At 41.5% G+C, this 72089-nt stretch overlaps 1 protein-coding gene across 2 annotated transcripts; it reads left to right on the plus strand.

Annotated features, from left to right (window-relative positions):
• The first annotated feature begins 4020 nt into the window (after positions 1 to 4020).
• On the plus strand, positions 4021 to 54813 carry BASP1 (brain abundant membrane attached signal protein 1). 2 transcript variants are annotated; one of them, XM_074826438.1, is made up of 2 exons: positions 4021 to 4206; positions 53198 to 54813. In XM_074826438.1, the coding sequence occupies exon 2, from the start codon at positions 53207 to 53209 to the stop codon at positions 53936 to 53938; it is 732 nt and encodes a 243-aa protein (XP_074682539.1). In that variant the 5' UTR covers positions 4021 to 4206; positions 53198 to 53206; the 3' UTR covers positions 53939 to 54813. The 2 variants fall into 2 exon arrangements, with proteins under 2 accessions (XP_074682539.1, XP_074682529.1); XM_074826428.1 differs by lacking the exon at positions 4021 to 4206 and adding an exon at positions 10211 to 10282.
• The last annotated feature ends 17276 nt before the right edge of the window (positions 54814 to 72089 follow it).

Here is a 72089-nt window from a genome sequence, read left to right on the forward strand (position 1 = left end):
TAAACTGAACAAAACGCTCCCTCTTGTGGTGTAAGTTCGGAAATAGAGCAGCAGATGGAGGCTCAGGGGGCCAGGCTGCTCCGGCAGCTGCAGCCGAAGGTGGCAGGTTTGCAAAGCCCTGAGCTGCTAAGACTTTGGATTTGCTTTTGTTTTGTTGTGATGAAAAATGCGAGGAAGGAGGGGTTTCCCTTGCTAGGCTGATTCTAGAAGAGGAGCACTGGTGGGATTTTTAACTTGGTGATTTTTTTTTTTTTTCTTGCTTGCTGGTCATTTTTCTCACAGAGTAAAACGAAAAGCCCCCTACTTCCCCAGAGTAGGTGCTCCTTATGGATACCAGCTTCTCCTGAGGAAAACCAGAGAGTGCTCAGACACAGAAATGGAGGAGCTGAGTGATAGGGATGGAGGGATGTTGGTGGGGTGGGAGACGAACAAGAGAGGTGGCCTCGTGAAGTGCTTTGAACTTACCCTGAGATAATGCTGGGCTAAGAGCTGTGGCTTGCGGCTCTTTTGTCAGACCTAACATAATCACAGAGCAAAGAGTTCATTATTAATCAGAAGAACAAACTGAATACAAATTAAAGAGGAAAAAAAAAGTGTTCAGGATTGTATTTGTTCCCTAATAGGGAAAATGGAAATATGACAGTGGGTGAGACCTGGAGGACAGAGAGGGCTGAATAAAGTCAGGCCCTAAGGGTTGACGCTGAAGGGAAAGGCCCTGAGATGGAGTAACTGTCAAGAGGTGACAAGAGGAGCTGGCTAAGAAGAGGGAGCTAGCTAGGGTGTTTGTCACAGCAGAGTAACTGTGGATTTCAGAAAAGCAGCAAACAGTTATGTTACACAGAAGAGCCTAGACGTACCTATGTTTCCAGAACAGACCCGGTTCTCCATCTTTTTGCAGGTGTCTCCGTTCGGTGGTTTTTCTTCTTCCTGATACCAACTTTGTCTTTTGGTTCCTTTGACATATGAGGAAAAGGTGGGGATGCTTTACAACACCCTTAGCTATGGCAAAGATGTTCAAAGGCGGCTTAGAATCTCAATTTGGATAAATGTATCACATTTATCATGTAAGATGTACATCTTGATGCAGCAAAGTTAACTAAAGGGAGCATTTGATAAATTCTGAATTTAGGGGGTTGTTTGAAGATACATAATTTAGTACATATATTTAAAAGAACGCTAGCTAGTAAACCCTGGTTATCATCTCAGCCCCCTAACTGGTGGTAAAAAGAGGAAAAGGATCAAAACCCCTCTCAAACTGGTAGCATCAATGACTATTTCCTTGCCACTTTTGGTTGTATAGGCATTCCCAAGCAAATGACTCAATACAGGTGCAGAAATTTTATTTCCTTGATACACTGGGAACGCTGTGTAACTTGTCTTTCCCCTGTCGAGTCAGGTAGCACTTGACTCCATGCAAGTGGACATCCACTGCCTAAGCCCACCTTCAAACACAGGCTTAAATACTGGCCTTTTCCTTTACCTCTATTAGATTATTTCACGCTGGTTCTGTAGTGGTTAGGCAATTTTACAGGACAATCCTGACAGTCTAAATGTCATGGTCCCACAGGCACTGTTAGCCTTGACTAGGCTAACCAGCCTAACCTGGGGCTTCCCCTGAGCCCCGCCCATGGTCCAGGACCCCATTTCAGCCCAGCCCGGGCCCTCAAACCCCGACAGCTATTCTGTGGGCGCGCTGCTGTGCTCCGCCTGTCTCCGCCTTACTTTCTCGTCAGATTTTGGACCCACCTTGCCTGTCACTTCTCTCCAGCCCTGCCTCACAAAGACGCGTGGCTCAGAAACAAAACTGGGGGGATGGATTTTCCCCCTTGACCTTGCGGCAGCCCACCGACGGGCGGGGGCCGCGTTACTGCTCCCTCTCCAGGGATGCTCCCGGGAAACGGGACGGGCGGAGCCCCGGAGAGCCCCCACCGTGCCGGGCGCTCGGCCCGCATCTCCCCGCGGAGAGCCGCGGAAGCAGCGCGGGGCGGGGCGCGCCTCGGCTCCGCCGGGAGCAGCTCCCCCCCCCCCCCCCCCTTTTTTTTTTTTAACTTCCATTACCCAATTTAACGGTAAATGCTGCTTGCCTCACCCGTGCGGTGCAGCCGCCCCTCAGCAGCCCGTTACCGTGAGCGGGGAGATGTCGCGGGTGGGGCTGGGGGTGTGTGTGTGTGTGTGAGTGTGTGTGAGGGGTCCCGCCTGCCCTCCCTCCCCCCCAGCTGCGGCAAGGGCGCAGCCAGCCCTGCACCGCGCCTGAGGAGGGGTGGGATGCTGCATTTGGGCAGGTGGGGCATGGCGAGCTGCTGCAGCGCGAGGGTTAAACCACCGCGAAAAAAAAAACGGAGATACGGAGAAGAATTAAGGGGGGAAAGATAAAAAACCAAACCAAAACAAAAAGGCTGAAGCGAAGACTGGTATGTGAAGGTTTGCACAAAAATATGGGGAATTGTCCCTGCAGTCGCCCAGGAAACCCGCCGTGCCCGTGCTCGCTCCCTCCCTCTCCGCCCAGGGCTTTTGTGTGGCCGCGGGGGGACAACGGGGGCTCCCACTGCGCTGCCCGCCCGTCCCGGAGCCCGGCCCCCCGCCCCGCCGGACGCTCGGCGCGGCCACGGGCTCCGCGGTGTTGTGCGTGGAACCCAGAGACCCCAAATTGCATTTTATTGCCCGAATGTTTTCCTACATGGGAATATATGGGGAGTCCTCGCGCGGCGCGTCGCACCGCACGCCACGTCCCTGCAGCAAAGCTCCCCCGCCGCGCCCGCTGCGCGCCCTGCGCCCTTTCCGCTCCGTCTCTACCGAAAATGCAAACCGGATTTATCCTTATCACGGGCCAGCTACGCGCCTGCCGCTCGGTCCTCGTCCCCACGTGAATGGGAAACAGCCTCCATTGTCCCCGCTGAAAGGTGCTGCTGCTGCCTTTGAAGCCGCGGCGTGGCGTGGCCGCACCGCTCCCTTCCGCGCCCCCGAGGGGGTGCCGCCGCCGCCGCCGTTCGCGCCCAGCCCGCCCGTTTCACCCGGCAGCGGGGCCACGGGGGGCGGGCACCCACCCTGCCCGCCTGCCGCCGGGGGAGCAGAGGGCGCCCCAGCCCCGCGCATTGGACCCCGCGGGCCCCCGCGGCGCGCAGCGGGCGCGGAGCGACGAGCGGGGCGCGCCCGGCTCCGCCGCAGCCCGGCTGTGCCCGACGACGGGGTTTGAAAAAGGGAGAGGCGGGAAGGTGCGGGCAGCGCCCTTGGTTGGGGGGGTGGGGTGCGGGGGTGCAGTGGCAGCCCCAGGGAGGCTTTTGAGCAGGGGGAGAGCTGGAGGGATCCCAGACCTGAAGCCCCGGCGACGTTCAGGCCAGCTCTTCAGCTGCAGGAGCGCCCGGGAGAGATCCGTTCCCCCGAGAAATGGGTTGCCTTCCTCCGTTTTTATTAGTTTTTTGCGCCTGTTGTGTTTAACGGGCAGCCCCTCTCCTTAAGCGCCCTCAAGCACAAACGCCGGGGATTTTTCAGCCTCTTCCGCCCGTGCCGCCCCTCTCCGGAGGGGCGCCGGGTCCCGCACGGGTGGGCAGGCGGCCCGGCTCGCCCGTCCCGTCGCCGCCCGGCTCCCCCCGCGCCGCCGGGGCCGGCCCCGCCGCCGCCCCACGGGGCACAAGCCGGGCCAGCCGCCCCGCGGGTGCGGAAGGTGGCGGAGCGCTCCGCACCTCGACGCGCGGCCCCGCCCGCTCTCCACGGGGAGCAGGACAGGCTGGCTTCTCCCTTCCCGCTCCCCGTCCCCTCCTCGCCGCGATCCTCCCCGAGATTTATTTTTTTTGAGGGTCGCAAGGTGCGGTTGCGGACCTGCGAGAGAGTCCTCCCGCAGCGCGCAAGGCTGGTATTTAAAACCTTGGGTCCGTGCGCCCCCTACGCGTGAACGCCGCGCAGCGCATCTCCTGCCTGGGAAATAAATAAATTAGTGCGTGTGGCTTTTGAACTGCCCACAGACTGTCACAGAGAAGGGGGGGGAGGGAGGGAAAGAGGGAGGGGGAGAGAGTGAGAAATGCAGAGGCAGCAGCCGCGGTAGCGGCGGCATTGCTCCAGCAGGCACTAGTCACTCCAGTCCCGGCGAGCGAGCGGGGGAGAGCCACAGCGCTCAGACCAAGCCGAGCGGGCTCTGGGCTACCTGGGACTCTCTTGGTGACACCCCAGCACACAAACACACAGAGGGGGAGAGAGGAAAACCAGACAAAGGTAAGAAGCGGTATATCTCACTTATGCCATTGACACAGCAGACCCCGAGAGCTTTGCAATTTTTATCCTTTTTTCCCCCTCCCTGTGGCGTCTCGGATGTGGGGAGCGGAGATGCGCGTTTGACTCGGGAGGAGCAGGGAGAGCGGAGCGGGGAGAGCGGAGCGGGCTGGGAGCCGCCCGCCCGGGCACATTTCAGGAATATCGCTGCGAGGAACTCGGTTCCTCGAGAGGGAGACCGCCGGGAGCGGACTCGAGGCACGACAGGGGACTGAAGGCTATTCCGTGAAATTTAAATGCCCAATGAGGCTCTCTTGGGGGAGGCTGGGGGTAGCGGTGGGTGTGGTGGCAATAATAGTGGTTTATGCCCCATTTCTTTGCGATGCCTTGAGTCCGTTTCCAAAGGGAGGCTGCTTAAAACAAAATAAAAATAATCAGAAAAAGATCCCCAACCCACTCCGCGAAACGAAGCGCTCGGAGGAGAAGCCGCCCCGCGCCAGGAAGATGGCAGGGCGGCGGGGCGGGGGGCGGCGGCGGCGCAGGGAGGCGCCGGGGGCCCGGCGGGGCGGTGGGGGGGGAGCTCGGGGGGTGTCGGGGGGGGGGGGGGGGGGGGCAGTGCCGGGCGGCCGGAGGAGCGCAGCCTGCGCGTGCCTATTGTGGCTGGCAACAACGCGATTGTTCTCGGCGGGGCGGCGGGAGGAGCGGCGCTGCCTTCGCGGTCACGCGTGCGCCGGGAGGCCACGGCGGGTTTGAGCCCCGCGCTCTCGGTGGGGCGCTCCGCCGAGGTTCCGGGGGCTCGGCTGCCCGAGTCCTGCCGCGGCAGCATGCGGCCACCAACCGGCCGTCGAAAAAAGGCAGCGGACGCCGCCGCCCCCCCCCGGGGCCGCCCCGCGCCCGGCTGTGCCCGTGTCATGAATATTCATCGAACGCCGCCTCCCTCTTCCCACAGACCCCCCCCCAGCCCCTTTTTTTCCCCCCGTTTTCCCCCCACCAAAGCAGGCTACACATCCCCACAACCTTTTTTTTTTTTTTTAAAATTCTTTCTCCTCCCGACCCGCCTCGCTGTGCCGCCTCTCCCCACGCACACGCGTGTCTTTCACACGCAAGGAACTTTCCCCCTGTCTCGTCCGGGCGGGGCGGCTGAGGCAGGGGAGGGGTGGGGAGGGGAAGGGACAGGCACACGGGACCCACGCTCCCGCCACGCCGGGTGGGCGTCCCGCGGCGGGGGGTGACCGGCTCCCGCCGCCCCTGCCCGCGCCTTTGTCTGTGCCCGGCGCATGCGCGGAGCCGGGGGCGGGGCCGGGGCCGGCGGCGGAACAAAGGCTCCGCGCTGCGCCGCGACCCCCGGGCCCCCCCCCCCCCCCCCCCCCCCCCCCCCCCCCAACCGCATCCCCCCCGCCTGGCCTCGCCGGGGCTGCACCTGCCCCCGGGGAGGTAAATGGGGGCGTCCCCGGGGCACGCCGGCACCCTCCAGTGTCCGCACTGCGCCCGGCTGAGCTTTGGCAACTGGTACCCTGCGCGGCGGCGGAGCGGAACCGCCCTCCTCCCTTCACCGCGCCCCCCCTCAGTTTACCGAGACAAAATCTGGCATTTTTGAAGGGGAAAAGGAGGGCGGTGCTGCCCGCCCCCCTCCCCGCCCGCAGCAGGTTTCGGCCGGCGGGTGGCTGGGGGGTGCCCGCAGAGCTCCCCCGCGCCGGGTTCCAACGCCCGCACCCGCAAAACGGCCGGGGGGGGGGGGGGGGGGCGGTGCAGAAACGGGGAGCGGGGTGGGGGGGCGGGTGCGTGTTCCTCTCCAGCAGCGCCGGTACGGCAGGTCCGTCTGTGGGTCCTTCTGGTCGAAGAGGGCGCAGCGGGTGCGCCGTGCGTGCCGCAGCCGGGCGTCCCGTGGGGCCGCCACGCCGCGGGGAGCGGCTGGGGGCCGGGCTTCGGCCGGGGGGAGACACCCGTGTGCTGCGTGTCCGCGGGTCTCCTGAAGCATCGCCCTCTGCCCAGGGGAAGCAATTTCTCAAGAGGAAGATTTATTTAATTTTGTGTGTGTGTGTGTGTTAGTACGACATCTTGAAATCTCTTTTGTTCGAATTGTTGCATCCCGATGCTGCCGGCGGTGCTCGTTCCTCAGCCGCCTGCCCCTTTTTCCCAGAAGATGCTCTTGTCCAAAATTAGGATACAGGCTTCTCTTTAGGGTGAGCGTGCTTAAGCCTGTTGGAAATGGGTGATTTTGTCAGCTAATGACTGTTAGCTTCTGAACAGAGACGACGGGTGTATTTGTCAAGCTGGAGTTAAAGATGACAAAAGACTATTGCAAGTGGGCTTCTCAACAGAGGATGGCAGCGGGGTTTATTGCATCCCCTCCAGGGTGATGAATGTTCGCTGGAAAACAGATACCCTAAGGCCTCTCACGTAGCAATTACTTGGTATTTCCAGTGTTTTCAAATAAGGTCCCTTGTGAAGAAGCCGTGGCATCAGAGCCCTAAAATCTGGCTTAATGTCCCCTCTGTGCTTGCCAAGCACCACCCAGACCGGCGGCCAGGCTTCAAGCACGGAGGGCTTTTTCCCAGTGTATCTGGTAGTTTTCCCCTCGAAGCAGCGGGAGCGTGGGGTGGGAGTGCCGTACCAGGGGAAGATGCGGCATCTGCTCCTACCGCTGTCTCCGGTGGAAATGGTTTTACCTGCACAATCCTCCTGTATTCAGGGTATTTCTGAGAATTTTTGGCAGACCCTCCAAGCTTCAGGGTGGGAGGGAAGAAGTAAGGGCATGACCAAAGGGTTTTGCGCTTGCTGTCTCTACTCATTATCTCACAGAACTTAATATGAGGGAGAAGCTTTGCTTTGTGATCTCCCTACCTGCTGGATTGTGTGCAGTGAGTATTTTCTTTTTGTCTGGCTGTTTTAGTTTCGCTGCAGAGCGCCAACTCTGGTCTGTGTACGAAATAAACCCAAAGCATTGGGAAATTCATGGTGGCTCTGTCTATTCTTGTATGCTTCATGTATGAAATAGCTGATTGTGTAATTCAGGGAAATTGTACGTAGTTGCCAAAAAGCAGTCATGCAGCGGTTTTTTTTCTCTTGATATGAACCTCTGAGCATATCATATCCAGTTAAAATAAAATCAACATTAAAAGGTAAAACTGGTAAAATTACCGTTCCAGTTATTGCGTGTAGCAATGATCAGGTGCTTTTCTTCTTTTCTTCCCTCCCTCACCCCCTTTTTCCATGCTTCTTTGCATTTGAAATGCAACACCCACTGAAGAAACCTGGTGATAAAAGATTGATTTATTTCAGAAAGTGGCATACCTTTGGAGCATCGTCTTTCCTTGAGATTATAGAGTGTGCACACTCCATAATTTCAGAACCGTCTCTAGAACTGTTTCTAGTCCTTAAGCATTTGTGTGTTTTGATCTTTCAGCATTAAGTCTCTGGAATAAATTCTATTTTCCAAGCGAAGCATCTTGTGTTTGTGCTGTGTTCCACTGGTAGCTTTGCCCCATGCAGTGAACCATTAAGTCCTTCAGCAGAGCCTCCCGTGCACAGGACAGCTTCTGTCTGAACAATGCTGAATTCTTCCCTTGTGCAGGCATCCGCCCATGCCCTGATGGGATACACTGAGGGACAGAAGCTGACTGCGGGGCAGAAACAGGCCTTCCCATGAAATCTTGTGAGACTTCTGTGCAGCTACATTTTCAGGCATTCAGTTGCCATTGGGCTACTAATTATTTGGAAACTTGCCACTGAAAGGTGATTTTGCACTAATTTTGAAAACAAGAATTTCAGATTTACTTTTTTTCCTCCATCTGCAAGAAGAGGATGTTACATTTTTTTATGTACGCATTTGTGCGCAAATCCCAGGTCTTGATTTAGGTCTGTGGGTATAAATGTAGTGTCCTTGGGTACACTGTAAATTTAATGGCTAAAATCTGAGTTCTTCAAGTAAGAAAACTGGATGCTATTCATATATAATGAAGAATTATCAACCAGTATTCAAGTATTCCTACATGGGCAGTAAAGGCAGGCCATTTTGAAGTACTGTACAGATGCATTGAGACAACTTCGTAACTAAAGAAAGCAAGCTTTGGAGGGGCTTGGGTTGTTTCTTCTGTGTCAATCAGGAATGACAAGAATGAGGTAACAACTAGAGAAATCAAAGAAATTCCTGAAGGCATTAGAGACTTGAAAATAGAAACCATATGCAGCATAATACAGGTTTCATGCATTAGAGGAAACGCTTTCAAGATTTAAAAAAATTCCGGGGGAAGAAGGGGGGAAGCACCTCGTGCAGAATGGAAAGGACTTTAAAGTCTTCTCTACAGCATCTTGTATCTCCCAGCTGTCTTTCTTATAAGCATGATACCAGCTCAGCTTCTTACTTCAAAATGGAGAAATGCGGTTAGTATGAAAATGTAGCTATTGGTTATTTGATATGAAAATTCATAAGTTTAAAATAGAAACTGATTGATAGCAACATGATTCCTCAAACATGAAAGATTCCTGACTTGCCAGAATCTGAAAATAAAATCCTTTGACTTTTTTCAGCACATCAATAAACGTAAAGAGATACTGATTTGTAACACATGTGGAATGGTCAGGCTTTGCCTGGGAGCAAGATGTGTAGTAATTCCCTCTTAAGTATGGTTAATGGAATTTAACTCCGAGGAAACAGTTTTATTAATAAAAACCTTCTGTCTTAGGATATAAATCAGAAGCTGATGTCTTTTGATGTGTTTGGTATTGTGTTCTGCAGAATAGAAATTAAGTAGTCTGTATAGTTGATCTGACTTGTGGGGTATAGCCTGCCAAGTACCTCAGCAGTGCTGTAGTGTTGGGAAAGCCACATGCTTTTTAGTCACATGTTTCATAGTTTAGATTTTAGCCTGGTAAGTACTGCCACACATATGATTATGATCTGCTGATCCAGGCATTTTTTTTTTTTTTTTACCCTGTAGGAATTTGAAGGTCTTTTCAAAAGACTTAATTTGATGTACACTGCTGTAGCAGTTGTTCAGAGCAGCACGCACTTGGTGCTTACTGTAAACTTGATGGTAGGAGCTTCATTTTGATTAGAGACTTTGCTGTCCTTACGAAGGACACAGCACTGAATGTGTAATAAGACTGGGCTTTAACCATCTACCTTTTGCTACTTATAAAGATATGTTGATGGATGCTTGCTAATGATGTCATGATGGTGGTTGTAGTACCAACTCATTGGCATGAAGAGGATGTGAATGCAATGTTGAAGCATATCCTTTTACTCCAGGCAAAAGCCTAGTAACTATAATGGCAAAGCTTCCCATAGGGTTAATTTTAATGACAGAAATCTATGTCATCAAGACTTTACATGACAAATGGAAGCCACTTTTGTACAAGTAGTAAACTCAGGGGGCTACTGGCCATCTCCTGTTTTAATAGTCCTTAAATACTTGATAGGATGTAGAACATGACCCCTGCAAAAGGATAGAACCTGTTTTAGTTTGTGAATTTTCTGCTATGACTGTTTACCTTATGTGATTGGTTTGTGAAGGAGGGGCTCATATTCAAAATTATGGCTTGACATTAACTGTTTTAGGATGAAGTAGAAGATGGTCACATAGCAGGATGCTGTACATGTGCATCTGCTAGACAAATTTAAGATGATTGCTGAACTACGGAGAGGAAATGAAGCACACTGTTGTTATCAACAATAATAGAACTGATACACCTCTCTCTCACCTAACTACTTTAGAAGAGCACACACAAAACAAGCACAAATCAGGATGTAGAAAACAGTGAAAACCCGGTTGCAAATGCGTAATCACATGGAGAGTAAACCCATGCGAAACCCTTTGGTACATCTGTTTGTCCAAAATAGGCTGGAGCCTGAGAATTGCTACATCAGCTTCCTGTAATCATCCTTCCTCAAAGCAGTGAAGCACGTCATTAGGGGAGAAAGAAAACAAAACCAAAAACAGGCTAGAGGTGGTATAAAACTAGAAGTCTGGAGAAGGATAGGGTGAAACGTGTCACCACTAGATGTGGGGCTCGGATCATTTTGGCATTCACCATTCATGTGTGAAGTTTCCAGTTGCTTTTATTTTGGCCAGCACTGGTAAGTGCATGATTGACTTCTGCTACTAATTGTGCTGAGCTGGTGGGAGGAAGCAAATTCAGTGAGCTCTGAGGCAATAAAAACAGCTCTTCTGGGTTTCTTGCTGTCACCACAAAGCTGGGGAAGATGTGCTAGTTCCTCTACCCAACAGGTTTCTGAACCAGGTGGGCTGAGAGAGTGGGGCTCGTTCCTCTGCAGCAGCATTGCTCAGTCCTGTGTGCAAACTCTGCTCCAGTGAATGTACAGCCCATGCTGGCAATAGCTGGTCTCACTGAAGAGTGGGTGAAAGCTGCCTGTTGACTCTTGCTTTGCTTTTCAGATCTACAAGCCCCATGAAGCAAGGGAGGCAACAGCTCCCCAGAGTTTAAAAATGGAAATCTGGCCAGATTTTCCAGGCTTTTCCATTCCTTACTTTGCTTTAGATGGAGTAGAACTTACTGTTGGTTTGTAGCTTTGTTTCGCTAGGAGCATGTGAGGCTGCTGTAGTGTACCTGAGTGCTCAGGATAGCCCCCTAGCCTATAATTCAAGTGCCTAAATTAGCAGACTAAAGCAGAGGTGGAAATGTGGAAACTCTTTCCCTGTTTGCAGTCCATACGTGCTCTGCATAACTCCCACATCCATAGCGAAGAGCATCGTGATGCTCTAGAAAGCTGCATGTAGATTGTCAGAGTTCAAGGAGAGTGACAAGTTGTCCATGCAGGCAGTTTTTTCTGATGGATCTGGTATCATTCGCTGGGAAGGATTTTGGTAAGAAGGATGTATCCACTCTCTGTTCCTGTACGCTGTTCCCTTTTCTCATTTCCTGCCCTCAGAAACCTTCACCTTGAAGAAAACCATCCCACAGCGCAGAGGTACCATCAGAACCCCTTTTAAGCTGCTTGTGGCCATCTGACATTCCACCAGTATTGTACCTTTTAATGGTTTCATCAGTGCTAGTTTCCCTAGATGATATTTAGAGGGACTTTCAGCTTTCTGCATAGTGGTCCATGCTTTACATCCAGTTGCCTTGAACCGATGACATTGCCTTAATGAATAATACTTTTAGAACCAAGCTAAGTAAAAGCTGCCATGTGTACTGAAATATGAGAGCTCATCTGAGTGTACTTTTTTCCCATGCATATAATATTGAATAAAAGCTTCAACAGAGCTCAAGAAAATTATTATTACAGTAGTCTTTTATAAACACTAGAATAACTATTAGTTCACTGAAAGTTCAGCTGTCCTTTTTTGTGGATGAGTCAGTGACTGACAGATTCATGAACAAATTATTGATGGTGATGGCAAGAGCAACGTGGCACTCCTCATGGTCTCTCAGTCCTGACTGAACAACACACTGTATTGGCAATCCACTGCAGCACAATGTCTTGAAGTAGCCTTCAGTGCTGAGGTAGCTTCTGTTACCGAAGGTTCAAACTATACTGCAGATCACCTACAGGTGTTTTTGTAAACATCTCTTGAAACAATGCCATCACCAAGGCATTATGGAGAACAGTAAACATATCAGTCAACAAATGACTCCCCTTGCTTGAAACAGGATAAATATTGTGTCTTTAAATACTTGCCATCTCTGTTCTAATTTGGAGTTGATACTTGGAGAATGATGTTGAGGGAAACGGACTGGCTTTGCGTGCTCTCCCACAACTATTGACCGCGTGAGGCAAGAGACTGAACATCCGCGTTCCTCACCAGCTACAACACAGAGGTGATAGGGAGCGAAGGAAGTTCTGCACTGACAGATTTGTGGTTCAGAAAAAAAGCCTGTCCAGGAGTTTGCTGTGAAACAGTGGCAGTAAATTTACAGTCCAAGAATAGAAATACTTATCTCAGCAGCTTTTTTTTCCTTTCTGCTTCAAAACCAAAGTACTTTGGCACATTTGCTCCTGGTTAAAGAAGCCATTCAATACACTTCTTGATATAAACTTTTTATGCTAACATGTTGGGATATACCTTATTATCTCTAAGCATATTTGTAAATATGGCACAGTAAAAAAAATTCATGTGTCTTCAAGCTAGTGCTTACTTATTTTTCAGATAACTTTGACTCGATCCTTCTTTGCCATGTCCCTGTAGAACATTTATCTTCAATTAAATTATCACAACTGGTTATGTTGCCATTCCCCTTTGTTATCCTCTCTAGAAGTCCATATTCTCAGCAGTGAAGTAACTCAACCTATTTCACAGAACACCTTGTTAATCACACATTAACATGTAATATGTGCATTAGCAGGTATTCAGAATGCAGTAAGATCTATGTCGTAAACTTGTGTGTGCTGGCATTCCTGTGTAATACAAAGCAGGGATATGAGAACAGAACCACTTACTGCAGAACTTCAATTCCAGCCTCTGAAATTAATGTTACTAGACCCCAACTGTTTGCATGGATATGGCTCCCAAACCTGGATGTTCACTAGAGTGAGATCATATCAACATGAGAACTTGATCTTAAACAAAGTTTTATGCAAATCCTGTAAAAATATGGAGATTTTGGAGCTCTGCCAGTCAAGAGCATTCAACACTTTAACCTTCTTATCACTTGAAGAAATACTCATGTGATTTCTCCTGCTGACTGAAAGGGAATAGAACTTTTTCTTTTTTACATGGTGTTTTAGTTTGAAGCAAAACTGGCACTTGACTAAATAAAAAAAACCCAACACCCCAAAACCTGTATGTGATAGCTTGCATTGTCAGTCTTATTTTCAGGAAGAACTAGATTTGTTTGATTCCTGTAGGACGTTAAACAAATTGTTGCAAGATCATAATTAAACTACATCAGTGAGTTGCAAAACCTTCCAAAACACACTTTTAGGGGAAACATTTGCTATTATAATAGACAAAGCTTGTCTGTCAAGCTGTGGCTTTGCTGGGCTGCATATTGCATAAAGGCCAGTAGCTGTCACGGTCATACTGGCCTGAGTTGCTTTCATAGAGAAACCCTTCTTTGGATCCACTTCTAATTGCTTGAGATATTCATTGTGTCCAAATAAAGCACAACATCTATAAATGACGGAGACAACAACATGATTGCTGTGCAAATTCATTATAAATGCCATCAAAATGAGTGCCCTGTTGAGGCCAAATAAGTTCATCATGGCAAATATATAAGCCTTTTTTTTTCTTTTTTTTTTTCTGGAGTACAAGTCTGTGGCTACAGATAGACTGAAGACACAAAATAGCCTTTGGTCGATGTGGAGGGTCCCCAAGCAGGGGGCCAGAGAACTGAAGTGGGTTGATTTAGATCATCTCCTCTACATTGACCTCCCAAAGAAGACCAAAAAACTCAAAGGAAATTATTTTCATTAGAATTACAACTAGTCATCTCAGTTAATTAACTCCTTAAATAGAGAAAACTCACAGTGATGAGAGAAACAAAATAATAGATACAAGGTCTATTCACAGCCCAATCTCTGCCCATGACCCCTTGCAAGTTTTGAATGCTAATGTTGATTTCAAGTACACAGTGGTTTTCTGTGCTGCAGCAAATTTCCACAGTCCTCCCTGGTCCCGAACTTCCTTTCCAACACCTTTGGAGTCTGATATGTGCTCCTTGCAGCATTTTTCCAGTTTTGTTCCTGAGCTGCAGGTTCCTGGCTTGAACCTCTTGCCTGTCTCACCCTGCCATCTCCAGAAACCTTCTCTCCTCTGAGCAGCCTCAGTGACTCCTCCAGGGAAGAGATCCTTTGGCCACTTGGTCTTCTTAAAATAAATAAAATGAGGCTGCCCACAGGATTCTTCTGTGCTGTCTTGCAGACACAGTGGCGTTGGTGGGACTGCATCCATGGGGCATACATGGTCTGAAGTGCCAGTCATCAGCAGCTGTGCTGACGATGTTCATTGACTCCTTGCACTGGAAAGGAGACCAAATAGCTAACTTAATTATTACAAATGCCCCGTTTTAATTAATCTAGCCATATGATTCTGGTTCCCTGATCTAATTAGCTAGGGAGACAGTTAAATATAACTTCATGTTTCTAGGCACATTTAGCTATTCATGGTTAAATCTGCTCATGGTTCCTAAGAGACTATATTTCAAAGTTATGGAGTCACAGCCGGGAATACCTCCCAGCTGTCCTTCATCTGAAATAAAAAATACAGAGTTCATCTTAATTAACATGGTGGAATTTTTTTTTTATGTTTACAATCATGTTAAAGCCTTTTATAGAAACAAGGAGGCATCTTTCTCTGGTCTCCCACTAAGGACTAGCAAGTAACTGTGTTGTACACAAGAAATGGGATTTCTACTGTCCGAGTAGATAAACATAACTTTAGACTGTATGTGGAAAATATTTGCCCTTTGCTCTGTGACAGATGGAAGATGGTCAGTAACCTGAGTTAAAATAACTTGAGTAATTTGAAATTAATAAATCACAGTAAAAATTCCTTGTCCATGGAGGCATTTCTAATAAAGACTGTACATGGTAGCCATAAAGAATATGTGATCAGAATTACCGTAAAGAAGATTTTGTTGACCAGAAAGGGACAACAAGAATAACAGAGGTCCACTTCCTAGTTGTGCTAAGCGTTTGCTACCAAAATAGAATAAATTGCCTTTTAACTGTCCTAAAATGGACATCTAAGAATTTCATGTACTATGCATTGAACATTTAAAGATATTTCTTGCATGGGTCATATGCCACATAAAGGAGAGATACCGTTCAAGTGGACACACATGTAAACAGTAAGAGCGATCAAACAGGACCTATGAAAGGAAAAAAATGAACACATTTGTTTTGTGCAGCGTAAAGAAGAGAGTGATTATTTTAAGAAGAGCTAAGACAATAACCAGTGAGAGATCACTTGAATGTAACTCATTCTGCCTTGGGGCAAGAAGAGGGACTATCTAGACTTCTCCTGAGGTCCCTTCCAGCCTGATGGTTTGTAGGACTAGGCACATGGAGGACCTTTGGAGTGAGCTTGTTCTTGAGTGCAGAGAAATTAGTTTGGTTGAAACAATACCATTCCCAAGAGTACTAATTTGTTGGCAGTATATCTGAGCTCTGCTAAAATAGAGATCAAAAGATAAACCCTCTGCTAATATGCTTTATGGACATGGTATATGCTAGAAGGAAATACACAAATAAGGCTTTTATAGAGCTGGCACGAGGAGATTTAATTTATTGATGTTGAACAGCAGAGCTTGTTAAACAGAGATTTCTCATAGCACTTTTGACAGAATTCCTCAAATGTGCTGTAAGTTTGAGGCCATTCTTCAAATTGGGGCTGATGTACAAGAAAGGGAGTAAAGCTTACAAAAATGATTGAGACCTTTCAGTTCCTAAATTTTATTTCAAGACAGTGATATGAAGTCATGTGGGTAGGTTCAAAAATTTTACTCAGTAAGCTCAGAATGAAATTTTGTGACTTCATCTGAGGAGAGCTGTGTAATACTGGTTTGTATGATGCTAGTATGTCTTTTGTTACTTAATCTATAGGCTGCAGAGACGTTTGTTGGGTTGTTCCACAGATGAGTGGAGAATCTAACTGCGTAACAAAGGCTATATACACGTTTTCAACACATGGTTGCTCGAACTTAATGGCATAATAACAATAGCTTTTGAAGGTTAAGCCTGATATAAATTAGGCTGATTTCTAAAGAAATCCTTGGTGTCTATTCAAAAATGGTTTTGAATAGCCTTAATGTTTAGCTGAACAAATATCTTTGTGCAATCTGTCTTTTGTGTGCAGGTGGGCAGCTGCTGTTGAAACTCCTGGTTCAATACCAGGGGCTACCCATGCTGTGGATACTTTTGACTACGTTCTTGAAATCAATCAACCTTTTTGTACCTGAGGGCAACCTGAGATTTATTTAGTTTCCATATATGCTAACTGGAAATAGTGTTGTGCTCTTATGAAGCACTTGCATGATTTGTACGTATGTTTCTGTTTAATGAACCAGATTCTTGGCTAGCTGCCCATATCTTGGTGTTATTAGAGATGAGAAAATGCTCACCTTTGTTTAGCTGCTAATTGTTAGATTATTCAGTGATGTATGGATCTTGAGTTGTGCACAACAGTGTATTGGTATTCTCTGAAGCACACCTCTCAATGAGGGAGGCATGTTTGGGAGCAGAACTAGAGTTGTGGGCTCGATTCTGGTTTTATTTACATTGTTGATCAGTGACTATTTGCTTTCAGTTGTACTAATAAAGGCAGAGCTGTAAGCTGCTAGAATTCCATGGTAATTTGAATGATTGGGTGGGTAGCACAGATTGGGTCTGATGCTCTTATATGGTATAACAGTGCTTGTGTTTGCAACCATGATACATGAACATTTGCCAAAACATTAAATCCCGATGTTCTGTCATCTTGTTTGGTTTTCTACCTGTCTTCCCCCTTAGTTCCTTTAAGAAAGTAGGTTAATTTGGATAGTATCGATGTTGAAGGCGAGTTTCCTACTGCCTGAAGAGAAAGAAGGATTATCTTTTTACTCTGAAGAAGATAAGTATGTGGAGCAGTGCGGTTTTCATGTTGAGTAGATAGGTCAGAAAAAAATATGCCTTAGGTTAGGATTATTTTGGTCAGAGACAAAATCCCTGGCATTAGGTTTTATTAATATTAATAAGCTCATATAAACTGGCACAAAGGGCTTCAGAATAGTCTGTAGAGCAAAGAATTTTTTTTTCCAGTACACAGGCCTGTACATGAGAAACAGCAGACCTTGCAATTACAGCAGTGAGGGAAGGGAGTGTGTCCTAGATATACTAGACTATGCAAGCGCATACTATTATGCGATAATATATACTAGGGTAGGTAGGGAGCATATACTAGTACATATGTGGTCACTGCTTACTTGCTTCTCTGCAGTAGATCTCTTGTGTAGGAGCTATGGAATGAGGATGGTGGGTTAGAGTGATTGTGGGGATTTCACTGCTTGTCCTGGGTTTGAGTCAACACCCTGCATCGGAGCTGGTTTCAGCTGTGTTTTGGTGGTGAATCTGGTTTTGGTAAAAACTGTTCACAAGTGATCCGACCAAGCCTGTTTCATCAGCTGTCTTATGGAGCTCTGCTGTACAAGCAATAGGTAAGCAAGATGAAGTGCTAAAAATGGCCACGCTGGAACTTCATTCAAGGGTTGATATGGTCTAGAAGATAGTTTTTATCTTCAAGTATTATGTGCATGCAGACGTTTAAACTCTAGAGCTGGACTGATTTGTCATAGAGAAATCTCTGACCTGTATAAACCAGATATGGCTGGCATAATTAGTGTGCTACAAAAACCTTTTCTACTTAAGAGACGGGCCAATGAAAATAAACATGAACTTTAAAATCAACCCTCAAGTTTGTATTTCAGGATTAGCGTATGCTTTCAAGACTACTGTCTGCAATGGTAGGATAGTAAAAACATTGCCATTTTCTACCATAAGGTAACTAGCCACTTAATAAAGAGTACAGTTCATAGAGTTTTGAGGTTTAAGACCTAAAGCATGCAATAGCACACAAAGCCTATGGACTAATGAGTGTTAATTAAAGAAAGGCATACATCATGTCTATCGGTAAAGCACCCTGAGGATGTGCAGCAATAAGAAAACTTGTTGCAAAAACTATAATGTGAATTATTTGAAATTTGAATATATTTTAATAGATTTTGTAGCTTTCTGTGTTGTACCACATCCTTAGCTTTTTTTTTCACCAAATGGAAAGTGCAATACTGATAGGAGGAAAGTTTAAATAAAATCCTATCAGCAGTTTCTGCCGTTTTGCAATATTTTATTTGTAGAAGTTTCCGGGAAGATGTTCAAGTCCCCAACTGCCAATTAAGTGCCTGGCATGGAGCTGGTCCTGCTACTTTACCTTAGAGGCAAATTACATAGCATGAAAATTTTAAATTTATGTTACAATGTGTGGGTTTTTTCCTTATTTTAGAACTAATCCCATCTATGGTGTTAGATACTTCCACCTCAAGGGTGCAGGTAGGACAGCTGAATCAGCAGCTCCTTAGGATGGGCTGGCTGCATGCTCTCCCCTGTTTGCTTTGTTTTTTTCTGGCTGGGCTCCTCTGCTCCCAGCTCAGTGAGCTGAATCACCTTGCCCAGGGCTCAGCTATGAGCCAGACCAGCTGCAAGGGCAGTGGAGCGGGCAGTAGGCCCACCCCACTTGAAAGAGCAAGCTATTTAATTTGGCTTAGCTGTATCACCTAACTACACCTTCATGTCAAGATTTTAATGAATTTTTAATGTTATTCCTCTAAGAATGTTTTTCATCTAAACTCACGTTTAAGACTATCCATCTTATGACTAGAATATGGAAACATCACATTATGTAATTTAAAAAAAATATTGCACAAACTTTTGCAAATTAAAACCAATTGTGAAATCTTCCAATAAAATGCTTTTTGGTTTAAAATCTAGTAAGTGGCATAAACTCAGTGCCAAAGGGCTAAATCTGCTTAAAGATCACCGTATGTCTGAACTAACAAGGGAGTTCCAGTGTGGGAAATCAGAAGTGAGTTAACCCAGACTGTGACCTCTAATGACCATCTACATCTCTTACATCCATATCTATTTTGTGTAAATGAAGTCTGACTCAAATCTTAAGCTTCCTCTTTTTTTTTGTCTTTTTACATTGTTTCAATTCCTGTCAAAGCAAGCAATAACCCTTATGGTTTATGATGCGATCGTGTTGTTTACAGCTGAATGGAGAAAGATGTGTAAAGCTCAGGTGTGAGTAAAGTGGTACGGCAAGTAAAGGGATGCCTCGGAGCATCCGACGTGTCTGTGCCTTGGGCAGGAGCCAGGCCTCTCAAGGGATATTGTGATCCTGGCACTGCAAGAAAGCTGCAGAAGGCTCACTAAATTCTTACTTTAATGTTGTCTTTTGATTCGAATATTACAAATAGTGAGTAGGTTGTTATGATAAAACTATTAGATGGGACCGGAAACTTGGGTTCATACTTTCAAGTGTTTCTTAATGTTCGTTTAATGCTGACTGGGGGAGAGTTGGGGGGATTTCCATCAGTTTTAATCAAGGGGACTACATTTTAATTCCTAATACATATTTATAATATCTTCAAAGGAGTTCTTATTTTTTTCTATTAGTATAAGAGTCACTCGTAGATTGCTTCAAAAGATAAAGGATATTTTAGTTCAACTGTTTCATCTGTAATTCCTGATTCTCACTACAAAACTACAAAAAAACCCTACAAAACACATTGAGACTACAGGTTATACTCCTTGATAGAATTAGATCAGTAAAGTAGCAATCAAAATGTGTTGCACATAAATTGCTACACTGGTACTGGTTTAAGAAATCCTTTATTCTGTAAACAGGAACTTAGCACTTTTTATGAAATGTCTTATCCTGTAGATAGCTGCTCAGCATAATTTATGAATACATGTAGTTCTCTCACAGAGTGTACTTAGGAGATGGCTATAAAACTGAGCTTCATTTTGTACAGGTTTTTTGTATTTATGTCTACTATGTCAGCCATTTGGCTGCAGGAAAATGGTGCCACTTGCTTGTGGGGGGGAAGGTTTGGACTGTTAGCCAAACATGAGACACTTTGTCAGGACAGCAAGGTAAGTGCGCTATTCCTGTGTAAAGCTGTATTTTATGAGGTGAGCCCAGCTATCTCATTGTTGTTTCATACAGTAACTCACTGGGTACTTCCTGCCTACCGAAATGCCCTGTGAGAAGTCTTTTCTACCATGTTGTGAGGCCATGCAGTTAAAAAGAAAGGATTATTGATGGGATTTTTGAGAAACCAATTGCAAATAAATTTCTTTTCTGATTGTATCTGGAAGTGGAGAACAGTTGGACCAGTCTCTACAGCTATAGATCCACATTTTTTTGCTCTATATATTGCAGCCATAAAAGTGGGAATATGTCCGTAGTGCATTTGGTAGCTTTAGAAGTGCGGGTTCCTCGAAGCTCTGTTCCCAGCAGCACCATAGCCACATTCATGAGGAAGCTCTGTGGGAGTTAATTTTATCCTTCTGAGAATGTTTAGCCACCTCTTGTACAATTTCACAAGTATTCTACCCTACTGCTTCCAGTAATGTGGGCACCAGTATGTTACACTGCTCTGTGCCCCAGAGTTCTTCCCTCCATCTGAGTGTTTCAGTAGTAGTTTCAGTGTAGCATTGCCTGGAGTAGTAAGTGTCCTTGTTCCATTCTTTTTGATTGAATTAAATTGAATAAAAATAACATTTAAAAAAATCAGTGTTAAATATACCAGTTTTATCTTTTATTATAAAGCTTTTTTGTGCACATAGCTCTCCAGAAATGCTTGTAAAATCTAACAGTCCCTCTTAACTTCAGCCTTAACTAACTGAATAATTACAAAATGGCAACATGAGAGATGACAGTAATGTTGGAGATCCCACTAATTTGTATTTGCACACTTTCACAAATGAGTGGCGCTATAGAGACTGAATCCACCATACAAATGTTAATGGGTCCTCTGTCATTCCTTCAGCACAGGTAGTCAGCATAAATGCTATTTATAGCAAACCAGTGTTCCCTCTGTTACAGGGAACAGGACACCAACCCCTGTTTTCTAGTGGCTTTGCTTCTGTAAAACAAACTCACATTGAACTAAGGAATCTAAGTTTGTAAAAAATGTGTAACTTTTAGATGATAAGTGCATGGCTAAGCATATAATCCCTGATATAAATGCTAAAAGCCATCAAGGAGAACAGGCTGAAAAAAGCACTTTGTGATTTGGTGTGAAGTTGTGATCTCATGAAGCTTTCTGGCCTGACCACCCCTGGGCAATGCCATGTGCCTTCTTGCTGGTAAAGCTACCCAGCGTGGGGGGCGTGAGGGGCTATGCCTGAGAGCTTACCCCCTGTCTCTGCCAGGCAAGCTGCACAACTGCGCTGCTGGATCAAAAGCTGCTTCCTTCTCCTTCTGCTTGTGAATTGTATGATGTCACGTCTACAGTACTGGTGCTGCTGTGATGGCTCTGTGATGCACCACTAGTTTTGAGTTAGCTCAAGGCGTGTACTAGAGTTGCATGGCAGCATGGAGCTCAGCAATCTGCAGAAACCGTGCAAGCAGCAGTGTGAATACACAAATAGTTAGACCACACTGTGCTCTGGGGTGACTACCAGCACCTGGCGTAGATGGTGTTAAAGCTAGGCAGAGTGCATCTGCACTGCAGATGGTCTTGCATGAACCTATGCCCGATAAGGTGTTGGAGCACTCCAGCTTCTCACCTAATGCAGGTCTGATTGAAAATCCATTTGTTAGAAAGACTCTAGTGTCTATAAAGCCTGCTGCCTCTGAGAGGAAGAAAGGTGACTCCTTGAGAAGAACTTCTTGAGGAAGAAACTATATTCATTTTGAGCTGAAACTCAAGTGCTAATAGTAACTAATCGCTGCAGAAATCTAATCTAAATATTAACAGCCCCCAGTGCTCTTTTGCAAGGACAAACATTTCTTTCTAAATCTCAACAAAGCAAGCTTCTAATATGGGTCAAATGGAAATCCTGTTTATTAAAAAGCTGCTAAAGACAACTAGATTTTTAATTTCAATGGAAGAGGCTTCTCTGTGACCCTTGAAGGCATACCAGTGGACTCTTCCAGCACATGCCTCAGTAAACAACAAATGAATCACTGAGGTGCTCTAACAAGGATTGATGTGTCCACCCAATTAGAGGGATATAAAGAGCGCTCCCTTGAATTTCTGGGTTCATTTGGGTTGCTCTGCTATTTCTGCAGTCCAGCGCTGAAGCATTGCTTCAGGGGTATTGTTGGCCTCAACAACTGGCTTGTGTACATTGTCCTAGCTAACAAGTACTAATTTTGCACAAATATTTCTCCTATGAAATACTCAAACAGCAAAATAAAAGAATAACTCTGAATATCAAAGTCAGATCAGTCACTAGTGTCTGTTTAAGCTAAGAGCAAGATTTTCTCCAAACTTAACACTGCTACAAGTGTGATTGATAAGACTCTTTAAACAGCTGTTTTCAGGGGCTTACAATTTCTCAGTTTTACATGGGTTTAATTTTTTCATGACTAAAATATGTGCAGTTTTGGGAGCTGAGAGGTGTCATGCATCTTGTATGGTGTGATTAATGCAACTGCTCAGATGGAGCAATGCATGGAAAATTCATTTTTTGAGACTGTTTCCTCTTTCTCTTGGAACAATGTTTCTATTTTCCATTTTAACTGTACACGTAACTTGCACTGCTTCACAAAGAATTTCCTCATGTCATCTTAAAAGAAAATTAAAAATTAGACCATTTTCTCACTATACAGAATATTTTTATTCCCAGACAAATAGTCCAATTGTTTGCACAGAACAACACATAAAGTAGCCAAAAGAAGGACATCATGCAGATCAACAAGAAAGCGAAGATCAGAGTATGTTTTGTTTTTCAACCAGCTGCTGCCTCAACAATCGTGGAGCACTTGAAGATTTCAGAGGGTATCTTGCAGGTACTATTTAAGGATTCACTCTGACAAAGTATGGTGGCAATTTGAAATTCCCTGACCATGCTTCCAGGAAAACTGTATCATGTTATTATGTCTTAAGATAGTTAGATACTGGCACCTGAAATTTCATTTCCTAGACCACAGATGAAACCCTGACTTTTTCAGGAAATTGCCTAGACCAAGCAATAAATCATTGCAAAATAGCTGATTAAGATATTCAGCTGTTGCAGAAGATGCTTTAATTCCTCCCTTCTTGTTGCTTCTTACTACCCCTTCAGTGTGACCTGGGTCTTAGTAGGGGATTGTAACTTAGCTGTGGTTAGCATCTATTTGAATTCAACTACAATTATATGCCTGGGTTATATGGTGTTGAAGCCTTAGTTCATCATGTGTGAAGGTCCTTACAGCAAAGCGCTAGTAGTGCTCTTAAACGCATCATTATTATGTAAAAGAAGATTTTGCTCAGTTGTGTAGGTTTTATAAAAATTGAAAAGGTAGTGTTGCAGTTTGCACCAAGTAGCTTAAGAAACAAACTTAAATACCTAAATTAAAGGCCTTGGCATCTACCATTGGTGGAGAAAGCCAAGCTCCTCAGTGCTCCTAATTATCCACTGAAGATAATTAGCTGACTGTACTTGCACATGGTTATCATACCTCAGATATGACAGAGATGAAAACAATCTAAGGATTTCTTTGAAGCAAAGTAAAGATGAGAAGTGTGAGTTAGAAACAGGTCCTTTAAGGTACTGTTTTTCCTCTCTGTACGGCCAGAATCCTAATATACCATGCATTCAGTGAAGTTGTGCATGCTATTTCAAAAAGTTGTAAATATTTAAGACTGATTTAAGCCAAGGTTACTGGAGCTACTAACTTCAGACTCAGGTCTGTGCTGTCTTTTAAGCTGGGGAACATTCCTAGCTTGTCTTTTGCCAATTCCTGACTTTATTTTATTAATAGATTGGCTGTGTTGGGGATGATTTGATCTCTTATTTCCACTGTTTATGTAATCGAGTCACTGACCCACTGTGGAAATTCAGTAGCAGGCAGCTGTGATAGAGTGTATGTGCCTTATGTCACTGGCCTTCGTGTCCATAAACTTAAAAGCTGCTGCCTGGCCATGCATGACTCTGCTTGCCAAATCTGCCTGCTTGCCAAGTCCTTGAGGACATAAAAGAATCAACGCGTTTTCTTAAAATTGAGACTTTTTTTTTTTTTTTTGAGGCTTTCCATTAGAGTGGAAAAGAAGCAAAAAAAGCAGCACAGTAAAAATATTCTGGATTGACTTCAAAAAATATCTCACTACAGTAGTGAGACCTCTGTATTTAAAATAACCTTAATAGAGTTAAATATTAGAGTGAATGGAAAAACAGATGAACCCTGTGCTTGTATTTAATCCATTGCTGTCTGCCAATATGTGTGTTTTGTTGTAGTACTGGAGGCTGTTTCACCTCTGCTCCTCTTAGGTAACTGCTTTGGGGCTGGACCAACGTAATAGACAATTCTTCGTTAGCTCAGATGATGGGAAAGGAAAAAACACAGATGAGGAAGGCTCGGTAGGGGGAAGTTTGATTATACAGAACTCCTTGTTTTTAACTCCTGTTCAGGGCCAGACCTAATCTAGCTGCCTTCAAGCCCTCCTGAATCTTGATGCAACCTCTGTCAGCCCTTTGGGAGCCAGCATGCAGGTGCAGACACTCAGTCTTGCTCGCTATGGAGATTGGAACAAAGACCAAAATCTGTTTATATGAATTAAGGATTGCCTTGCTGCCTTGAACAATCTCCTTCCCCTTTTATCTTCCCCCTCCCTGAGCGTCTCCACTCCTCAAACTCCAAACCAAAATGAGGTAGCAAGGATCGTTTCCAGGTAGGGGCTCTCAACCCAGCACGTTATCTCTTCCAGTCCCCAACAGGGTGATTTTCCCCTGTCTGGCACTTCTGTGTTCCTGCTCTGTGTTCCTACTCTGGGGACATTGCCCTTGCAATTTGGCATGATTGTCCTATCCCTTATCACAGCAACAGCATCTTTCAAAGACATTGATTTAATCTGCAGAACTCTCTCTAGTCAATTATTGGTATAGATGTTTCAGCCATTAGGAATCTCTCTTGTGTGATTTCCTCATCCTTCTCCCAGACCCTTCATGTCTTTGGATCTCAAGGCTTTTCTTGCAGTCAGTTCGCATCCCAGTTCTACTTGTGCTCCCAAACAGTGCAAGGTAGTCCCAGACCCCTGCCTGACCGTAGGTTCCTCTTCATGCTCAGCTCTTCTCCTTCATCCCCTTTCTCTGTGTTCACTCCTGCCTGGGCGCAGCTTAGGTGAGAGCCTGCCTGGTGCTGCCGGGACTCATGGGAAATATACTTCCAATAGACACAGCAAAGCTTGCCAAAACCTTGCGCCAGGGCACAGGATAGTTTATTCTGGCAGGCTATCTGCCCCACAGTCTGCCAGCTGGCAATGATTCTTTAGTGTACTTGTAGTATCTCCAAAAATACTGGTCCTTTCTTACTTTGGGTTTATTTTAAATCCTCACTTACATGTCCTAAATTTTATGGCATCATTTTTTCCATTGAGGGGTATAGGAATGAATGGAGCCCGGTAGGCAGGCACTGTGCCATAACAAGTGCAGCACATCCTTGAGCAAGGAGCTCCTTTTGTTCACTGACCATTAGCCACTTCTTCAGTTGCACTGAATTGAATTTCTCTCATGGGTTCAGAAATTCTCTGAGATCTTGACGATGATGATCTTAAATCATCCCCCGCCTGGACAGTTCGGTGTTTTGCAAATGAGTACCTCAAAGCAGAAGTCTCACTCTGTGGATTACCTCCTTTGCTGGAGAAAATAATTTTAACTGGCAAAGGCTTTCATGTAAATACTGGGAAAATTTCCTATGTGCTTGGTATCTTGGAAGTAGTGAATAATTGTGGTATGTGACATGGAAAGAACTTACGTAACAGTGTTTCACAGGCCTGTGGGGAGACCTGAATTTGCTCAGTCATGCTCTGCTGCATGAAGCTCTTAGGTTTTTACCTTGCAAATACAGATAAAAACATAGAAAGTGTATCAGACCAGTCATCTCTTGGCAGCTTCTAGATCTGTTACGAACTTTTCCCACTGTCATTTCTTAGGACAGTTTTCCTTTTAAGTGAACATTTTCAGTTATCACTTTTGCATCTTGCCTTTTGGGATACATTCCTGGAAATGAATGATTTCATCCACGTCAGGAACTCCTAATTCTCTTCCTTCCCATTCCTGGATCATCTCACTGCTGCCACTGTCAATCTTGAGTAATAATGAGTTTTCCTGCAGTCACGTCAGACCACTCACTGCAAACAGCTTCTCTTTGCATCCATTTGACTCTTTAAGGACTTTCTATTCTAATCTGTTGGTGTACACAAACAAAAAACATTCAAAAAATGGAACTGTCTGAATAAAGTTCTTTTTGCATGTCTGATTCTTCCAAAATAGTACTGATTAAGTATTGTCCACATCACTGTTGTACTTTTAAAATTTTATCTTTCTTTATGGAAGAAACAGTAAAGCTGAGTCACTTAAAATGGAAAACTTCTTTTAAACTGTGTCACAACTACTGAGATGAGTATCTCTGGGATGATCCTCCATGCTGCCTCTCTCATTTGCAGATTCCTTACCAGAATGCCAGTTAAGACTAATTCCCTTGCTGAGTGCTAGTTTTACTGGATGGGTGCAGACAACCTGCTATTTATACTTGAATCTTTATTACCATCTATGTAAGCTTCATTTTTGATACAGTGGTCAGAGGATGACAGATGCTTGCTTGAGAAGCTCTGGAAGTATTTATCAAATACTGCTGTGGCACTGATGTCCTTGCATGTAAAACACCTTCTAGTGCAGGTGGGCTGGAATAAGTGACTATTTCTTACAATAAATGCGATGGAAGTCATAAGGTTGACCCTGTCTGTGAGTTGTTACTTTCTTTCTCTTTCAGATTGTTGTGCTGAGTCTCTGTTGCTGCAGTGAGGGCCCACTGTATTACTGGGAGAAAGCGCTGCTTATGCTGAATGCACCAGAATGCATAGTTCAGATGGGCAGGAGGCCTTCTTCAAGTTATGCCAGGATCAGAGCGTAAAATTTAAGGAGTAAATTTAATGAAGAACAGAGGAAATTTAATCCTGGATCTGGCATTTTTATTGTGTACAGTGGAGTAAACACCATAACTGTTTTTAATAATAAGACTGGTGCCTCTATGATAGAGTTTAAGTTCTCTTGAATTTGGAGGATTTCTTTTTCTAAATATATTTTATATTTCACACAACTTTCCAATCTTGGAAGCGTTGAGATTTGATGATATTCACAGTTTATGATTTATTCCCTATTGTTAGTCTTCAGACTGCCTTTCTGGCATTGAAATCCAATTCACCAAGGTGATTTTCATCTCTCCTTCAGGAGGAAGTAGTAATGGTGCTTCTTTCTCTTCGCATGCCTGGGGCAATTCCACATCAAATTATTTTCCAGGTTTGTACTTCACTTTTACAGGGATCGTCACCAATACTGAAATAGTTGTATTCATTCAGAGTTCCTGTCTTTATCCCTTTGCAATGGCCAGCATGCCGGAAGGAAGCTTAGGTTTCTCTGAAACCGTGGCTTTTTTCCTGTCATATGGAGACTCTTCATTTCAAAGTCTTTTCAAGTCAATAGAGCAAACTAAATCCAGATCAGGTAGGGCTAGTTTCTTACAGTGTTTAGTTGTTGGTTTCACAGAATGGATACAGCTTGAAGAAGAGGAAGTCCTGGTCCCCCAGGTCATTCATTCTTACAGTATCTGATGTTAAAATTGAGGTGTGAACCAGTTTGTGTTTAGAACTGAGAGCAACAGAGTTCACACATGCCCTCTGAATCTTTCTCCTTGCTTAGGCTTGTACCAGACATGTTTTACACTACCCTGGTATGCAGGTGGAATCTCATATGTTGAAAAATAAAATTTTGATGATGTCCTACTCTTTCTACTTTTGGCCTGAGAACTGTTACTTTCAGGGTGGTGGCAAACATTTCTTTGCAGCCTTTAGGAAGCCTTTCCTGGTTCTGATTTAAATTCCAATGGTGCCTGTGCGAGTGCTTATATGGAGAGCTTGTACGGACCAGCTTGTCTCCTTTTCTGCTGGTAATTCATTCAGAACCTACAATCATCCCAAATTTATAGGTATTGAGGACTCTAGCAGTGCAACCTGATAGCTAGCCTTAGATGTTTAAATGAGTTCTGCTGCAGTACTTCAAAGGTATTACAACACCAAGGTTAATGATGACCTGGTGACCTACCAGACTCATTTTCTTAGATTGACCAGAGCTGATGCAGATTTTAGATAAAAATGAGATTATTTGTAAATTTTCTTTAAAAAAACTTACACATGAAATATCAACTTGTTTGGGTAACCTGTAAAGTGTTTTAAATTAGAAAGGGCCAGATTAAAAAAATGTTAGGTCTTTACTGTGCATTTTTCCCTCTCTCACTGTGTTGCATGAACCCTGACAACTCTACTTTTCTTCCAGTTTTCAGCTAGCTTGTATCTATATTCAGCTCTGTATTTGAAAACTTGTGAACTTACAGTAGTTTCACTTCCTGCACAATTTCTGTCGTCCCGGGCTGGTGTGCGGTATGCATGCCGGCTCTGCTGACGCTGTGTTGTGAAACTACTCTTTCAGAAGCTATGCCCCGAGGAGTGGGAAAGATATGTTGTAATGCTGTGAAGGGGGAGAAAAAAACCAAAACAGCCTCATGTATAAAATGGTCATTTCTCAGAACCTGAGTGGTCATCTTCTTCTCTGAAAATGGTGAAACCTGGGCTGTGTTTGTATTCTTTATTTGCTTATTTTTTAATGGAAAAGTGTTGACTAATGGCACTTGCTGAAGGGGTGATTTTGCGTACATGCTGCCTGTGCTGTACCTTTCCCTGACAGGAAAAAAAAATTATCCCGACATTAACTGAATGTCTCTGCAAGCCTTAGCAATTCTGACTGGACAGAAAGATGGGGTCTGGAAAAACAATTCTCTGCAGTATTTACTTGAGCCTTCCTTCTGTCCACACAAACCAAAATTAGCAATGTCAGTGTAGATGTCGGGTAGTTATGCCACACATGAATTTATGAGTTTGCATAAACATCTTGTTATTAAAACTTTAAATATTTACACAGAGATTCTGCTGCCTTCTGGACTCTTGTGAGATTATTTCTGAGCACTGAGGTTGGGGCTTTTTAACTGAGAATATTCTAGGGTTGACTTTCAGTGCTTTTCCAATCAATGGTTACAGATTAATTTATGCTATATCAGGGTTTAAGTGTTGCTTAATCCTTCTATAGTTCTAGCAAAGGCTGACCATTTGAGTAAGATTATGTAGCTTTGAAAAAAAGCAGTTTTAAATAGGATATTGAAGCAAAATTAAGTAGAGCTTATAGTGCTGACTTTTGCTGGTATGTCCACACTTAGATTCTGCAGCAATAGGGCATATTGCTGTGTAGGGCCCTTAGGAAATCAAGGCTTGTGCTGACTGTTCCTCTTAAGGACCCGGTATAAATCCCCCCTGAATGAGACTCCTATTGTTTTTGGTGAGACTTGACTGGGGCATGAAAGCAGAATCATTATAGTAGGTTAAACTTTAAACTCTTTTCTGTTTAGCTATATGTGCATATAACAAAACATGCCCTTGGCTTGCCAAACATTATCCAGTTGGCAATCACATGGCAAACAATATGCTGAAGATTAAAAGACTCTGTGCTTTAAACAACACTTTCCATGCTTGATGCAATAGTTCCCTTTTAATTATGTAGGGAACTAGCACTGTTAAGTGGAGGCAAGTAATTGCCATGAAAATTTGCAGATTTTCTGAGTAGAAGTATTTATTCAAAATAGTAGTGGGGGATAAGAAACGACCGACTATAGCTGATGGAAGGACTGGCTTATAAATGACTGGGTGCTGCACTTGGATATGGTGGGACCTGGAGGAGCTGCAGACTGCCGAACATCACTCACTGAATAATGCAGTGACAGCTCTCTTTTTAGCAAAACAGCAATGGCCCCCAGTCAGTGTGGAGAGGGGAATCACGGGATGAGGCAGTTTGTGCCAGGGAAGCAAATTATAGCTCCAGTTGTCTGCAGTGGGTCTGTTAATTTTAATATTTTTAGCATAATTTTAATTCATTCAAAGAACAAGCTAACCCTAATTTTTTCCTCCTTTAGAAGTTTGGAAGGAGGTAAAAGAAGGATTAAGTAATGACTTAGGAATTTTACCATGAACATGGATGTTGGCTCTCTGTCGCTGTAGCTACATCATCCATCTCAACATACAGTAGCTATGGGAACAGAGCTATTGGACCTTGCAAAAGGAATGCAAACATTTCACTGCTGATTTGCCATTTGCCAGAGTCCTTTTCTCACAAGTCTTAACATAATTTCCATTCTGGTCTTCAAGCTCGTTCAAGCCTAAAACTCCAACTGTGGCATCTGCCTCCTACAGAGTCAGTCTCAAGGCAAACAGGTCTCTTTTCTCTGTATTCTTACAAGTCTTTCTATCATATTCAACTTTGTTGACATAGTATTATTGGAGTTTCTTCCTCCTTGACTGAGCAAGGACACTGAGTAAACTATAGCTGTAGACAACAGAGGAAACCAAATGGGTGCGGAATAGCCTCTCCAGCATCACAGATAGCTTCACTGCTTAGGACACACCTGCAGTTGGGCAGCTTAGTCACAGAATCTCATGGGTGTTGTTAGCCCAAATGCTCTGTTTATCCTGGATCTCAGGGAATATGGTGGTGGTGAGCAATTTAAAAATGCTTGATAGAATGGCTTAGTAAAATAAATAGTAACGATAAATTTACTGTGTTTCAGAAAATGTAGCAATCAGCTGCAAGGAGTAAGGGGCATTAAGCAGCTGATCCAAGAAGAAGCTTTGTAAACAAGGGGTGCTCATACTCAGTAGAACCTACATATGTATATATACATATATATATGTATACAAATTCTTAAAAATAGTGTAATTTAAATATAGATACAAATGAAAGTTGTAACTGTTTAGTGCTCCTTTCTACACAGCATCCTGACATACGCTACAAAATTCCTGTCCTTTCCTGGCTGAAGAGTTGACAAAATGAGGTATTTGTATATTAGGTGACTTTGTCTGAGCACTGTTAAACACTGGTGGCCTTGGGGAGGAACAGAAGTACCATAAATATTGCTCTTTCAGAAAGCTACAGGAAAAGAAATAGGGCAGTTGAAATAAGATACTTATGTTGATTAAATTAATGTTCACAGCATGACTCTTGTCAAAACTTGGCTTAATACATTATAAGCAATTTACCAAAGAGAACTGGTATATTCAAGATAAAGACAGCCACAGTGTCCTGGTTTCTGAGAGCAGAATATAGTTGAGTTTGAATCTCAAGAACTTGATCCAGGCTTACAATTTTTGGCTTCAAATCAGACCAGTAACATCCTACTTCCTAGCAGATGAACTAAAATAAATCACCCGTGAAGCCTGATTCTGTTTCTTACTTCTATCTATTCTACTGCAAGTAAGATTTCTTATTAAAATCACCATGGATACATGATCCTTATAATCCTGTGAGTCTTTTTCTGATTGTCTGCTTAGCTGCAGAAAGTTAACTAATGCTGTGCCTAAGAGAAATAAGCTGCTGCTCCTTTCCTAAAATCCCAAATCAAAGCAGCTCGCTTTTGAATCAATCGTGGGCATTTTGACCTGGTTCCACCATGGCAGATGCATTCAGCAGTGCTTTGTGTCCATCCCAGTGGGATCTGGGGTGTGTGCTCTCTGCTGCATGGCATTTTGCAGTAGCAGAGAAATAAAACATGGTGTGGGAAGTTGCTTAGACACCTTTGGAAAGAGTGGAGTAGCAGTGCAGAAGCAGTTGCCCTGACACAGAGCTCTTTCGTAGAGGCCTGTGCATACTTCAGAAAAAAAAAAAAAAAACCAAAACCTTTATTCAACAACCAGTGCGATTGATATGGACTGGTTGGTTATTACTGGTAATCTGGTAAAATCAGTACTCTGATTTGTATCAGCATGTCCCTACTGTCAAAATATGAATGTGTATTCTCTGATTTTCTACCTTGTTGCTTATAGGCATGAATTTGAGTCCCTTAAACCTCGTGACGTACAGTACATTGGGCAACTCAGTCATTGTTGAGAGCATCTCCTGGGCTGTCCACAGCTGACTGCTGTGGACAGAAAGGAAGGACAAAGGTTGAAAATCCTGGTTTAAGTAGCTGGAGAAATATTTTGTACATCACCACACTGCCGTCATTACCTTCTACTGGTATGGGCTTTCAGTAAAATGTATCACAAATGACTTATGCTGTACGTGTCCTTTCCGGGTTCCTCCTTAGCAGCACATATGCAGTGTCATTGTGTGCTTCTCAGTGAAAGAGGCTGCATTAAAAATGACTTCTGTTACTGTTTAATGTACTGCAGCAAATGTTGCATAGATGTGTAAATCAAGACATTTGTTCTTCATTTTTAGCAATGCCCTTTCCCTGAACTCATTTAATGAGACAGAGTTGTAAGATGTTTGTATGTTATCCAGCTGGACTGGGCGCGCGATTCTTGAACTCTGACTCTTACTACATTCTCATTTTAAAGTGTCCTGTGTCAATAGATAGTGGCAGCTATACTCTTAAGGCAGCCTTGTTTCACATAACACCACTGTAACATAGTAAGCAGTGTAATAGACAGGAAAATGGCTGAGACTGGGAGAATTTGGGAATTTCTTTGTTACTGAAGTCCTTGGCAGCTGTGTTTCATAAAAGTGAAGGGGCACTGTAAGTGAAGGGGGAGGGTAGTTTATGAAAGGTAGTGTATGAACCGAAATGTGACATCCAGCAGAAGGTGCCGGTAAAAAACAGAAGACACTGCAATTTATTATCCCTGTATGTCACAGAAAACATGACTAGAAATCAGTTCCAGCATATAAATGCAGTTTATGTAGTCATAGCAATATAGTTATAAAAGTAGTTATAGAGGCGTAGATTATTGCCTCTAATTTCAGATATCTGTTACAATAAAAAAAGAAAAACTTATGTTGCTGAGTAACCAAACTATTTTCTATCTGCTCTAGATTAAACTCAAGGTGAGAATTTTTTCAACCCATTTAACAATTTTTATGCTCCTTTTCTGCTGAATGTCATGGCAAATGTAGATTGCTCTGATCCTCAGCTATGCATCTCAACCCAACTACACTGTATGGCTGTTTACCAAGAATGAGTTAAGTATACTGCTTTTTTCTGTACACTTTGCTGTTAAATTTTATTTGATGTCTTGCTGGGCCTAGTCCTCTGCATTTAGACTGCGCCACTGCCTCATGACACCAGGCACTTTGGGCAAGCCAGGCTTGCGTCCAAACAGATGCTGAGCTCCAGTGCTGGAATTGCTGCTACTGGTCTGAGAGAGCTTTTTGTTTGCTGTTTTGTTTTGGTGTTTTGCTAATGCTGTACCTTTCTTAAGTAGTCTAGGAAAACATTTTACACCTGTGTACAGCAGCTAGTGTAATGGGACATTATCTGACTTACAGTGATGGGTGGGGAGTACTTTTTGTTTGCAAGGACCCCGTGGAAAAAAAGGTTAAGGCTGGTCTTGTGGCAGCATATTCTTGCTCTTTCTGAACATGAGAAGAATAGATTTCTTATATATCCTTTTATCTAGTTTTCTATTCTCTCTTCTGTGCCTCTCCTCCCCTCTTTCACAGCGTAAAAGTGAATCTTCTCCTCTGTGTGTTTTCATCTAGTAACTCCAGCTTCTTTCGTGGGGTCTTTTGCTTCATGCCAGTGCAGAGGAGGCAGGAAGATGATGCTAACTGGTGCCAGGAGAAGGAGAACAGGGCACTTCCCATGCTCAACATGCATAGGACAGCCTGGAGCCGAGGTGCTCTGTCATGGTGATAGAGAGCTAAGCAGCAATATGGACACAATGACCCTGTGTATAAGTTGCTTTTGTTTCTTGGTTAGAACAGAGGACATCTTGCCTTCTCTGTGTGATGGTCCACAACTGTGCATGCTAGGATAATTTACTGGGTATTCCTTCAGTGAGGAACATGGTTAAAAACAGAGGAAAGACAGTGGGAGGGAGGTGATCTGCCATGTTCCAGTGTCTGCTGTAGAAGCAGATAAAAGACATCCTTTCTTCAGAAATGTTCTAAAGGGAAAGGGTCACCCTTTCATCCTTTCCCCTTCTCTTGAAAACTTTGTTGGACATAAAAGCAGTTTCAGTCTTTAACATTTACGCAGATTGACCTCAGAAATAATCAGTGGCATCCTAAAATGACTGCTAATCCCAGGGGCTGCAAAGATGTCTACCATTTGTCAGATACTTACACTATATTTGAATAATCAGAAAAGCATAAAGACCAATTCAGTAACCTTTTCCTGATATTGCTTGTTAGACGTTTGTGGTCAGACCATCATCAGTATGGACAATGGCAGCGAGTGACTTTATTTTCTGAATTACAGTAATTTCTCACACTTCAGTAGCTCCTCTTCTGGCTAGTGGCCTTAGTCTAAATCCATGTTTTCACTTTCCTCAGTACCTTCAACTCTCAGATTCTACACATGAGCTTTTCTTGGCAGCTATGCTTGTAATGCCCAGATTGGTTCCCTAATGCCTTAATATTTTTGAGATCTAAAACACTGCTGTAGAAAAGAATTAAAGCACAGCCTAGAATAAAAGAACTAATTAACAATTTTTAAGTCCCTTTTCCACAGAATGTGTTAGCAAGTACACGTTGTTCAGACTTCTAGGTCTGCTATGCACCGTGACCTAAAGATACCAACTAGTTAGTTATAGCCGAGATGCAAAATCCTGTAGCTTCTCAGGAGAAAAAAATGACAGGATTGGTTGCATTTTTTTTTTTTTTCTTATTGCATTTAAAGTAGAGTTGAAACTTTACATCTTGGGAGGATTTAGGTGGACAGGATTAATAACCTCCATGAACCTACTGTACCAAATTTATGCTAGTATCTGATCAGAGAGTGAGTCTTATTAGTGCTATAGAAACCTCCCAGCAATATCGTGCTCCAAGAACAAAAGTACAGCTTGGAGGCATTCATATCAATAATTGTATGGAAGTGGCTTCATCTAGATATCGATGTTTGAGGCTGTGACTGGTTGTTCAGCCCATGGTGCCCACAAATCTGCATAGTGCTCTTGAGGGCTGGTGGTCTCTCAAATCTTAGCATGGAGCATGGAGCCTTTCAGAGCTGCAAGACTGCTGATCTTTCCAGGTGGGGTGTTAAATGGAAAATAAACAGCTTTGTGATGCATTCCCATTTTCTGTGGATAACCATCGATGGAAAATGAGCAGAGATTGACAGGCCCAATGAAGTGCCCCTGAATAGGAATGTAGAGTGACATTTACTCTTTTTTCCTTTTTTTTTGGTGCCTTTCCAGTACCAAATAAGAAGGAGAAAGAACACCTCTTTCTCAGATCTTACTACCTCTTCACAGACTCCAGACTTAGTTTTCTGGTGAATTTAATTGTAGTCGTGGTCTAATATCTCTCTTTCTAACACAAGAATGTGTACATGCACAAAGTTGCTCTCCTGTTGCTCTCTTCTCCTGTCTATTTATTAACAGAACTGTCAACTGCTTGATAATGTCACATGGGGGAAGGCAGGGCTTTCTATTTTCTTAGACCTTAGTCCCAGGTAGAGTTACAGAGTGCTAATGGAAAGTCAGGCTTTTAATTTCATCCTGCTGTAGTCAAATATTTAATTAATTGTTGCATGTTTTTGCAGCTGAGCATTAAGACTTTTGTTCCACATGCTTAATCACATGTGCCGAATCTTCATAAACCCAGTGCTGTACTCTGCTCCACAGCATCGTGCTGAGGTGCTAGTCAAGGTGAGGCTGTAAATCTCAGCAATTTACCGTGGGGAAATGTTACTGTACCTTGCAAATGTAAAGAATATGCTTTCAATAACCTTCTAAACAATGTTTTAAAGTCATTAAAGCAGTCTGAGGAGAGTGACGCTCAGTTGAGAAGAGTTGATTGCTCTCAATCTGTATAGGCAGGTGGCCATGTACAACTGTAATACTGCTTTTCTCTGGCTGTTAGCTTGAAGATACTGAAGATACTGATACCCATCCAGGTTTACCATTGATACATTGTTTTCCAGCTGCTGCTTGCTAGTATGAGCATATTTATGGTAACTGAGGATCATATTTGAGTAACTGTAGATGTCATACAGTTAGGCTGCATAGGAAACACTCGATATTTGAAAAAAATTGTTGAATGTGAGGTTCAACAAAGCCAACTGGTTTCAGAGCCTCTGGTTCAGTATTCTTTGATCCAGCTTCTAACTTCATTCATAGGGCTAGCAAACAGTACTGGAGTCTTTCTGTCTCTCTCCTTGTTTTTTACTGAAAGGGAGTTGTACTGGCAAACGCTAGAGATGTGATCAAAGATCCCAGCTAAATTTCACCCTCCTAAATATAAAACTTAGTATTTTAATACTCATTTGAAAGTACTGAATTACAGACAGTCATTGCAGATCAACTTTTGTTTAGCATTTCTAAGCATTACTTTGTAGTTCTTAAAGTGAAACTGCAAAATTATTCTTGGTGATGATGGCATTTTGTAAAGACTGAGTTTTTGCTTTGCGCTGTCATCTATAGTTATCTTTGAGGAGAAGATCATAAGGAAAAACTCTCAAGAGCACTTAACTGAATTTTGAAAATGGAACTCATGAAAATAAAATTTGGAACTTAAAAATAAGTGAGAAAACTCCCATCTCTTCAGCAATACTGAAATTGTACATTGATTTGTATCTGAATTACTTGGTATAGCAGATAATATCACCACATTACTCTGAACAAGTTTTAGAACTGCTTTTATTTTAATCTAGCCTGATAGCAAGTAGTTATTTTCCAGTCGCTAAAAATAGGAATGAGATAGATAGGAAAAAAGATGATCAAAAATATCCAGGCAAAACAGTTGAAATGGCCTAACAGACAGCCAATATAAATTCCCATGTTTTCATTTGTGCATTAATTCTGTGCTATAAATAACATAAATAAAATCAAATTATTGTTATAGTGCTCCAGCTGGTAAACCACTCAGCACACCAAAAATATCATTTAAGTGCAAATGAGCAAAGGAATTTATGTCAAAACACTCCACAAGCTCAGTAGATGGAGAGATAATAGCATAGATCATCTTGCAGTGATGCACTGTAGTTAGCTAGTAGACAACAAAATTGTTCTTGACTTTTTCATTTTAAAGGTAATTAAATTTTTTAGGACAATTTTGGATTCTCCATGTAGGTTTGAATGGAAAAACTGTTGGGAGTGCCTCCTTTCTCTACCTGTACTGATTTTGACAGACTCCCATCTCTGCAATCCTGATGTAACAGTTACCAGAGACTCAGTTTTCTTCTTTTCCATCTACAGTTCTTCTGTCTTCCCTGTTGCCTTGTTGTACAGTCCTTTGTCAGGTTTATTTCAAATGGTGCTAGATGTCTTGACTCCTGAATATGCAAGGTTAACTTGTCAGAACAAAGCATGCTAAGGAGAAACACACAAATTTTAAAATAAATTTAAAGAACCCTTGTGTTTCTTGAATTTCTCTGAATACCAGGCTAACAGGTAAGAAAGAATGACTGAAATAAATTGACATTAATTTTTTTAATGAATGTTTCAGATACCTTCCTCTCCTTGCAAGCATGCAGTGTTCCAGCCTTAAGCATTTAAAATGAATGATGTTGTAAGAAACCATGAGGCAAAAAATGCCTTCTGGGTTTAGCACTCTTTCAGGACTGTTCTTGCTAAAATGAGGATTAGAAATTAAATTTTAGATTATTTTTGTAGTAAATACTAGAGCTGACGCTTTAAAAAAATTCCACATACTCTGAGGTTATGATAAAATTTTGAGCTGAGAACTTCCAAATATATGTTCATAGAAACTGAGGTCATTTGAAGCTGAGTGTCATATGGTTATGATCCCATGTTATTTAGTTACTTTAACCTCACTTCTTTCTCAGGTTAGGATCTTCAAGATTTTTTGGCACACATAACATTTTTCCTGACTGGCCTCTGACAAATATGGTAATAAAAATAGTTTTCTTTTAGTTTAAAAGACAAAAACCCCTCTTAATCTTATTTTCTTCCTCTGTAACTGTTATTTGAACTTTTTACATGGAAATTATTCTTATTTTTGAAATTAATCCAAAAACGTTTTTTGCTTTAAGATAAATTTGTTTTCTAATCAGTGACTATAAATAGGTTGTGAACCTGCTCAACAGACACTGATAGGAGATTTTTTTTCAAAAGCCTTGCATTTACATAATTGCCATGATGTAACTTGCATGGAAGCAGGAGTCTCTGCAACAACATGTGTATGCCCTTCATCTACTCATAGTACAACACCACAATTCCTTCAAAATCTACATAAAAAAGATTACATCCAAGTCAATGGGTACAAAGTTGGATGTTCACAAATTCGGTCTGTGACTTCGAGCCCACAGTGCAGTCCTCTGTAGCTGCTTGTCCCTCAGTGCAGGTACTAAGAACTGAGACCAACACAGCTGCTCTTTATTCCCCTGGTATTATTTACCTGGCCAAATTTACACTGCTGATCTTAATTTACTTACCAAGGCTTCTGAAACTCCAGAATACTGACTAGTTTGAGTAGGCTATGTGAAAATGCTGCTACTGAGGGGAATTTACCTAAACTTGTCACCCTTCAAATAGCTAATTCCTGCCATGCCTTGAAGATGATCCTTTCGTATCCTGCTCTGTTGAGCATCATCTCCAGCAGCGCCATGTCACTATGTCTAGTTGACATTTAATTGCACATTAAAGGAAGACACTTCTAATTTTCACAACTTTCTATGACTGTAGTCACTACAGCTCAGATCTGTAGGTAGGAAAGGCAGCTTCTGCAGTATGTGACAAATGTAATTCAGAACTTTCAAACTTCTGTAATCTTTAAAAAGGTCTTGGAAAGTTAGTGAACCAGTTTAGAGCTTCCTCTTTCATCTGTTCAAATTTGAATAATTACTCCTAAAAGGGATGTCCTTTAAACAAAGACATGTGTCTAATTAATAAATATAGATTAAACATAGCACTGACCATGATGTGTTAGTACAAGACCTGAAAACCTCATGAAAGCAGGTTAAAAGGGGTTTATCGTAGTTTTTCAAGGATTCACAATGTTCTGTTTAAGCCAAATTACTTTGGTTTCTTACATCTGTCTTTAATAAAGCACTAAGATGGCTGCCAAGCAGTAGCTTCATCTTTATCCAGCTGGATACACCTGAGCTTTCTTAGCTTGAGAAGAAATCCTTCTCATCAAGTGAACCGAAACTGAGCAAAATGTGTGTATGTGGAACTATAAATCAAAATATCCATGTACAGATGTTCTTAGCCTAGAGGCATAAATGCAAAGGAGCTTGGTTCCAGAAAGCGCTTTCAGCAATACCTGAAAATGTTCAGAGATGCTTAGCAGCTCCATATTGCAATATTAGCACAGTACTGTAAAATCTAGATGAGTGTCTTGCTCATTATACTATCCTAATATGTGCAATATAATGGTAAGCTTCAGAAACAGTAGTTCAGTACAGTGCCAATATGCAGAAGAATAGCCTTCTCTAACAGAGATTTGGGGTGAAGAAGTCATACGGAATGAGCTTGCTTTTTAAAACAAGGAAGAATATCTCCAACCCTTTATAGCACCTGTTGGCATCAGGCAGACCTTTTCTGAGGATGAAAAGTGATATGATCCCATTTTGCGAATGGGGAAGTTGGGCTGCAAATGAGGTGGCCTTTCAGGCAACAGCAACTGGAAGAGACTGAGTAGGTTTTGTGCTCATGCCTCCTCTGACCCCAAACTGCTGTGGACCCCTGAAAATAGGGAGAGAGAGATATTCTCATGATTTTGTACTATGTTACAGTTTTGTTGCAGTAATATGTGTCTGCATTTGGGCTTTGGAAGGGAAGATCTCGTCTGTCATTTTTACCATGGTATGCTTCATACTGACAGCTCCCAGAAGTTTAAACCAGGAGATAGTGTCTCACTGCTCTAGGATGGCAGTTTCACCTGGAGAAGATGACTCCTGCTCCAAATGAGCATGTTGTGATTTTAGGGATATGAGGTTAGTTCTTTTAAGATTTGCAGAAAGATGCAGAGCTGGGACAGACATGTGAAGCTAAGTGTGACTGGCAGGGTATGACAAAATGTAATGGTGTGATGGTAATTTTGCATTATTTAAGTTGCCCAGAATAAAGAGAATAATTCCTTCTGTATTTGATTTCTATGTTTGAATGAAGTGACTCATGTCAGATTCTGTCAGAAGTGTGTGGCATAAGAGAAGTTTGCAGGCACTGGCAACTAGCATAAAATGACCCCTCTTTTTAGCCCCGTATATTCACACAGAATAGACTTTGAAAAGAAACCTTTTTTTAATCATTCATTTGAAAAAGCTAATAAATACTTCAATAGAAGACTTGCCCTTTTATAGCGAAGAATTGCTGACCTGAAAGTAGGCAGTGAAATTGGCCATTTATGGAAAAAAGGTTTTTATCTGTTCTATGTATAAATCATAGAATAAGCTTAACTGTGGTATTGTTTACCAGTTACATGTGATTAAAAATAAAAGAAATATAGGAGAGTAAGAGATTGTGGTAGGTAAGAGATTTCAATGAAGATCTGTGGTTGCAAATACTCTTAAAATAGTTACGTGTTTCTGGAGACATATTTCTTGATACTGGCTCACTTAGCATTTTCTGAAACAGTGTAAGACCTTTGAAAGTATTATTTCCAAATACAGATATGAGACTTTTATGCACTTGAATCATATTTAGACCTGCCCCCCTTGTCTGGGACGTGTGAATTTAGTGCTCAACTTGTGCATGTTGGGGGGATTACCCAGAAAACTGCAGTGAGCAGAACTGTGTACATGATTTCTGTAGAGCTGAATGCCCCTTGGCTTATGACAGACAACATCTTAAAGTTTATGAAGTGCAGCTCCCTCTCCCCACCTCCCAAGCAAAGTAATTGCCAAACGCCAGGAGCCAGAGCTGAGGCAGCAGGGCAGAGGCACTCTGGAAGAAAACCCCAAATTTAAGTGCTGCTCTGTCTGACCATTGCTACCTCACCAGCCAAAAGAACAGATTACACAAAACCGCTGTAAAAGCCAGTGGCTGTTGGGAGTCTTGGCAGCTGTGTTCTGTTAATGGCATTAAAATGAATTGGTATCGTCTCACTTCTCCTGAAACGTGGAGGAGGATGGATTCCACATATGTGCTAATATGGGGGACAGCAAAATTGGACCCCAGTGCTGGTTTGAAACATGGGCTACTACTGAAATGTATTATTGCTGAAGGAGCTAACAGAACTTTTCTAGTGGTATTTTTCTTGTTATTTATGGTTCTGTCTTGAAAAATGAAAACTAGTTTTCCATGTTTCTCAAGTCTCTATTGCTTTGATAGACTTCTCTCATTTTAATCCTGGAATAGCTCCGTTATACTTTATATTGATGTCTGCCTGCCTTCTTTGGTTAGAATAAATAATTTTTCAAATAGCCATGGGCTGAAAGCTCTTTAAACCAAAGGAATGACTCTAAGTGTTCTCTATAAATAGCGCTCCGTACAGCATGTGGACCTTGGAAAATAAGGTCTTTTCTGTTATATGGTCTCAGTTGACCAGAATTGCAAATTGACATACATACAGTCTTGATGGAGGGCTAGTCTACATCAAGAGTAATATAATCTAAAGCAACTGATATGCATTCTGAACTGCAGAAATTGAATTGTGCCCATATTAGGTATTAATTACATTCATTGACACAAAATGCAAGTCAGTGCTCTGGTGAGGTGGAGGGAAAGGGACTACATCCAACTCCACAGCTATCCCTGCAAAGTTATTTTTCTTTTGCTTTCATTTAGTGAGTTTAAATTTGGTAGGTCTAAGATGGACAGATTTCCTACTGGTACTTAAATGGAAAAGAAAACCAAGCTATTTTATTGAAAGGAGATATGCACCTGATCACCTGTCTTGATTTCTAGTTTTCATTTCATTCCTGCTGCATTGTTTGTTCTTCTGCTTTTTGGGTAGCTGCTAGCTTGGAATGGTTCTGGCTGAGTAATTATTAAATCGGATTTCTGCCTTGCCTGGTTTGAACATAAATCTCTTAGTGCAATTTATGGATTGCACTGGCTGCTCACTTTACATCTTGCCAAATGGACTTGTTAGCCTCCAGTCTTATGTAACCTTCCCTCTAGCAGAGCTGAGCAGTCATCCCAATATAACCCAAAACAAAACCAAGTAAAAGAGAAAGCACAATCAGTGAAGATGTCAGAAAGAAACTTAGGCAATCAATCCAGATCTGAGAGTCTTGAATTCAAGGTGACATATCTGACAGCTTATATGGCTTGTTGCCTGGCATAGCTCTTACTTTGGGATTATTAGAAACACTTTAAATTTTCAAAGTGGATTTCTCAAAGCAAACCATTATCCTGTAGGGACACAAGACAAAACTCTGTAATAGAGACTGGTTTTATTCTGCAGCCCCCTCTGTCAGCTTGCACCACTGAAAACAAAAAGCAAACTCTGCCTCTCTCCTCTCAACCAGCTATGGCTCGCTCTGAATCTGTGTTAGCTTACTAGCAAAATGTGGCACTGAGGAAGTGTAATAGGCTCCACATGACAGCAGTTGTTGATGCATACCTACGGTTCTTCAGCTGGGTCAGGAAATACTGCTCTCATTTCTCAAATTTTGGAGAATATTGCCAGTCTTAATAAAAGATTGCCTAGATGTCTTGTTATTTCGAAGAGCCATTAGAGGAGTGGTGAAATGTGTAGTGGTGAAAAAGATCAAGAGGTATTTTTAAGACACAAAGAGAAATCAGCTGTTTAATGCTCTTTGCTTGCCAGTGATTGTTGTATATCGATTCCATGTCGTTTTGATAATCCTCTCCCAGTGACTAAAGTGAAACTGGTAAGCCTGGTAGTTTGAATGTAATGCTTTGTTTAAAAAATGGAGGGGGAAGGGAAAAAAGTCAAAATCCAGTATAAACATGCATTCTAAATAAGATCAAAAAAGAAAATCTGGAACATGAGATTTTCTTTTGTGTTCAATGTACGGTGTTTTAAAAAAACACATATTGTGCTAGTGTGAGAACCAGGAAGTGAGAACAACCAAAGTGACAAACTTAATATAATAGACCAAGCTACAGTCTGGTAGAAAATGTATATGGCACAAATGAGTGTCCAGGAGCATGAATGTAAAGAGTTTTCCAAAACGTTGAGCATTTAGGCTTACATTGCTCTCATTTCTTTTGAGCATGTCTTTAATACAAGACACTATTACAACAGAGCTGTGAGAAGCTGAGAGCTGATAAGATGCTGGTATTGTGGTCATGAGGAGGAGTTTTTTCTTAACAACATGAAAAATACTTGTAATTTAGCCCAAAGTCTTGCAGGGTTTAATTATAGGTAGTTTTGATGTTACGCAAAACATGACTTGACCTGTACACATTGACTTTAGTACAGAATTTTTAATTTAAATTGAAAATTAGTATATGAGACTGAAAGTCAAAAGTTGTTATTCCAAGGAGAAATGCAGCAGCTCTTTAGGAGATTGGTGTAAAATACCCTGTAAGTGCTGCTGAGGTGGTAAGTAGGTTTTGTATTGGTTGCTTGCGAGAGGTTAAATTTCACCAGAGGCATGATGTGTAATACTCTCCTAAAGACGTAAGTGTACTCAGCTTTCTAATGCAATGTTAAACTTGCAGGTATTTTCAGAATAACGTTCTAATGACTAATTTAACTGTCATTAGCAGTTGTGTATTAACTAGAGGATGAAACTGGTTTAATCATGTGACTCCTGCATATACCTTAATTTCTGAGGAGTGCCTTTGCGGTGTTCAGGGCTGAGGTTATTGGGAAGGTGGGCACATCACCAGTAACTGAAGCAGCTGCATGTTCTGTGATGGAGGTTCAGGAGAAGACAACTGTGTGTGTTTTCTGAAAATCAGCGAACCCCTTCTGATGTCTAGACCTGAAGCTGTGGTACCTCTTGGAGCATCAAGTAGATGTGCAATCATTTCCTTTTCAGGAAAAATAGAGAAAAGCTGTTGCTGCTGCCTAATATAGAGCTGAAACAGATAAAAGCAGATAGAGAATGTGTTAACTAGATCCTAAATCTTAAAATACTTTAACAGTTAGGTAATGGAATGAAGGAGTCAACAATAAATACTTCATTTAAATTGCTAATCTTTTTTTTCTTTTTTTTTTTTTTTTTACTGAGTAAACTAGGTACCATGTATTTTGGAAGGAAACACTTGCAATGTTCTCATGAACACCATGACACACACCACAGTGGAGAGTGCTGAGTTGGGTGGTTGGTGGCTGGTCTTGCTTCCCTGTTTTTGTCCTTTCTGTGGTGGAATTGTGGAGTCATGTGCTGCAGTCAGAAATGGTGTGCTGCAGCCCATGTGGCTTGTATTGAAAAAAGAAAACCAAAATTGAGAATCGAATTTGGTTCATAATTATAAACGTGGTTTCATTGCCTGTGTCATGCAAACAGAAGAAGGAAAATACATAGTTTAAGGATTACCATGATCTATCATAGGTCTGAGCTGTCTATTAAGATTCCTGTTCCTAGCTATAGAATGTATTCTTACAGCCGAGGCATACGCCCAGTGCTTTTTCCAGTGAGCAGCACCATGAGCAGCCTAGAGATAGGAAAGAAAAATGCTGAAGAATTTAGCAGTCCCTTGGAGAATCCATTTTAAAAATAAAACTGGTAGTTCCAAGATTTCAAAGTTAACGTATCTGTTTCTTATAGCATATTGTAATTTATATTCTAAGGAGTGTCTGAAGTTTAATTAAAACTAGTTTGACCACTTAAATGGGCATTAAAGTATTACAGTTTTTATAATGTGGAATGTTAAAACAGATATAATGTAAATGTAAATCCCCATAAATAATTGTCTCCAGTGTCAGTTCCCTAATTAAATACCCTAAGGCCTTTTTCAAAACGTGAACGTGGCTCTCCATGTCCTTGTTAATGAAATGGCAGGTAAGTTTATTATTTATGCAAACAGTAACCAAGAACCTTTGCTACTGAAGAAAACATGTAAATGAGGATTGTATAGTAATTTTTTTTTTGGTATAGAAAGCATGAATTTGAAATCTCTTCATGTGCCTTGTACTGTATGTTCTTTGTTCAGGATGAGGCTAAAGAAATACAATTAGATATTCCTACACCTTCTCTTCACTAGGATTGTAGCATCGAGTAGGCTGATGTTTTCATTGCTTACTAACATCTGACTGTTATATTTTTGGACTGTCACTTTTGGAGGCACCCAAAACAGTTCAGGGGTCTGCAAGCCAAGCATATTTGAGGTATTGAGATCCACGATAGAGATGGTGCTGGAGGGACAAAATTCAAGCAAAATGTGAATGAGAAGGAAATCGTTCCTTTATCTAGGCTTTTATCACCTTGCATGTTTCTGTAATTAGACATGGTGGTGGTGTCTTAAGTTTTTGAGGGAGGCAAAATGTGGCTGGCCATAATTGGAATAATATGTGTGGAATCTTGCCTCACCCTTGGCTGTGCATGTTCCTGAGACCTGAACAGTTTGAAAGATGTGGGCAATAACCACCTCTGAAATTTGCATCATTTCCTATTTAGGAACTTAATTCTAGGATACAGATTAGAAAACTTTGGCTAGTGTGAAATATTTATTAAACTGCTTCCTGGGGAGTCATGCACAAATCCAGAGTGATGTGGCAACTCAGAAAGAATAAGGAGGAGGCACATGCTTATATTTTTGGCTTAGTCTTTCAGGTTATTTTGAAGCCTGCAAACTATTTCTACAAGAGGTGTTCTTGTAAAATTAATCTCAGTCTCTGCAAAACAGGTGTTTACAGCAGTTTCCCCTTCCAGCTGTGTGCCTAACAATAGTGTGATTAAGATCTCAGTCTGGGGCAGGCTGACTTTTGGCTGCATGTATGTACCTGCATGAGCATGTCTGCAAGCTGCTTTTATTATTCAACAAAAAAGAACATATGCCATTTATCTGAATGTAGGAGAAATGCTTTGAACATGAGCTCGGTCTCCTGTCTCTAGGAAGGCTGGTAGGCTGAACAGGGCAGATGAGGCAAATAGAAGTTGATGGCAGCATTTTTAATTTAAGCTATCAGAGCATTGGATGAACCGAATGCAAGGCTGAGCAACACATACACTGCACTGTAAAAATAATGTATTTTATGCTTCTTCTGTGTTGTGCAGTTTTTAATATGACTTGTGTTTCTGTTATAAACAATGCAAAAGAGCCTTGCAGGAGCTGCCAGGGATGAAACTGGAGGCACTGCAGTCGTATCTATGCTGCTGGGCAATGTAGTGTTGTGTTGGATCACTGAAAAAAAACCCAACAGTTGTGGCAAAACAGTGTGATTCTGATTTGAAACCAGCAAGAGGGAAGTATCGTATAATGGTAACACCAAAATGGATCAGCTGTAGTCAGTCATCTAAGGAGAATAGGGGAGATGTATATTAGCTGGTCTAATAAAAGATGTTACCTCTGCCTACAAAGCACAGCCTCACCTGGGGTGAGCGGGGAGTTCGTACACAGCAGAGCATTTCTTCCATGACGCTTGTTGACTTGGGAAGGCAAGACTGGTCCATGTTGTGCTCATGTTTTCTGCAAGATGGCTTTGTAGCTGGAGAAGCTAAGGGTGTATTGGCTTAGAGAAATGAGGTGTACTACATTTGGGAGCACTCTTCTACAGGGCAGCTCTGCAGTACACAGGTCAGAACTTCACTTAAGTGGGTTTAATATTGGGTGACACGCACAGACTGCATAAGGCAGTTGATGTTTCCGCAGACTTTACTACAGCTAAAGTAGTGCTGGTGTCTGACCAGAGTGAGACTGGATAGTGGATCTTCAGTAACTATGTGTCTCTGGATTCTTCAGCTGTACAGTCCTCCAACTCAGGAGGATGCAAGTCCAAAGTCTTTGATAGTTGCTTTCAATGTAACTCACAAAATCTTCATCGTTCTTTGATCAAATAATGGATAAATTTTATTTTTATTCAGGGGAATTCTGCCTAGCTAGCTAGCTTTTTTCCACACAGGAATTACAGAAGAGCAATTACAGAAGAAGAATTGCACGTGCAAAGTACTTGTGGTTTCAGGTTGATGCTAAATGAATTGATAATTTTAGCAAAACCTTTGCCTGTAATGAAACTGCGGGTCTTCATTCCTCTTCTGTTTGTGAAAAAATAGGTTCCTAATTGATGAATTCATATGTACCTCAGAGCTCAAGTATTTCACATCAATCTTAGTAATAGCTCAGGTACAACTTTTTCATTTGCTCTCAAAATAATTGTCATGTGATTATTAACTTTTCTGATAACTTGCTGTATTATTAGTAGTTATGCTTCTCAAATGAAGCAGGTATTCATGTACAAATTCTTAAATAGCCAGGCACAATTTTATAGCAGCCTGTAGTTTGCTTAAATTATTATATCTCGTAATTGGAGTCTAATATAAATTATGATAATTTAGATATATTAATGACAAATGGCCCATATTTAAAAAAGCACATCATCCTCCCCATTTTTGTGAGGTGTACATGTCCCCGGGAATTCTAAAATAATATAAAACTTGAAGTTCCCTTTTTTTTCTTTTTTTTAAAGAAATTTCCATCAATTGTATTCTACTTCTCACCAGAGGAAAATAAAACTGAAATCTGACTGAGAATTAAACCCTTAGACTTGGCATTATTACTTCTTAGAATTCCTTTATCGGCTGCATATTAAAAGAAAACAGGCCAGTACCAAAATCAGAATTGGCTTCTTCTGAAGATCAAGGTTAGAAAATCAAGTGAACACAATTTTTGTGTTTTAAACATTCACTGTTTTTTATACTCCTTCACTAAATCTTGAGATTCATGAGGCTTTGGAGGAAGGAAAGAGGCACCACAGTAGTTATAGGACTGTGCACATGCTGAGGGAAGGACAAAAATCTATCATCTGTTGTCCATGAAGAAAGCAGCACAAGTGCCAAGCTGAGATGTTCCCAATTTATTATTGTGTGTCTCACAGCAATAAACACACCAAATTCTTGAGTGTTAAGGAGTTGGCTTGAACAACCAGGGCATGTGGAGACCACAGGGCATGTTTTGCTGTGTGCATTTAATGAACTAGCATCTTGTTACCCTCAGATAGATGTAAGTGCCATGTGAAGGCGGTGTGCTGCTCACAGTCCTGCAGGTGTGGCATTTTGTGAGGTGCGTGGCCCCTGGGGGCACAGCTGTGTGCCACCCCCAGACCTCTCTTTGTAAGGGAGAGGTGGTCAAGTGTGTGCTTCCTGCTGCCTCCCTTGCACCAGCACCACAACCAGTCTGACTGTAGGAGAGCCAGTTCCCATCGCTGCTCTGAAACAATAAGGAACACAGAACAAGAGGGTAGAGTAGGAAAGAAGAAAGTAGGAGAAAGGAGAAAGGAGAAAGATAAAGAGGAGAAAGAAGAGAAGAGGGAAGGGAAGGGAAGGGAAGGGAAGGGAAGGGAAGGGAAGGGAAGGGAAGGGAAGGGAAGGGAAGGGAAGGGAAGGGAAGGGAAGGGAAGGGAAGGGAAGGGAAGGGAAGGGAAGGGAAGGGAAGGGAAGGGAAGGGAGGGAAGGACAAGAGAAGGACAGGAAAAGGTCACTACTACTTATGTGTGAAGAGGCCAGAACCTGAGAGACCTAGCCTTTCTGTCCTGTTAATTCCAAGTAACATCAGAGGAAAAGGAAGATGTGTGAGAATAATTGAGAAAGAACAGAAAAAAATGGCTTTTTTGCTAAAAGACAAGGCTAGCTAGTCTAATTCTGTCTAGGGGTACGCTACAGGCATCTTTTAACATTAACCTGGTAAACTGATTGAGCTGGACTGGTGAGACAGGAGTGGCTCTGAGTGTGCATGTGTAGAATGGGAAGCATGAAATTGTACTGCATATTTTGAGAAGTAGTAAGATTTTTTTTTTTCTTTCATAAAAGTTTCAGAAAATCTTTCAAAAATTGTGTCTGGAAATTCCTTGTTTCCTTAAGTTTCTATATGTCTCTTTATAAAAACTTGTTTTTTTTTTTTTTTTTAAGAGAGGTGTAGGGTGAATCAACGAGGTACAGAGATGTAGTGGTTTCTTCAAGATCTTTTCATTTATTTTGAGCAGCTGGGGGGTGGGCCAGTTTCTGGGATCGGTATTTCCTTTGATTTGGAGTGTTGAAGTGCTGCCTAGGGAGGGATGTGCATTTTACAGCTCTTGTCTGCAGGCAATATGAGATAACTCATGCCTGGGAACAGGCTTGTGCAAGGGCTACTTTGGCCTGACCCACTGCGTGTGCCTACATTACGCTGAAGGCAATGGGATTTCAGAAGATACCTAGCATATTCCTGAACTGGTTTTTCTGGAGGTGGACTGAGCTCCCCACACTTGGCATGAAGTTGAACAGGAGCTTTGGAAGTTTAGCTTTGGCAGTCAGAGTATACAGGTGCTAGCTGTGTTTTGTCCTTTCCTGATACACCGTTCTCTGTACTGAGATTGAGGGTATAGCAAGTCCATTCTTGTAATAACCAGACCCTCTCATGAGATGTGAAAGTGTGTACTAAATGAAATGTTTAGAGATTTATAAGCACATAAGAAATCTTAACTGGGCAGGCAAATCTTTACTGACAAAAGAGAGAGATAGTAAGAGTCTAATTCTAGGGACTTTTTCAATATAGAAGCACAATTTGAAATATAAAACTTTGAAATAATATTTATTTTCCCAAACTATACAGATGTATGCTGTGTTCCAGGGACTCATCTTCATCAGATCAGCTCAGTCTTCAGGTGTAAAATCTGAAATGTTCTGAGTTCTTCTTCTTGCTGTATTATGGTCTTACTGACATTAACTCTTTTTGACACTGTTATCCCAGGAAGTCCTGATTATCACAAATATTCAGTTTTCAAAGTGCTTCATATGCTTTAGGTGACCTGTAGACATGATATTTTGTAATACAAATATAGTCAGATTATTCCTTCCATACAATAAGAGAAATACCTGTGCAAGCTCTCCAGTTCTCTTCCTGCTTTCTGCAGGAGAATGGAAACTTCAGGGTAAGCACAATGAAAAGCAGCTCTTAAAACTGAAGAAATCCTTGCTCCTGTTGTAGAAGTCCTCCACAGTGGTCTCTAGATCTGTTTCTTCTTCCATGAGAAGAGCAATACATACAGTCAAGGAATACTGAGCATGCTGAGAAGCAGATAAAGTCTATTAAAACTTCTAAGTGGTGTACTGACCTTGCTCTTCTGAAGCACTGGTCTGCCAACTGGTTCATCGAAGTTCCCTGAAAAGAAGTGATATATTGCAAATTCTTATATAAAATCTGCTTCTAGACCGTTTCTCTTTAGACCCTTTTCTGTCCAGTAGTGAAGAGGCACAGCCATCAAATGCTGTGCCATTTTACAGGAGTGGTGCTCAGCACCAAAATTTTCAAGGATCTTCCTTTTGGACATGCTTCCTACAAAGTGCTTCGCACTCAGCTGGTAGCTGCTAGAGCTAGTTCAGAACCACTACGTGCCAATGGTAGTGGAAATAACTGAAGCCATACTGGGTTTTAGCCTGTGTGGTAAATAGTTGTCGGCAAATTTTTTTTCTGGGTCTGTCATTCACAAGGTTGATGCAATGGTTATGGGGAGTAGGAAGAGGCAGGGGGATTGGGAGAGGCTGGGCAATAGAGCCAGGGCCATGTGTCTCACTGGGACAGACAGGGTATCTCCTTTTTGTTAGACTTGAGTCTTTCATGGGGGGAGCAAAGAGGTCTGGACTCTTGCAAGTCTTAATACGTAGGTAGTAATACTGAGTGGATTTAACCTTGTATGAATGCTTAATGCACCTCACTGTCAGTTTCACTTGTGAGATGTTTCACTGAGATTCACTTTCATGTGGCTTCAGGCAGGATTATCCCTGCAAGAATACCCAGCACAGTCACAGAGATGTTTAAGCGCCTTGATCTACATGCTACTTTTCTTCCAGGTATAACTGGTTGTAATTTTAAAATACTTTTAAAGGCCTGCTTTGTGTCTGCTGCATCCTGAGACTTTGCACTGGACGGTTCAGATGCAGTAAGGTGGGACAGGGACTAGATCAGCATCTGTTTGAGGCAGTGGAGCATGTGGGAGCTGTTTCTGGAGAACGTGAGCCCAGATATGTTGTTATCCGGGGTGGGGGTGTGCGGGGGGTGTGAGGTGGGGAGAGGAGTATTTGTAATTCAGATGTAGGAGGAGAGGAACATTGTAGCCTTGCTACCTGCAGGGTTGGGCAATGACCCTGATGATTGCTGTGCTTTTGCGTGATAGCCTGTCATAGCTATGATGATGATGATCTAGGTGGCTTTTAAATAGGGAAATGTGAGATTCAGTGTCACAAAGAGCGAATCTGTTCTGTTATAAAGTAGTTGAAACTGTGCTGGAAGATGGCAGTCCATTTGTAACTGTAAATATTTACTAATAGAGCATAATGATAGTCTCTGAACCTCTTCCTGATCTTCTGCTCCAGTATCTTGAGCCAGCTGGCTGTGATGCAAATTGAGACACAGGGATTTCACAGTATACCTCCAAGCAAAGACAGTGCATATTTCTTTTCATAGTTTGGGAGCACATTTCTCATATGCACGCTTCTCTGCTTATTAAAAGGTCCTTTGGCATACACATTCTGTAGCCAGCTGCATCTGAGGTTAAAAGCTTTTTGTGGAAGAAAATATAAATTGTGGTGAGTTACTACTATCCATGAAATAGCAAAATCTGGAAAAATACAGAAGATGCAGCAAATGAAATTAGGTTTACAGTACCTGGGCTTTGCCGGGAAACAAATACAGGCTTAATTAAGGATTGCAGATTGGGATACACACATGACTTCAGCATAAATCTCTGATCCTGCTGACTTGCAAAAGCCCTTTCAAACTATTTGATTGTAACTGTATGTAAACAATAATCTGGAGCAATATTTATGGCGTATCAAGAAGCCTGTAAATTTGTCAGATAACAAACTCATGTTTATAGCCTGCCCTAAATACCTAAAAAGCTGGTATTTGCCATGAAGGTAGAGATTAGATTGCTCAGCTGTGGCTCTGTGGAAATTAATCCTTTTATTGCTGTTCCCCATAAGATTTCAGACAACAAAGTAGTGTTTCAGTAACATTACATTACCATTTTGTAGAGCTGTGTGCTAACCCTTCAACAGTATTTGCAAATAATTTTTCTTTTTGAGAGCTGAAATCAGAAAGGTCTCTGCTGACGATAATACCTCCTTTTTGCCCAAGACATGTGGAAAGTTTGCTGTTGGGCTGTGCCTGAGCCTTGTATCTGTGTTAGCAGAAAGTCTGCTGAGAGGCAGCTAGTTCTTGGTGGTATTTAAAACCATTTAATATTCAGCCTTCTATGAGCTCTTGTATGAATTTTTCCTGGTTTGTAGTCATAATTTTGGTAAGTGTGTGAAAAATATAGGGCCTATAAGTCTATCTACCTTTGCAAAACAGAAAATTAGAATGATTCATCTCCCCTGGAGGAGCTCTTAAATTAAACACTTGTTTGACAGTACTTTGAAAAAATCACCTTCTCTTCATTTCAAATAGTACAAGACTAGGAAATTTTTTTCTTAACCTTTCATTGAGTATGAATATTTTTTTTATTACCGGAAGTGTAATGTTTTAGCCAATCATAGAGGTTTTCGTCTTCATTAATGACCCAATGTATCTGTGTCTCCTTCTGTTTTAATAGACAAAGTTGGCTTTGAAGTACTGTGAAAAATTTTTTATATTCTTAGTTAAGACTCCTACATAAAGTGTATATAAATACTCATACGGTTACACATATGCTCAACTTCTTTTAAACAACTAAACTGTGTACTTGATTGCTTGTCATGCTTGAAAACAGACAGTGAGAGTGGAGTGAGTAGATGCAGTCTTCTGTCTTATGGAGAACATTAGCTTTCTCACTGACTCTGGGCTTGCTTTGATTTTCCAAACCTTAATGAAAAGCTTGTTCATAGCCTTTGCTAGAGTGCTAGTGGACTTTGTGTTAACGAGGGGTGGATGCCAAAATTGACAGTCAAATTCAGTTTGCACCCAACCTGAATATAAGCGCGGCTTTTTTCTACTTCCACCCTTTATATCCCTTTTTCAAGACAAGAGATTGTGATGTATGTTAGTCCTCTATCATCTTGTTACTCCCACCCTCCCCCGTGAAAAGTAACCAGAGTTAGAGGGATTTAGAGAGGGACTGTTCCTAGGGGGATGTGGCAGAAGGGGGTTTGCTGACTGAAATGCTGCAGGGCTGGTGGGATGTAAGCTCAGCAGTGGTGGTGCTCAGCAGCATCAGTGCGTTCAGCTGATAACATTTGACCAAACCTGATGTAGTCTCTTTTTCGGGAGCGAGCATCCATTTTTCTCTTGCACCTCAGTTGATCTGATTTTCATTCTCTCAGTGATAAATGCTGAGCTTTGGGTAACCATCTCCTTCCCTTTTCTGTTACAGAGCTCCAACATGGGAGGCAAACTGAGCAAGAAGAAGAAGGGGTACAGTGTCAATGATGAAAAAGCTAAAGACAAAGACAAGAAGGCTGAAGGAGCAGCAACTGAGGAAGAAGAGACTCCAAAGGAGGCTGAGGATGCCCAGCAAACCACAGAGACCACAGAAGTGAAGGAAAACAACAAGGAGGAGAAGGGTGAAAAGGATACTCAGGTCGCTGCAAATAAGACGGAAGAAAAAGAAGGGGAGAAGGAGAAAACAGCGACCCAGGAAGAAACCCAGAAACCAGAACCAGAGAAGTCAGAGGCTGTTGTCGATGCGAAAGTAGAGCCACAGAAGAACAACGAACAGGCAGCCAAGCAAGAGGAGCCGACTGCAGCCTCTGCTCCTGCTGCCAGTAGCGAAGCACCCAAAACTTCTGAGCCTAGCAATGATGCAAAAGCTTCCCAGCCTTCAGAAGCCACAGCTCCCAGTAAAGCAGATGACAAGAGCAAAGAGGAAGGGGAAGCCAAAAAGACTGAGGCTCCCGCAACACCTGCAGCCCAAGAAACTAAAAGTGAAGTGGCCCCAGCTTCAGACTCAAAACCTAGCAGCAGCGAGGCTGCACCTTCTTCCAAGGAGACCGCGGCAACAGCAGCACCTAGTTCCACTGCTAAGGCCTCGGACCCTGCAGCCCCACCAGAGGAAGCGAAACCTTCTGAAGTTCCAGCGACTAATTCGGATCAAACCATAGCAGTGCAAGATTAAATTGGACAGCCTGTTGAAACAACCACTTAAAACAACCTGTGTCTTTTTTTTATTTTTTCAGCTATACTAACTCGTTTCAGATCTGAAATAACAAATATGTATTGCCCAGAAAGGAAAGGAGAAAAAAAGAAAACAAAAAATGAAAAGGATGTCCCATCAAGTTGGGAGGGAGGGAGGGGGGAGAATCCAAATAGTATTTTTGTGGGGAAATATCTAATATACTTTCTGCCAACTTGACACAAGTCCTGGATTAAAAAAAAAAATAAATAAATGGATGTCTGAAAGTACAGCACATCTTTTGTATCTGAACTGCTGTAAATGCACTCCACCAATGTATCAAAATCTTCTTTTTGTTCTGTAATGGGGTTTGGGAGTGATGCGTTTGATTCTGCCCACTAGGTTTGTGCCAAGGCAATCAGATCTTTATGAAAGCAGTATTTTCTGTGGTTTTTTTATTTACAGCCTTTCTTATTTTGATATTTTTTTTATGCAGTGGATGAATGCCAACTTTCAGACAAAACCCACTTAGCTGTCCACATATTTCTCAATGCCAATCCTCCAATTCTTCCTCTCCAAATATTTTTTGGGAGTAAAAAGCATTCTCATCCTACTTAGCCTACCTAGATTTCTCATGACGAGTTAATGCATGTCCGTGGTTGGGTGCACCTGTAGTTCTGTTTATTGGTCAGTGGAAATGAAAAAGTCTGCGTTCATTGCAGTTCCAGTTTCTCTTCCATTCTGTGTCACAGACACCAACACACACTCATTGGAAAACAAATGAAAAAACAAAATGTACAATGGATGCATTGAAATTATATGTAATTGTATAAATGGTGCAACAGTAATAAAAGTTAAATAATTTAAAAAATATAAAAGTGTAAAGCCTGATTAAATCTTCATTTTTATCCCTTGGGAACTAGGTGAAGGAGATTCTTACACTTCGATAAGAAGTGTTACATCTGGGGCTGTTTACTGTCCTATTTATAGTGAAGTAGAGGCAAAGAACGAACCATCAACCTCATCCTAGAAACGTGCTGCCATAAACTCTTACTTCAACAGCCACAGTCATACACAGGTGAGGTTGGAAGAAGTGGCAAATGAACAGCACATCTCATATATGTTTTATCCTGGGCAAAGTAGAAATGGCTTTTGCCTGACTTAATGTGAAAAAAATGGCCTCTTGCTATTTTAAAGAGCCAGAGGCATGCTGACTGGGTTTTAACTAGGAGTAAGACAGTGGATTTGATAATCTGATTTTTTAAAATAAAGCAATTAAATTTAATCCTAGTCCTGTTAAAATATTCCTAGTGATAATACACTTTGTTCTTTTCCCTGTTGCCATTGTGTGGGAGATGAACTGCAGGTGCCACAGAAGGCCAATACTGTGTATTTCAAATATGGGTAAACTTGTGTAGCTGGGGCGAGTTTAGCCTAGCATAAAGAACATTTTTCAATAGTTTTGCCTGTTTGCCCCATTTTTATTCAGCAGAATTGCTGAATAATTTCAGTTTCTGCTGAGTGGTATCCTTGCCGGATACAGACAACAATTTCAGTGCAGAGCTCAGGAGTCGTAAAACTAGTTAAAGAAGCATATTTGGTTTGCCCATTAATAAACTCTTAGGCTGAGCAGAAGTTCTGAGAGAAGTGGGCAATGTTAAATAGAAACGCAACTTGTACACATACCAGAGGCACGAGTGGGCTTGTGTTTAGTAAATAAGGGAAATGGTGTTTTAAAATGATAGAAATTATTTCATATACTCTCCATGCAGTGAGGATGATTCACTTTACAGACTTATATAATTCTTATCCTTTATTTTATTCAGAAATACAAGGTTCCTATACCATGCTGGGGATACTGATGGGCAGTTGTGCACCCATGGAAAGCTTACTGGAACAAGCGGGAGTAGTTCTGTTGGGTTTAGATCAGGTCATTCACTTACATGAATCTTGCACCAACATCAAGCTTTTCCACCCTTAATGCGAAGGAGTCAATTTCATGCACAACATGTCAAAATACAGTGTATTCTTTTGCACAGAGGAAGGACAGCTAAGTACTCTGGCTTAAAAAGAAGGCAGGCTTTTTTAGATTAAATAGCTGAAGCACTGCAAGGGGCCAGGCAGGTAACATATTTGCAGTAGTTTACCAAGCCTTGTGCCTATATAGCTGTCACAGTCTACAGCATCTTTGTGTGGCTTTCCTGCAAATCTGTAAGAGCCCTCTGCCATCGTCTCCCAGTGTAGATGTGTCCTGGAAAGGGAGAACTTCTGTCTGTGACTCCCTCATGAATTTTCATGAGGTGAGTCCAGGATTGCAAGGAGTTCAGGGATCCTGCAGTACTTCGTGGTGACATTGTACTGAATCGACCAGAAGCTGATGGGACTAAATCTGTGCTCTGCCTTTGGGCTGGAAGTGGCTGCCAATGGAAAATAGGTATGTAACTTGTGGACTGGAATGGTATGTGAATGTGCTTACTAACAGTATCACACCTTGGTTGGTATCATACCCATTCACTTTCAATATGATGTTCAAAATAGTGCTTAATCTCTATTACTAAAATAGTTTGACAACCAGCACACGCCTTGTTTTCCCCTAAGCTTTCTTCAGTTGGCATACTTAAAGCTGGTGAGATGATCTTGAATGCAGTCTTACTTTAATTCTTGGAGGCAATTAAAAATACTCCTGTGCTCCACAGCTGTATCCAACAGCCTCTGCAGCGGTTGACAGCAAACTCAACACACATGCTGCAGTTCTCACAACTTGCTTGCTGACGGTAGTTTCTTCCCAAGAGTGTTAATGGCACAAGGGAATGTTATGCCCCATGTGGCTGGAAATCACTAACATATGCACAAAGAAGTACGAGCTTGTGTTTGGGAAGCTGAGAGTCAGTGCAGCCAAAGACCGATGTACTTATTTAAGAGCTCAGTATTCTCAAAAAATAAAAAGGAAAGTTGCCACCTAATGTTTTCAATTCTTTTATTAATAGAGGGGGTTGCAAAATTAGCCTTGTCATAGTAGTTAAAATGCTTAGTGTGTAGCTGGTAGTGCCAAGGCATTCTGGCTTAGGAAAATGCTCGACAGTGCTGCTATTCTATACTTACATATGCAAGGAAAGAAATAATCTCAAAAAGCTTATGAACGAAGCATATATGGTTAATAGAAATATGAAGCATGTTGCTTGCCTGAAGTGGCATGAGAAGAGATTAGAGCCTAGACCCCTGGTTTTCCTCACCTCAGTCCAATATCTCATTTCCAAGATCCTCTTTATCCAAGTTATATTCACTCTTTAATAACAGTAAAAGTATGCTAAAGGTACAGAGCTAACAGGCATGTTAATGCTTTGAGCATAAGCACACTGCAGATAACCTCAAAGGACCCAGCCCTTTTGGGAAAGTGTGCCAAAGGAATAGAGAAATTCAACCCTGGGAAAGAACCTTTGCTATTGTTTAGAGCCTCTACAGAGAGATGTTTGCAAGGTCTCCCTTGTTTTGCCTTGGAGACTGTCAAGAATCTGTTGCTCTCCCTGTGATGGGAAGGTCAGTGCCATTGGCTTTGCTCACACTTTGCTCGCACTTTCACAGCAAGCAGAAATCCAGCTGCTGTTAAATGTACAGCAACTTAAGCTTTTTTTTTCCTTTTTTTTTTTTTTTTTTACTGTATTTGAAATGTACCTTTAGTATTTTTATGACATTTTGAGATGGAAAAACAACTAAAGTTATGTTAAAATAGTCATGATGAAATAGCTTCCTGGGAGCAATGCTTACCACTTACCCTGTAGCTCGTTTCTGTACACTTACATGTCTGTACAGGATAGACACTTCCATGAAGAAACAATAAAATAAAATTTTATAGGATGTGTTGATGTCTTATGTGACAGCACTTCTAGGCATGTGAGTGTGTGACTGCCAGTATCTAAAGAGTCAGTGACTCCTGAATTTATGCTGGTGCTTCCTTTGTCCCAACACTTAACTAGAAGGTCTATACATTCTCTGTCTCACCTAACAATTGCCTTCTCTGGATTGGCTTGAACTCCAGCTTGGTTCTAGTGTATTGAACTAGTGGGTGAATCAAGCCCTCAGTCTTGCTTCAGGAGCTTCTTATCACTAGATTGCATTTCTGTGAAATCATCCTTATTTAGCCAAACTGGGGAGTGTGTCAAATAAGTACCTCAGATTTGTTGCCAGTGGTTCAGAAGGCATTTTCTCACAGTGTATTTCTTCTGTACATATACTACTATACTTTCGTTGTTGTCTCCTTGCACTGAGTTAATAGTCTTTAGGCTCTTTTTAAAGATTTTTCAAATGCTGATCACTTGATTTGCACTTTTTTTTGAGGGATCACATATTTTTTTCTGCATCAAACTGTCCCCATTTATCCTGTCTGATTTGGTTGACTTTCTGCCTTTCATTTACTCTTTTGGGTTTTTTTTACATCCTGTTTTATATTTAACCTCCCCGTCATATTTCATGCAATATGAATGCATATCAGCTGTTAAGCAGTCAGATTTGGAAACGATGGCTCTCCAGTCATGGGAAAAACGGAGCACAAGGAACAGCAGTATACATGTGTTTTCCTTCACTGCTGTGAAAAAGACTCTTCTTTGGGACTGGCAGAGCTTTGCTTACTGTCATTTGTCACAGTGGGCTCAAGATCTGGCTACAGAGTCAGGTAAGCAGTAGGAAGTATTTTTAGGTTTTTTTTGTTGAGGAGAGAGGGGGGAGGAGTGGATGTTTCAAAATACGGCCACAGGTGTTGGGACATAGGGCATATGACACAATGTTTTCGTTTCCTGGAGACTACACTATTGTATGTTGAAAGGCCACCATAATGTTACCAAGTCTCTCCAACTTGTCAGGATACTTGTCTGTGTAGGCATTATATATTTATATATATATATAATATTAATATATATTAATTCCAGCTCTTACGCTCATGGCTGTTTAAATGTATTGCCTCCATCTTTAGCTTGTCTTCCCTCCACAATGTAAGCCTTAGATCTCTGAGAGTCTCCCGCTGCATTAGGAGGCTGACTGAGCTTCTTGATGGCTTGACTTGATCAAGATTACTTTTTTTTTGAGATTGTTCAGTCAAGTGAAGTTCAAATTTGATTGACTTACAACTTTGTTTCACTTACTAAGCAAAAGTTCAAAGGCTTTACATGATGTTCCTGCTGAGGGTAAGGTGAAATCATCCTACAAGCCCTACCAATCTGTTATATAGAACATCATCAGGTTGCTGCAAAATTAATAACTTGCTAAACATCACTGCTCATTCAGCTGGGCAGTAATTTTAGATTAACACTTGGTAAAGTTCAATGTTCAATCTCGCTTGAGATTGGGCTTAATACAAGGACAGAATAGAGCTGTTCACATTAGGAGGTGGAAAAGTAATAGAATTCAATTTTTCCTCCCTTCAGTTCCATCCAGTTCAGAAAACCATTGTGAACAGGAATCTGTCCCTAGATGGTCTTTTCATGGGGCAAAGCTCATAGCATCATCCAGACTGTAAGTCATAATAGCCAAAAAAATGGTCTTTAAAACTTAACAGTTAGTACTTTAAACCTTAAACCTGAATAGTAGGTGTTTTAATCACCGGCTACACAGCCCCCCTGAGAAACTGGGCTACTCGGGATACCCAGTGTGGAAGGAAGCCAGTTGCTGGGCTTCTGTTCTATCCATTCCAGTGGCTCTCATTTTTAGCACTCCTTTTCCCCTATCCCTGTTTTACTGGCTTTCTACCAGTTTTAGGTTTATTATGTGTTAATGAGAATAGCGTGCTGTAATGACAGACCATACTGATGCTCCATTAATAGCAGTTTTCTGGCTTTTAATTTTTTTTTTGTAGAGTTCTGGCATTACTTACAGGATTCTGGACTGGGTCCATAAAAACTTATATGTTTACTAAGTAGAATATCAATTGATCTGGTGGAAAGGAGAAGCTGAAAAAATAAGTATATCATTGGAAATTGGTGCAAGCCTGAAAGAGCAAACCCTTTATTCTGCAATGGTCTGGGATTCTGAAATGGCTAACTGTAAGCTAAAAGACCCTATGGAGATTTCAAAAGATATCACATGTCAGTATGCTGAATACATTGTTGGTTTAAGCTCTGCTGCTCTGTCCAATTATCTGAACTTTGTCAGCTGCACTTCATTTTTTTACTTTTTAAATAAAAGACAACATTCCCAAGCTAGCATTTTTGTTTCACAAGGCGAACAACAGTAGCTCATAATGAGTAGGTTATAAAGGAAAATTTCAGTCCCATTAAACCTTGAATAACCTTTCTCAGTAGAAGAAGCTCTAACACTCCTTAGGAACCTTTTCCAACATTTTATTTAAAAGAAGAAGTTTCCTGATAACCAGTTTTTCAAGGACATATTCATAAAAACATACTTTTATAGCATAACAGTTGAGGACAAGCTAAATGGACAATCTAATGGAGTCTGTCTGCACATCACAGGCTAAGGAAAAAAAATGTGGAACATGGGAGGCCAGTTCATCAACTAGCAAAATTATTGATTCAGGTCCACTGAACTGTATGAAAATAATTTTATTTGCAGTTATTCCATATAGATCTGAAAAAAAAAATATTAGCAATAGAATATCATATTGTGGTAGGTAGCATTGAATGACTGGATATGAGGGAATTAAGCTGTTAACCTTAGTGATAACATAACAGACAGATCTGGATTTAAATTGAAGCAGTGTATGAATACTAATTAAGAAAGTAATGTAAGTTCTGAAATAGTAAATTTAAAGGATTTATTCAAGATTTTAGGTAGTCAGTTTTTATGAATGTTTCACAGTGTTTCTGTGAGACAACGGGGACAACATAAGGATCAGCATATTTCTACATATGCATGTAAAAATGAAACGGAGAAGAAAAATTGATAGCGGGGAGGAGTGGTATATATTTTCTAATAGGTGTGAAATTTAAACTGGTGCATCATGCTGTACTTAAATATCTTGGGCTTGAGTTTTGCCTTTCACCATATTTTCTAGCTTAGCTGTATCACACACGTGTTGGACCAGACTTTTGTATGAGATTTGAACAGCAGCTCTGTTTTCACTACACTGCCACTACTTTTGTAGCCATACCTGACCTAATTTTCTATGAATTTTTCTAGTTTAATCTGCCAGGACCAACATGGCTACATTAGAGGGGATCTGAATAGGTGATGACCCAAACTCTCAGATGGGTCTTTACAGTCCAGACTGAGATCTGTGCTACTGTGTTGCATCTGAGCTCGTTACTTCTGGTTTTGATGTATCCATACCAATGGCAGGGACTGGGAAAAGCTGTCAGTGGGTTTTAATGTGCATTGCATGCCCCACACCTCCCTGACCCCCTCTCTTCCCAGTGCTCAAAAAGTAAGGGTGGCTGATAGATTCTAGAATGCTGACCTGGAGAATGCCTCTCTGGGTCTCAGCTGAAAGGCTGAAAACTTGAAAAAAAGCTATATAGTTCCTTGGTCAAGATAAGCAGAGACTGGAAGAGTTTGAAAGTATGATAGCTGGCACAAAAGTGATATTTGACTTCACAGTAGAATTAGAGTGACAAAGACATAGGCTGCATCCCAAGAAGAGCAGCACCTTACAATACCTTCAGTATTGTAGAGGAGGAAGCTGAGTACAGAAAGGTAGCTTCCACGAGAACAAATACTGCATTTAGGATAGTGATTTTCAGAGCACCATTTCAAATGGGTATGGAGACAAGACACAAGCTGAGAGTCTGGACTAGACAGAATGGATTGCAGGCTAGCAACGCTATGCAAAAAGAAAGTACAGAGTTTTTGCCTGTATGTGAAGGCACAGAGAAAGTTACACACTGCTATTCTTTTCCCTTTCACTCCAGCTCTCCCACATTGATATTTGCTTCCTCCTGCAGGCTTAACTTTTCCCTCAAGGATCTCTTTCTTGTGCCCAAGATATGCTTTAGTCAACAGGCAAGATTTTCCTCAAGTGGCCAAAGCACCCCTTTCAAAGGAAAGTGACATGTACCATGTCTTCCAGAGTGGCTTCTGGAGAGGCTTCATGTACAGCCTTGCCCTTCAAAGCATCTTGTACGAAATGGAGACATACTAGCTCACTTGGTATCTGAAACCATTGCGTACCTTACTGTGTTACCACATAGGTTTTCTCTACTGTTTTATCACTATGCAGATACAGTCAGGTGCGTAGTGTTTTAGTACTTGCTTGAAACAACAACGGACCTGTTAACCTAGAGAGAACATTTTATGAGCAACTTCTCTGGCTGCCCTGTGTGCTGCCAGGCCTACACTGACCACATGGGCATGGAGAACTGCCCACCTTTATCTTGCCTGGGCTGCCTGCAGTGGGCTGCCGCTGGGCTGCCTCTCCCTGCTGGCCAGCTGTTCCTCCTTCTGCCTGGGGCATATCTGCACCAGTCTCCTGCTGAAGAGACTTGCCTTGGAGGACAATAAATCATCTGGGGAGTCCATGGAATTGCCTTGGGGGAGTTTAAGGTTGGGGAGGAGAGCTATTTGCCAGGAATTATGTGGATATGGTTGCATCTCCCTTAGGGCAGGGGAATGGGAAGCTATAAAAGACATTGAAAGTCAAAGTCTTTCAATTTTTCTATGGTTCTGTGATAACTAAAGATTGTCCCAGTAAGAACGGTTTTCCTTCACCTGTATAAGAGCTAGACTATATCTGCTTTCATGGAATAATAATTCACTTTACATTGCCTTCAGCAGGACTAAGGGCAATACAAGATACCATTCAGACTTAAATCCCACAGTGCTGTACTTCAATAGCTGCAGACTGTTACTCTGGGGTACCAGGTATCCCCTTTTTAAATGGATTTTTGAAGTGTTGTCTGAGTACCTATAATGAAATGTTTCTCAATTTTACTTTACTTTTTTCCCCCTCTCTTACATGATTTCATTCCAGCCATTCTTTTGCCCACTGGGCCATCAATAGACAAAACTGTTTACTTTTTCCTGGGTACATCAGTCAAACCACAAATGAGAAACAATAGCATGTGTTTTGGTCAAAACCTTCCCTTGGCTATATTTTTGCAGCACTTCAGTTCATGTCTCAGCCTGCTATAGGCAAGGACCATATTGCTATTTCAACTGGGCAAAATCATCAGTTGTTATAAATTGTCTTGGGGATATGCAGATGTACAGCAGTGGTGAGAATTTTCTAATCTTCGTGTGCTTTATTTAAAATGCAATTCACAATGGATCTCTGATGAAAAGTGCTAGTAACCCTGCGAACTCTTAGAGTGCTGCCTGTGCAAAATGGGGCGAGGCTTTCTTTTAAGAAGTACTTCTGCTGATTTGGCAGAACTGAACCAGCAAATTGCAGTGATGAACTGGATAAAAATGACCTGGAAAATCCCTGCCTCATGTACAGTGCTGACTGCTGAGCAATCATTGCTGTTCTGTGCTTTTTCCTTTGTGCTGGCCTGTGCATAGATATACTAGTACTGAGTTAATCAGAGCTGGGATAGGCATAGGGGAAACCACAAAATTTTAAAATCCCTTTTTTTTTTTTATCTTGAAGAGAAAATTATTTTCTAAGCCTTTCATTTTTGTTGTGGGGAGGGAGCAATAAGATTAGAAACTGAAGCTAGGTCAGACTTTCTCAAGCTCTTGTGCATCTCCACACAGCCACGTTTGGGCACTAGAAGCTGCTCAGAAGTGACTCAGCCATATGTGTAAGAGTAATTAGATCCATTTGAAACTCAGGAAATAATAATTTTGAGGATTCTTTCAAACTCTTTCCAATTGAAAATTCCATGAGTTCCTCTCCCTCTGTACTCTGTCTTGACTCCTGGCATCTATTAACACCTAAACCTCAGAGCAAAATATCTGCAAAAACTGCTGGGTTTAATATCAAAAGTTTTGGAAAGCACCACAGTTTCCATGTTTCTTCCACCCCTCCCATCTTAGTTTGGACAAATTTATTCAAATTTCAGTGAACTTAAGGACAAGACTGCACGTACAGCTTCCCATTACTTTAGCCAGGATAATTGTGCTGTTAAAATAATCATGAAAACTATTAAGATGAAGGAAAAAAGAAAATGAAAGTTTGTTTAATTGGAGCAACTGCATATAGGAAAGATGCTTGAGCATCTTTTCCATAATAAAAACTGGAACTGCTGAGTAATCAGCCATGCCCTTCTGCAAAATCTGGACTGTTTACTCATGGGTGGTTCCCAAAGATTCAGCTCACCTGCTCTCTGAAAGCAACGGGTGTCTTACCCGGTTACCATGTAGATTTTCTCCACTGTTTTATCACTGTGCAGATACAGGCGGGTGTGTAGTGTTTTAGTTCTTGCCTGTCTCCATTTATAATACTCCCACAAAGTCCCTAATCTTTACCGAACAGCTTTATCTTTTTCAAATAAGAAGCATGAATTTCTTATAGAGCGTACAATTGGACCCGTCATAAGAAGTTACTGAATAACTAAGGGGAGAGCCACATTCCTTGAGCTGTTGTATCAAACCCATTACATATAGCTGTTACAGTGGGCCTGCAACTGGAATGCAGTGGTGCCACATGGTAAGAGATACCACTCTTACTATGACTGATAACCCAGACAATCAAAGATATCACTACTCTGTCATGAGTTTATGTTTAATTGAGGTATTTTTCCACCTTGGGACAAAGACAAAACATTTTTTTATAACTTGCTATCCTGGATTTGCTTAGTTTTAAAGCAATTGCCTAAGAAGATTATCAAAACAGCTCCCAAGAGGTGCTGGAGGCTTGAGGGTAGGGAGTGGAAAATTAGAAAGAAAAAATATTTTTATTTTTTTATTAATTTCCTATTATGCAACATTAGGCAGTTTCTTTACTAACATATATTCTTTTTAGGAGATCCCTTCTATTTTTAAGTTTTTAGAGCCTGAAGCTTTCTGTAGATGTTCTTAAATGCATGATCTACTCTTAATGAAGGGAAAAATAACATAGAAGTTTAAAAAAATGCCCTCAGTCTAAAACAAAGTTTCAAATTAATGTGAAACAGTCGCACCTAGTTTGGGCTTCAAGTGCATAATCAGTAATGCAGCAGGTAAAGAAGTAGTGTGCATTACAGAGTGACAGTCTAATTCACTTCAGTTTTGGAAAGCCAAACCAAGAACAACACAGCCTTGTCCTGGACAAGATATCTATGATGTTCATTATAACTGCTTTTCTGAAATCAGGCACGTGCTAGTTACCCGTGCAGCTCACTCTTTCCCCCACCTTCCCTGTCTGTGAGAGTCTAGGGGAGTTCTTGGTTTGCAGCCAAGCATCGTAGTCTGGTCAGGCAGGGTCATCTGAGGGAGAAAAAAATGTGGCATGGTTACCCTGGCATAACCATTAGTATAGCTGCTGATAAAACAGGGAGAGAAATAATGCTGGTGAGTTGCAAAGCTTAAAAGCTTATGTTTTCATGTATTTGTAATAATACCAACTCTATTAAATTATCTGAAAGTATAAGGATTTATTAAACCTCTGTGTACAATGATGTTCCAGCTGGGTATTTTGGTAAGCTGCCTTTATGTAGATATCTGTTCAACATAAGCTAATGCTCCACTAAGAAAGAAGATGTTTGGGATTATCCTGGAATGACGAAGAGGCATCGTGTGAATTACAGTGGTATAAATTACTGTCTATTGGTTTAATTAGTCTATGGGGGGGGGGTAGGTTGCCAGAGAAGCACCAGGGAAACAGTCAGTGAGAGGATTTAAAACTAGCTAAACTTAAGACATCAGGGAAGTACTAAGAGTGGAGGCTTTCTCTGCTTTCTCCTATTCATTTTCTCTCTCCACTGTAGACTCAGCAGCTTTGGCACTTCTCTCTTTGTAACATTTCTATGATCCTCTGCTGGTGGACACCGCTGACATACTGTCAGTATAGAGTCTCTGCTGTGCCCTTCTCTTTACTCTGTAGCTCTCCCGACCAGCAATTCTTTTTAAAAATCTATTGATCAAGTGTATTCTAAAAAATTATATTCACCTTCTCAGGTGAATTTGTTTTGTTTGTTTTTTTCTTTCTCTCTCTTTTTTTTTTTTTTTTTCTTCTTCTTCAAAACCTTGATGGAAAGAACACGATTACTTTCCCTTTGAGGAACAAAGATCCCAATTAATCTGTTATTTTTCTCATGGAGTAACAGAAGTCACTGAATATATATGCTCCAATAACCTCTCTATTTTGTCTGTGTTTATCCTAGCAAGTACTGCTTCACATGGTAAAAAAAAAAAAAAAAAAAAAAAATTATATTATATATATAAAATATATATATAATAAATATCTATACATTTATATCCTAATCCTGTTCTGAATGAAATTGAGGAAAGTTTTGCTTTGACCGCTAATGATTGAAGAACAAGGTCCTTGCAAAACAAGGATCAGGTTGTGCACCACACTGAAGGAATTATTTACATCACCACTGATTTTAGTGTGGGAGGGACAAGTTCAAAGTAGTATCAACAGGTGATTTTCAAACCACCATTTTCTCTGATTTTCTCTGACTCAGAAAAGCCACTGCTGTGAACAAACAGGCAGGCAGAGAAAATGGAGGAGAAAAAAGTGCTTGAAGGAGATGACTGACAGTGATTTTCATTTTTCTCTTCACCGGACAAACACACTTTGGTTCCTTGTTATGGTGAAAGGCCAATCTAAAGCCAGTGCAGTGACTACCCAAACACAGAAATAGAGACTTAAATTTCCATGAAGAAAGTTCAGTCCACTCATCTTTCACATACAGCTCACTGTATAAATATAGCCTTTCCTTTTTATTGCTACTTTTCTCTCTTTCTCACTTTCTTTTTAATTTTCTTTCTGCTGCTAGGCTTTATGTAGTATTGGAGGTGTGGAAAACATTTCATAACCCAGCTGCCACTTGAAATAAACACAGTCCCACATCTGCATTTGAAACATGAGAGGAAGGCTTCTCATACAAATAACTGATAAGAAATATTTGAGTCCTTCCCTTGTGAGGGTGGTGGGCTAGGAACAGGATGTACTCCGGAGAGCCAAGGCAATTCAGGGGAAGCGGTGTTTGAATGCCAAGCTCCATACCAAACCAGGACTGCCCTAGCAGCTAATGCTGGCTGCCATAGGCATGGATCCAGCAAGGGCAATGATCTTGTCCCCAGGCAATTAGCATTTTGGTGTAGCCTTGGGAACCCCAAGGCTAAGGCAACTATGGGCAGTGGCTTTAGTGGTGATTTGCTTCTCCCTCAATGGCTTCTGGAGATGTGGGTAACAGGCCCCTTATTCCCCATGGTCAATCTGTGTCTGGATCTGAAAGACATCACATGCCTTGTGTGCACTGATGGCCTAGCAACTGTGAAATATCCAAGTGATAAATTTAAATTGTGGTTAAATTTTGTCCTGATCCCTGTAGCGGGTATATCCTATGACTTAAACTGTTTGAGAAGCCCAGACTTCCTCCTACACTTTCTTGGGTGCCAGCTCCCCATCTTCACTATCTAAATGTCAAGCACTCTCCTAACAGCTTCCCTGAGAAGACAGCAAGAAAGTAAACAGTCTTTTTGAAAATTCAGGGACCACAAAAATAAATGGAATATATTATCTTAATAAAAAAGAGGCTTCTTTTTATTCAATTCCTATTATTCAATTTCATATTCAACTGAATACATCTCTAGCTGCATTGAACCAGTATACACCATAAGACTTCAGAGCTTCGGTGGTCTTAATACTTCTTAAGATTTGACTCTCAATTTTTATATGTAATGAAACTGCCACAAAATTGCCAGAAACCAGAGCTCTCGTCTGCAGAATTTTGCTTAGCTTGTCTCATTGTATACAAAGTCAATTTATTTAACTGCAAGATTACTTAAGGAGGAATTTATTAGTGTTTCTAAGTTGCTTCGAACAGGCAAGCCAAGGTGAAAATGCCATGTGTACTTGTACTTACTAATCAGCAGAATGGTCATAGTATAAATCTCCAAGTCTGACATAAACTATGATTAGTTGTAAGCTCCCATTTAAGATGAATATCTGATGCACTGTAACTTGGAAGATTCATTTATGCAAGTCGAGTACTGTGTTCTGATACTGGTTGTATACATAATATAGAAGTATTTTTAATAAAGGAGGATGCTGAAAAATGCATTTCCATGTTTGCTAGTAAAAGGTTGGAGGAAGAAGTAAGTACACAAAGCTATAGCAACTGCAGTATTCTAGAACATGTCAACAGAAAAATAAAATTTTTCTTCTATGGAAATTTGAACATTTAGAAATTTGGTTTTAATCTGAACTAAAAATGTTTCTATTTTAAAATTTCCAACTCAACCCAAACTTATGAAAGTTGTAATTCTGAAAAATAAAAACATTTTGTTAACTATTTAAACCATTAGAAGATTGTAAATACGTACAAGAGTGTGTTTGCATTCTGTGTTTATACATGTATATAGTATTTGTAATTAAGATACTGAATATTTGTATAAAAATACTAACATAATCTCAAAATTATAAAGCTGAAATGTCATTTATCAGCTCTAAAGTTATACATTAGACCTGAAACTATCTGGTTTTATGTTTCTCATAAGAGGAAATGAATGGTTTTGAAATGCTTCAGTTTTGACAAGAGTGCATTTAAAGCAGTGGTGAAAAACTCTTCTGGCCTTTCAGATAGGCCTTAAAATTTTTATATTTCTCTGTTGAGAGAAGACAGTGTAAAAAATCCTAAAGAACACATGTCAGAGCAAGAACTGAAGTTTGGCAGGAGAGGTGCTGAACTTCACACACTCAATACCTCCCAGGAATCGGCTGGGAGCCCACTGAAGTCAATGGGAATTTTTGGCTAGCTTCAGTGTGCATTGGATCAGACCCAAAAGAGCTTTCTATTCAGCAGACTGCTTACATGGATTTTACTTCAGGTATGAACTTAATGAAACTTTAGCAGATACTTAAAAATCATACACACTTGCATCTTTTGAATGCACACTCAAATTTTTTTAATTTATTAAGATCTTTACTATGTGAACTGTTACAATGTAATAATAAGAAAAATATTGAAGCAGTGGTCTTTAGTTGTTTAAATACATGAAGAAATGAAAGTTCAAGAGGAGATGCTGAGCTACACTTCTCAAAGGAACCACAAAAAAGACAACTATTTCAGAATGGGAAGTGAGAAAAAGCAGACGTTATAACCAGGGGATTTTCTAAATTTTAAATATGAGGCCCAATTTACACCGTAGTAGGACTGAAAGATCAAAGCCAAAGGTGGTATAAATTGGCATATCAATCACTCAGATTAAAGGTTTGGTTCATAGTGTCCCTACCCCGGAAGGGAAAAAAAAATGTGGAACAATATTTAATAAAAAATTCTGTTTCTGCATTCTAGTCACTCCCATGCGAGTGTCTTCACCTACACTAGAGATATTTGTAAGTGAGAAATAGATTATGGTTTGGGTTTTTTTATTTTAAAAACAGGAGTAGAAGAACTGCTTAAATACCTATAGAAATTAAAATGCATCTTGAAATGCAACCCTACAGATTTCAGCATTTAGGAGCTATTGAAATAACATTGAAATTTTCATAGAGAACATTTCCTTTTTTACATTAAAGAAAAGATATTCTTATAATATTCTTATAATAAGCCAAGATGTATTAGAATCTAAATCCCAAATCTGGATCTAGACAGGCTTCAGAATTCAGACCTCATTATTATAGGCTGAAATCTGAGGTCTGAAGACACAGCACTGGAGTAAGTTTAGATTTGCATTTAACAGTAGAAGGGATATTCTGAAAAGATACTCTTCATTAGCTTTTAACAAGGGTAATCCTTTCATGTCTCTCAATAAATCGGGACCCTTATGTTGGTGTATTGTACTTCTGTTTTTATTTTAACCATTTTGCACTGATTCAGTCATGTGGACCTGATTTACTGTTCTGATGCAGACGTGTTTGATACACAGTGAAAACATAATCACAAATATATACTAGGTTCTCTTAATACCACATTAGAGAGTCCTCTAAGTGTAGTCACCATGTTAACATCCTGCTTATCTAGTAACCAAAACATTTGTGCAATTTTATCACAGCACTCAAAATGAATCACCGGCTACCCCTGGGGGATGCTTCCATCAGATGCATTGTCATTTTCTGGAATGACAATCCAGCAGTGTGAAACCTGAGAAACAATAAACCCCTAATAAGGGTAATCGGAAAGCCCAGCCCTTGCAAGCCCACATTCTGAGGTCAGGTGACTCATGTAAAAGCAATCCAGGGCTGTCATGAGACAAAGTTTCTGTAGCCACATCAGCTTTTCAGCATGTACTGCAGCTCCCAAGTCTGGCTTGTGCTCATTGTGTTATTCATCAGATTTATTAATGCATTGTTCTAAGTTTTAAATCACAGCCCTTAGTGATCATGTTCATACAGATCTCCCTGTGGCAGACAGCAGAGAAGTCTTAGGAGCAGAAATGAACATATACAATCTCTGTTCTCTGGAGGATACTGCTCACTTAAAACAACTCTATTTTAAGATTAAAACTTTCTGTGAAGTTTGCTAGATTCTCCCCTTCATTTTCCATTTCACAAGCCCGTACTGCAGTTCTGGCATGTGTCTTTTATCCTCAGGAAACAACCTGCCAGACTGCTGTGGGGATTGAGACATTCTTCCAGGCTGGGTTTCTGCTTTGTTTTCTTTTACCTCAAACCATTTCCTAAACTTGAATGTTCTTGTTGAAAGTTTTATCTCTAAAGCATGAGCTGAGATATTTACCTGAGGAATTCCAAATCAGGAATTTTAATTGTGTTGATTATATCAAATTTCCTTTAGGAAGAGCACAGGATCTTACTCCTGAATTTAACTGTGGCAATTTAAGACATGACTGGCTTCATCTGTCCATGCTTTCTCTCTTCTCCTGCTTGTAGTACCAAGGGCAGCATGACTGGTTGTACGTTAGATGGTGACTTTACCACTCTTGATCACAGTCCTGCATGTTTAAATTGTTGAGGAAGTTTTGTGTACAGAATGAGACTGGGGAAGCTTGGGCATGGATGTGTAATTCCTCTGCTCTTCCTTTTCTAGGGGATCACAGTGACTTACACTGATGCAGATGAATCACCACCACTTGACACTCAGAACCCTTTGAGAGACCCTTAAAGAGTCTGAATAAAACTAAGGATATCAATAGTTTTCCCAGGAAAAAAAACTATAAGCAATAATAAATAACCAATATCTGTTCCTCTTCTTAGGTCATGCACATAAATCCACACATTGTCAGTGGAAATTCTGCACCACATCAAGGGTGTGTGGCAGGTGGACTTTTGTACTGAAAATGAATTTGCAGATGTCCATTGGTGCCATAGGGTTGTTCAGGCATAATTACGGCAGCTACTTCTCTGTCCTTCACATACAAGAGAGCATGGCGGCCACTGTCTCAGGGTGCAGAGACTGAGGCCACTAAACTAACCTCTCAGGTCTAGCTTAGCTTTCCAGAAGAACCCTAAAGTACCAGGAGAGGGACACCAGGAGGTTTCCTATCCTGTGCCAAAGGAGAAAGGGCATTTTCATCTGTGGGACCATGGAGTGACAAATTTTGAAAGCACAGCAGTTACTCATACTAGTTACTAGTACTTTCTTTAAGGAATAAATGAATAATGGTCAAAGAAAAGCAAGGGAGGAAGCAGCATTCATAGCTCAACTGATGTGCTGTGTCTTTCAGATAGTCATTATACTGGACTCCCTCATCCCACAGAAATGTGACTTGGAAACTTTACCAAACCTCCTAATTGGTGCACTTTTGGGAAGTAATGCTTCAACTGGGCACAGCATAGAAAGAAGGAATGAGGAGGCTCTCAGTGACAACTCTCCTCAAGAAAACTTTTACTGGGTTTTACCAGTTTCATTGGCTCTGAGACATGAGGTACAGGAAAGTTTTCCATCTACTAGAAGTAGACTGTTGTGATCAAGACATTTTCATTTCATGTGCTAAGTTTAAGATGTAAAAGATGCCACTGTTACAGGTAGTTGTCTATTTACAAGGAGCACCTGAAATGTGTTATTAATTTAGGGACTAAATCTGGGTCTGTTCTTCCTTGGTCCATCTGTAGATTAAAACCACTCATATATTTGTGAGTGGTATCTTTTATTGTGAAAATAATATTTGGACCTGGAATGGAGGACTAAAGTCTGGATTTAGCTTAGGTAACACCAAACCA

This window comes from Strix aluco, chromosome 1, assembly GCF_031877795.1.
Source record: "Strix aluco isolate bStrAlu1 chromosome 1, bStrAlu1.hap1, whole genome shotgun sequence".
In the NCBI taxonomy this organism is placed as follows: Eukaryota; Metazoa; Chordata; class Aves; order Strigiformes; family Strigidae; genus Strix; species Strix aluco.

What these genes read in the sequence shown, in the direction of transcription:
- BASP1 (XM_074826438.1), top strand. Translation starts at nt 53,207, where the DNA reads ATGGGAGGCAAACTGAGCAAGAAGAAGAAGGGGTACAGTGTCAATGAT.